The following is a 72,089-nucleotide window of genomic DNA, read 5'->3' as shown; positions in this document are numbered from 1 at the left end:
ATATATATATATATATATATATATCGCAAAGCGTGTCGAGTGTACATATGTGTGTCCAAAAATATACAAAATTGGGACTCAAATGCCCATAATCATGTCAGGCATATCTAGCGCCTCGGCTCAGGATGAGCATCTAAGTATGTCACTATAGTGTGGGCCACGCGCCGAAAGATGCGAACCCAGTCACGTGGCATGCCAACCACATGACGCTGCATATTTGGAGGAAGGTCCTCTATCTCGGCCATCGGTACTTGGCAGCTCAGTCTCGCCAAGTGTCGCTGGACGTTGTTTAAGGTTCGTTCCGCATCCGCAGCCGCCTCTTCAGCTCCTCGGCCACGCCGTCCATGCCGCGGGAATCCATCTGGTCGTACGGGCCCAATGTCTGGAACATGATCATCATATTAGTCATTTGAATCTCATCAAAAAATATTTTTCAAAGTTCATCATTATATTTGAAAAATCCAAAAAAAATCATAAAAATAAAAAATCTTACCAATCTCGCCCCATGCTGCATCCGGTGGTAACACTAGATCAGGATCTCCTCGGAAATCCAGTCCGGCATAGGGGTAATCATCCACGGCGATGATTTGCTGCTCCCACCAGGTAAAGAAATCATCGTCGAATGCATTCCTAGGGACTTCCCCACCCCCCAGACGTTTCATCAAGTCAGCCCACCGGCCCATGCGTGGATCACGTGGACTACTGATGGAAACTGCTACCCTGGGGCGGAGTGCGGGAACCTTCTCGAAGAAGAAAGTGCACAAGATGGTTCCGAACCCAAAGTTCTTGGTCTGTCCCCTCCTGATAGAAGTGAGTTGTTCCTTCATGTTGGCAAGGAGAGGAGTACACCAGTCAAACATTGTAGTGAGACAGTCCACTGCCACGCTCATGTTTACCCGTGATGACTGATGTAGTGAGGATGATTCGTTCACTCGACCTATGGTGAACAAGATTATCCTGAGTGACAAACTCGCCACATGTGGGATAGAGATCTGACTCCCGACCTTCCGATGACCCGGGTAATAAATCTGTACATAGTCATCTACACTGAGGCTATTCCGTGTCCTACCCCGGGAATGCACTACCTCTCCCCTTCGGGAAAGGCCCGTGATAAAATATATATCTTCCACTTCTACCCTGAGTGGCATCTGATCAATGATGAATGCTTCCTCATCGACATCCCAATAATCAATGAGTCTCTCGAGCAAACGCGTGTTGGCTTTCATATTTGGCAATTTGAAGAACTTTAGCAACCCGCATCCCCATAGGGCATCTAATGCCTCATCATTGTTCATAACTTCATTATCCATAGCTGAGTGCTCTCTTTCACGCCATGTGAGAGTCATCCTGGAAGAAAAAAATCATTTTCATCCGTTAGTTTTGTGTATAAAATTAGTTTGCTGCGCACACGCGGGTTCCTTTGTATACAGTCGCGTGTAGGGCCGTCGTATACGCGAGTTCTATATAGCCAACCCGTGTGTACGCCGCAAAGGAATTTTTTGCAAAAATCCAACGGTAAAACATCAATTAAACTTCCTAAAAACTATCACAATTAATTGCAAGACAAGTTTAGTGCTTACCTGGAAGTTTTCGGCAAGTTTGAACGGTTGAATAAGTCACAGGGAAGTTTGCTCCTTTTGCTCCACAATTTTTTCTCTCCAAGTCAAACGGTGAAAATGGTAAGTCCAAAATTTCTTTTTATAAGTTTTGAAAATGCAAAATTTTTTCAAAATTTTATTTTGTTTGGTTTCATGTCACTTTTAACTTTGGAGCTTGGAATGTCGAGATTGGGTTGTTTTTCAGGACATTTTGGACATTTTTCGACGGTTCGAGACGGTTCCATGACTGCTGACCCGTCATGGCAGGTATCGTGTTCTCACTGGCATATAGGTTAGGGACACCATTTTTCCGTTGCATTATGCATACTAGCCTCCATTTGACCGATACATCTGCCATAGGGTCGACCCCATCGTGTTATGGTTCGTTAGCCATTTTCACTCGCCGATTCTTTAAATCATGACACGATGGTAGAGCCATCCTTTACATGGGCATCCTAGTTAGCACCTCACTGACATTTGTTGCCCATGCTGCTTCATTTTGAGTAGGCTCGGGAGTCCTCTGTAGTCCCGCCATGACTTATGCGTTGAAGACTCATTCCTCTTTGCTTCTTCGCTTCGTTCTGGCCTTATACCCTAGAGGCTCCTATGAGTGTCGAGTTGTACTTTTGCATTGCATGTTGACCATTTGCACCTTTTGGCCTAGAGCCGGCTTCACTTGGACTCGTGTTTAAGCCAACTTTTGACCATGACATCTGCAAAATCAACCTTGCATACCTTTGACTTCTACAGCTTGACAAAACCAGATCCGTGGAAGGAACATACCTCTGAGTGTCACTGACCAGTTTTCACCTCCCTGCATTGAGCATAGGAACGTTCCTTTCCCAGGAACTAGATCATCTGTTTCACCGACACTCGTTCTTTCCACTGTACCATAGCATTCTTTTATTCTTTTTCCAGCTTATCAGAAAAAGACAAAAAAATTAAATATTCCAAAAAGAGCGGGAACAGGGACGTTATTTCCATTTATTGTTGGCAGCTAGAGTCAGACGTGTTGCCCTTGAACAAAGCACTCAAAACAAAGTCTCCTCCGCATGGGTGGGATTTAGTTTGACTTAGGTATGCCATAACCTTGTTATCGAGTTAGTTCTCCCCCGATTGGTTATCTCTTCCAATCATATGGAGGGTTTGTTCGTGCCTCCTGCATGACGAACTTATACAGATTCATCATATGCTGCCACATAGTCACATTGAGTCGTGCTTTTGTTCAAGGGAAGTTAGCCTGAGTCGGCCTTTCTGCGGTGTCTCTTGACTCATTTTTCAGTCGGCCATCCCTGGTTGTCAGTGTCATGTCTATCATCACATCAGTTATATTGGTCCTTTACTTGTGCCGGTTTGAGAAGGTCTCCATTGACTTCTTGCTGGCGGGTCTTGTCCTTATCGACGACGACACCTTGCTCTGAGGACAGGCCTAGAGCCGCACCCTAGCCCTATTTTCATTATTGATAGGTCACCTTGTGCTCAGCATCGATCAGTATCATGGGTCTTTGACTGAGTGGTTTCCCTTGTGTTCGACGTCAGCATACATTATCACACATTGGGATTTGTGCAGTACCTTGGTTTCCATTTGACCCTATTGGTGGATACCTCGCCTCTGTGTCAGCTTTCATTATTGGTTGGTTCAGAGGGTTTCTGCCGTGCGCTAGCTACATCTTGTGTACGCCGGAAACGTACTTCGGTTGGGTTACTACATATTTTTTCGTCCGATTCCTTCCACATTATTGGCCCACGGGTTACACTCGCGCTAGATTGATGGAGGATGCCTTAATGCCTTCCTTCTAGCGGATCTTTCCCTATCGACTCCGACTCATTGCTCTGGGGCAAAGATCTAGAGTCCATTTGGCAGTACCTTGGGGTTTGCAGTCATTAGTGGCAGATCCTTCGCTATCGACAGTGGGAAACCATTATTGTCTCCTGATCGATAGATTCTTACAGGTGTTCGACTTCAGCTCATCTATTCACACTTGTTAGATTGTACTGGGTACCTTGACGCTCATTATCACTATTGGTGAGTAGTCTCGCGTTTGTTAACGGTATACATCAATGACCGGTAATCAAATGATTTCTCACATGGTCGACTTCAGATCATTTATTCCCATGATGTAGAAATGTACCACGGCGGTCGGTGAAGACCTCAGGTTGTATCAACATTCATTGGTTCACTTGACAGTTGCTCCTATTGCTGCTAGTTGATACCACTCCACCTTATATGTTGCAGTCAGTCATGGCGACATTCTATATGCTGGCACCTGAGTTTGTAGTGTAGTACCATCCTATTCCATCATGTTCAGTTGGTACCTTTTGGGATCAGTCTTTGATATCAGTGATCCGTTGCATCTTTCAGCATCATTGACAGTTTTATATGTGATATTCAGACATGTACTTACTCATTATGATCAGATGATCCATTATGTATCTTCCAGTCATTTATACTTGTATACTTAGTGGATCCGCTTGTACTTGATATGCGGACGTGCTTTACTTTTTCTGAGCATGGGTATGCCCGCCTCAGACAGTGTTTCTTTCTGATCTCCTTTCGGTGGCTTGGCAGGCTGAATTCTGGTGCAGTCCTCCTCGGTTTTTCGACAGAGTTCCTTTCCATGTACTTACATAATATATTTCAGCCATCATGTTCCCCTTCTGACCTCATACATTAGGGGGCATCTGTTATAGCTCCAAATCTCACTCTTATGGTTTGTGATGCTGCACTCATGGCCTAGGGCAACCCCTCCTTCCAGACCTGGTCCAAAAATTAAAAAAAACAGTGTTTTATTCCCTATACGCGACATTGCCCTGAGTTAAACGCATGTACACGCGGGTCTGTGTATACCCAACCCGCGTGTATGTATTAAAACACTTAAAAAAATATATAATTCCTTATTTTCGGGCGGAGATCGCGGGTTTTACCTGCTGATCACCTGTTAGTGCCCGTGGCCCAACTGTTCCCAACCAACTCCTAACTAAAAAAATACTTTGGAGATGGTATAAAAAGACATCAAAGGGAAGGCCTAAGAGAGAGAGAAAAGAAGAGCAAGATTATTATGCTGAGATTTTCCCCATAGACCAGGTCTGAAGTCCTTGGTGTTTTCTGCACTTCCCCCATTTTGCATAGGAAACCCTTGTTTCCATGTGTATTGGTGATCGTTCATCCTTGATATCATCATTGTAAGACTTGGAAGGAGCTCTTGTTGGAGGCTTGAGGCTGGAACGAATCCGGGAGGAAGCTTTGCTTGGAGCCTGCTGAAGGTGTTCAGGTGATATCTTTCCATTATATGTACTTTATTTGCCTTTATATATAAAGAAACACGTCTTTGTTCCCGAAACAATCTTTCTTTATGCTTATGAGATTCTTGTTTTGAATTCTTATGCAAGTGGTTACTTAAAGATTTTTATAACTAACTTTATAGCATAAAGATGGTTTATACATAAGTATTTGTACATGTACTGTTGTGTTCTTTGATTTGTTTGTCTTACAGGTCAAAGGAAGAAGAAGGGAACTCCAAGAAGGGTTTGGACCCTAAAGGCCTTCTCGAACGTAGGACCTTAGGTACGTACCCTTAACATTAGAATTTGCTTAAAAGTAAAGATGATGGCTGTGTGTGTGTTTCTTTGAATAAGCAATTTTCAGTCTGGTAGAGTCTTAGCCCAAAGGACCCTAGGGGTATTTTCCCTTCAACCATACAGGCCTGAAGAGTTGAATAAAAATGGCCCTCCCTAGAAGATGTGAATTTTGTCTTCCAAGCAGTTGAAAGTGGCGGTAAAGAAGCCTTTGGGGCCAAGCTGCAGAGTAACTTGTCCTTTAGGCTTCCATTTTGAAGTTATCCATCCATGCAAGGCCTTTTCAGTTGGCCAGAATCCGAGGAACTTGCCTATGAGTGCGTGATCCCTCATATATTGGACTTCGCTGTTGATTCTATGACTAGGGAGATCTACTTTGATTCTTTCTGCAGTCTTTAGAATGCATGTTGCAGAAGACGCCTTTGGCTGTGACGTTGAGGTCTTTTGGTCATTGCCTATATCATTTGCGGCCGCAGAACCTGCAGCAGGGTCCCCAATAGCATCGGTGGCAGGTTCAGTGTCCTGGTTGGTCCAAGGGAGGGCGCCTGGATTGATCAGAGGGTCTGTGCGTTCTGTCTTGTCAGAAGAGGGACCGGTGGATGAAGGGGGGGGTTGAGCCCGCCCCTCCAAAGGGCGAATCCATGGTGAAGAACTCAGTCGAAGTACTGAGTCAGGATCACCAATAGCACAAAGTAGAAAAATGAAAGGGTTAACGCTCGAGCCCTAGCGCGAGCAGCATCCGATGAGCCCTAGCACTTGAGATGACTTCTTAGGGTTCAATGATATTCCAAATTTTCTACAACTATCAAAAACCTTCATCAAGTGCTTGAGATGTTTCTGATCAAATTTAGAAAAAACAGTTACGTCATCAAGATAAATAACCACAAATTTATTTACCTAACCCACGAAATCTATGTCCATAGCTCTCTGAAATGTTGCTCCAGCATTGGTCAAGCCAAATGGAATCCTAGCATACATGAATGTACCCCAGGGTGTACTAAAGGTTGTCTTCTCTCTGTCTGCTGAATCAACATTTACCTGGTTGTAACCTGAAAAACTATCAAGCATAGAAATTTTTTGTGCTCTTGAAACCGTTTGAAGTAACTGTTCCATTTTGGGAGAGGATAATTATATTTTGATGATGCCTTGTTCAGATTTCTAAAATCCACACAAAGTCTTATTTCTCCATTTTTCTTTCTAATATGAACTAAATTTGCAACCCAATTAGAATATCTAAGAGGGAGGATGATCTGAGCATCTGGCATTTTCTTTATCTCCCTTTCTACAGTTGGTAGAAGGGTTGGATTTATACTTCTAAGTTTCTGTTGATAAGGTTTTTCTTCTGTCTTCAAAGGAATCTTATGATGTATTAATGAAGTATCATAGGTCTTTAGATCAACATAAGTCCAAGCAAAAACATCCTTATAATTTTGCAATAACTTAAGATATTAAGCTTTGATCTTAGGGTCTAGAGATGCACATATTTTGATGTTTTTGATATCTTCATTAGTCCCAATGTTAGCCTCTTCTATGCCATCTTCTAAAGAAATGGATTGAGGGTTTTGGAGGACATCGTTTTGATCAAACAATTTTTCTAAAGGAATGAGTCCTTTTGGAATAAAATTATTAGATAATTGAATAATGTCATGATTAGCAATCTAGGTTTTAAAATCTGAAGTATCATTTCCATCTGCATTTTCATTTATTTCAATTATTTCTTCATCAATTTGTAGAAGTGAAAAATCATCTATTACCTGTAGAAATTATTTCAAATGTTCATCGTCTTCAAATATTTGCCAATGTTTCAGATTATTTGGGATAGATGGCCTATATTTGACTTGTATCTGATAGAGTAAATCAATATGATCAAGAATTTTAAAAGAACTAGCAGAGACAACTAAGGCATTTGCATGAATATTCTGATCTTTGGGAACACGAGTCAAATTAAAAGCATCAAAGAAGTTTTCAACTGAATCCCATATTTCATTTTGGTAGGACCTAAGTCTTGGGTGCTTGGCCTGGCAAGCATTTCTTACTTGCTTAACAATAAGTTGTGAATCAATAAAAACAATTAAGTTTTTAACTTTTAGGCTTTTGGCTAATTGCAATCCTAAAAGGAAAGATTCATATTTAGCAACATTATTAGTAAATTCGAAGTCTAATTTACATTATTGGGTTATATTTTCTTTTTCAGGTGAAATTAAAACTACTCCAGCTCCTGCCCCATCTTTTGTGCAAGAGCCATCAAAGAATAGTTTCCAAATATCAGTTTGGTTTGGTTCAGGAATTTCAACCACCTATTTAGTTTTGGCTTGAGTTTTATGTTGGTTTGAAGTGAGTTGAAAACAACCAAAGTCTTGATCTATTGCATAAATTGGATGGTTCCTTGGCTAGTCAGTCTTACAAACAGTATGTACAAATCTTACCTCTCTATATAATCTTAATTGCTCTCCTCCATAAATAGGAATAGTAGCATATGACATATCCATTTGTAGAGTTCCCCCTAATTTGGCATAGCAAGACCTAGAAAGGAGCATTCCAAACTTGGGAGGGATATCTATGACAACAATGTCAAGTACTACACTTTTCACTGGAATTTGGGCAAGGGTAACCACTAGATCCTTGATCAATCCTAAACAGGGCACCCTTTTAGAATGAAAGGTGTAGAGGTCATGGTAGGATTTAGTAATGTCGAGTTTCAAATGGTCCATGATAGATTTTGGCATAAGTTTGTGTGATGCTCATGAATCAAGCATACAATTATACAACATGGAATCATTTGTTTTAAGAGTTACATAGAAAGGAGGCACTATCTCATCTATCATGTCTGAACTAGGGCCAAAAACTACTGCTGGTTTTTCATCTTGCAGACTTATGACATCACCTTCAGCATCAACTGAGGTATTTTGTATCCATTTTGAGACTTGGCTTTTGTAACCAAGGTTTTTGGAAAGTTCTGACAGTGGAATTGGGATCTTAACCCTCTCTAATTATTTTTCAACACTAAAGGTAGTCAAAATGTTTTTACCAGTTTGGGCAGTATCAATTGACTGATCTAAGGGCTGAATAAGAGTTGTTTGAGCTTCAGCAGTTTTGGTATGTGGTTCAATTACTAGAGTTTCCTTTGGAGGTCTCTCAGGACCAGGCCTCGGTCTAAGATCATACCTCTTGTTTAACTCTACAATTAAAAATTCAGAGAAAGCATGATATTTAGAGTCTTGTGAAGCTTCCTCAGCTTCTTGAACCTGATTTTGTTGTGAGAGAGGAATTATGGCTGTTTGATTGGAAGAAGAATCCATACTATTAATATCTTCAATAATTGTCATAGTATTTTCATCAGGTTGTTGGTCATCTATCAATAGAGGAGTAGGAACCTGTTGATCATTGCTGGGCCTCTGAAGAATTTGTAGTGGTGGATTTCTTTTATACTGACCTTGATTTTGGTTTTGAGGTCTAGTAACTATTTGTTGTATTTTTCTAGGTTGAGTCTCAATCTTTGAAATCCTATTTGATAGGTTTCTAAGAAGAGATGTTATTTCATCTATTTTTGAGTCTTCTGATTTAGTCTTAGAGGAACTAGAGGCTTCTTGAACAGATTTGAGTTTTCTTTGGGCCTTTTCTTCCATAAGTTTTAAAGAAGTTGAGGCTGCCCTACTTGCTTCTACTTCTATAGCGTTTGTTTGCATATCTTCAAGAGTTCTTGAAGTTATTTCTCGTAGCATATCAACAAAGTCATCATCAAAATATTTAGAAAATATAGACTTAGCCACTGCTACAGGGGGCTTACAATCAACAGGCATTTTGTGATAGATTTTATTGAATCTTTTGATAAAATCTGACACTGGTTCACCGAAGTTCCTTTTAAGCTCTTCAAATTCTGTGAGGAAGTAAAGAGGATCCTTTTTCACACCCCATTGATTTTTAAATATGGTTGTAAGCTCTTCCCAATTTCTAATGGTAGCTACTGGTAACTGCCTAAACCAAATCCTCACATTTCCCTCAAGTGACTGTACAAACAATCTCATATAAACATTTTCTTGTTCAATATTCATGTTGTCTGCAAAGTCTAGGAAAGCTTGAAGATGGTCTTCAGCTGAGGGACCAGTTTCTCCATTGTACTTTGGAAGGTATTTTAAGTATCGAGCTAGGAATGCATCAAGGTTATTAGGTAAGACTAAGGCAGCATATCTAGCCTATACAATAGGTCGGAAAGCCATGACAACAGGTGGTGTATGAGGTGCTTGAGGTATATGAGGTTGTTGAGGTGTATGAGGTTGTCCAGGTGGAGTATGAGGTGTTTGTGTGGATGTAGAGGATGAAGAAGAAGTAGAGGAAGAAGATGGTGATTCAGGGGTTGATGGACTAGTTGGAGGTGAAGGAGGAGATGAAGGAGGAGATCTCCTGAAAGACCTAAAAGGAGTCCTAAGAACTAACTTTGGGACTTGTAAAGGAATACCTTCTTTTGTTTCAAAGAGAGGATTGGAATATATAGAAAAGTTCTCCTCATACTGTTTGGAAGAAGAAGTTTCAGGTCGGTCAAAAATGGAGGGAAAATGATAGGTGGTAGGAGATATGAAATCTATGGGTTTATATTCTGGTAGATTGACACCTAAATCAGATTCAGTTTTAGGTGACCCTGAGGGTAGTGTGGGTATTGGATGATATTCTAATGAATGGATAAGGTAGGCTGACTTAAAATCAACTCCTTTATCTAGAAGTTCAACAACCCTAGGTGATAAATGGGAGTAATCAGGATCAATTGGGATATTACTATAGGGGTCAAATGATTCTAATTTTTTAGACTGCAGGATTGAAGAGGAAGAAGAAGATGGTTGGTGTCCCCTTTTAGAACTGGTTTTTCTCAGAAGTCTTTCAGGATCTGATAGAGGTTTAACTATGTCAGCTTCTGAACGAGATCTAGTATGTTTATAAGGTGCCAACTTGGGAGTGTGGAGTCGCCTAAGTGAATGATTTTAACCTTTCTAAACCCTTTAATGACATTTAAAGGATAAGAATGAATGAATATCGTTGTCCCAAGGGAAACTTAAATGAAATTCAAATCCCCGGAAATAGCGCCAGTCTGATGTTGTACCTCTGAGATAGTAGTAGGTTAGCTACCAATGCCAGAGCATCTAAAATAATTGTTTTGGGGTTTTTGGTTTAAGCTTTTGGAAGACCAATGAATGAAGACAGATGTAGAATTAAATTAATTAATCCTTTGGGTTATATTAATACTTCAGCAAAAGGCTCCTATAAAACATTACACAGTGATATAGATAAAAAATAGTGGTGAGTAGAAGACAACAAAAAAAATGATTATCATAGTTTCCAGACTGTAAAACAGAACAATCATAAGTTGGAAAACTTTCTAAACTACGTTCCAAAGGTTCAAGGCAATATACTTAATGCTTACACAAGATGCTGATGATTTATTGATTAGAGGGGATTAGCTAAACAGATAATTCATTAATCCATTCTCTTAATAGATGATCACTTCAGGAGCTTATAGGAAGTAATTGAGACACAATTATTCCTACCTAGATATCTCTATAAGTCATAAGCATATGAAGAAAAACACAATGATTGATAACTGGAAAAACTTACAGTATAACACAAAACTGTGTAAAAGCATATTCAAAATCCTCTACTTTGTATTAAGGTTCTAGAAAGACTAAGTACATCAAGTGGCTACAAAAGCTTCCTTCCAAGGTGGCTTCTAGGTTCAAAGTAATATTAACAGTCAAGACTTTACAAGAAATGAACTATGAATCTTGAACTCCGAAACTATAACATCTCGAGAAGAGAGTTATTTTTACAGTAATAAACTTAAGAAATATCCTAAAAATGATTAAGATATATTCTAGGAAAGGAAAAGATCTTCATGCAAGAAGATAGGGGCAGCTATTGAACTGCTTCTTGCTGTCCCCTTTTATTCAGGTTGTGCTGGCTTTGTTGGTTGATATTTTGCACTTTAAGATGCTTTATTGTTTGTATCCTTCACGCTGGTTGATTTCTTCAGTTTGATATTTCATCTAATACTTTAAACTCTGTAAATCTCGTTTAACCCTGCTGAGTAACCTTTACTGTTTCTTTTTACCTTTACAATGCATTTGAGGTTTTTATTGTGTTTTTCAATAGTAAATCACTTTAGATTTTATGTCACAGGGTAAAGTAAATTGATATGGTCTTCATATTTGTCTTCCAGCTATACGCATGCTTTTTCTTTGTAAGCCTGGAACAGGGGTCTTTACCTGCAAAACACCGAAACTATTAAGAAAAACAAGGTGACAGAGACGGTCGTGAATGGCTTTTTGAGCTTGAAAGGACATTGGAAGGAGTCCAGAGCATATCGGAAGGTCAAATGATGGTTTTAGTGGTCTCAAAGGCATATGGAAGGTTTACTGTGAAAACAGGCGAAAACAGAGCAAAATGGTCATTTTGGCGTTTAAACGGGAAAAAAACAGTTTTCCATTTAAATTATGGCGCGATAGTGAATAGTGACTATTTTGTCATTTTGCAGAAGGCGATTTTCATCGCACTGCTTATGAAGTGCGGGCAGTTTTAGGAGGGGGTCACTCGAAATAACTTGAGCCTGACACGTAGCAATGGAGGACGGTGGAATACTGCTTTTCAGGTGGGTAACGTGTTGGAAATAATACTGAGAGGGGGGGGGGGTGAATCAGTATTATCAAGTCAAATATTTCCTTTTCCAATTCCAGATTATATACGCTACTTCTCTTAATAAAAACCGTGTATATACGCAACTATAGATAAAGAAACCCGCGTATACAAAGCAGACTTATAATTTGATTTATCTTTGAGATGTCAGTTATTAATCTGTGATTCAGAAGCAAATAACCAGTAACCAGAAACAGAAAAGCAGAGCAGAAAGACAATCATACACAAGAACACAAGATATAAGGTGGAAACCCAATGTGGGTGAAAACCACCTGCTGCAATTCGTCTCTATATTTTCTCTAATTAGAAACTTCTTTTTACAAATGTACTGGTGCAGTCCTTTTACCAGTGCAACCTGTAGAGAGATACAACTATCTCTCGTTTTCAGCTTCTCCTGGAAGGGAGCTACAACCCCCTTAGCTCTTGCACTAGCAAAGATACTAGTATGTAGGTGCTGGCCTACAGACGGCTACAACCTTCTCTTTCTTTCAAGGACCACGTTTCATAAATTTTCAGACTGGATCCACAAATAACATCAATCAACCATCAAGAATTTCTGCATCAACCAATCACCTTTTCACCAAAACTAAATCAACATAAACACCTCTCTGACGACTGTACCCAGATCACAGTAACAGTACCACACACCAAAACTGAACCCATAACACTGCAGCAATAAACAGAAGCAGCAAAAACACAACTCAAAATGTATACGCTACTTTAATGGCCTGAAACCTGCGTGCATACGCTTCTGCGTATGGGACAACCTGCATATACGCTGTTTTCCTTCACTGAACCTGCGTATATACGTGCCTTAGCTGAACTGAACCTGCGTACAGATCTACAAACATAATTCACTCTTTTAAGTATTTAGGCACTGATTAACCCAGATTATCAGATTTATAGATCACACATGTGCCAGATATAACAGATCAAAATCATGCAAAGATATTATCATTCAAGCCAAGAGATTATGACCCATCAATAGAACTTATCCTTCTTTTTGCTAAGGTTCTTCCTTCATTCAGATCCAGATCTGCTCCACAATGCTAATCACCAATATTTCAGATCTCGTACATTATCAGATATTCAATAATAATTCAGATGATACCTTGTCACATGATCTCCTTCCTCTTTTATAGTTTTAGGCCTTGCACAATACCACGGTCCAAAACCATAATAAACCAATACCAAGGACCCAAAACCTGGGGTCAACACTTCTGACGAGATACCTCGGTCCAAAACCATAGGTTCAAATTCCAAGGACTAACAACCATGGACCAAAAATAAGATTCCCACCATGTACGCGCTTTTCTATGCATAAAAGTGCGTGTATACGCATACACGACTTCTAAACGTATAACTCGCGTGTATACGTGTCTTCGGCAAGGTGAACCTGCGTATACAAGACTTCCTTCATTCTGAGCACCTGAACTGAGGTCTGACACCAAAGTGAGTTGCCATAAAGGACAACACCTGTACCATAGGGCCACACCTGTGCCAAAATGCCAACAATCTCCCCCTTTGGACTTGATGGCAACCCCATGATCCTCAAAGTCATTCTCCCCCTTTGTCATCAAGGGCAAAGGGCTGTGCTCCTCTTGAGTACATGCTGATATCTCTGCTCTGCTATGTTGAACATGCTCCCCCTGACTGTAGGTAAGATCTGCAAAAAGATGTTCTTCAAGAAGAACCATATACATCATAAAAGACCTTCCTATCACCACAATACTCAATACATACAACCATCACCCAACCAAGTGGGGATACATCAGAATTTTACATATGAAAACCAATCACATCAATCCTCCCAGGCATAGTGGGGAAACCAAAATAGGCTGTTACATGACCTTGATAAAATAATATACATGACATAGAGACGAAATATCAAGACTTATGCAAATGACCAATAACTACTATCAACAGCTTCTGACAATCACTGTATATATCAGCAACCATGTTCTCCTTCTGATCTCCTTTCTGCAGCTGATCCACCTGAACCAAAAACAGCTTGAGTACTAGAACCAAGAGCTTCTAAGGTAATGCCAACAATGCATTATTAGAAGATTATCTGCTCCCCCTGAACCCGTGCCTGATGATCTCTGACAGACCCATATCAGACTCTCTTCAACCAGAGTCTGTTCTTGCTGATTTTCTTCAGAATTCCATATACGCGACTACATCTGCATAAATCTGCGTATGTACGTGGATTCCCTCATCTAACTTGCGTACACCAACTTTTCTTTGAAACAGACAAGCTTCAACAGCAGGATGAAGCATCAACTACTCCCACCTTCTGTCTGAGATATTCAAAAGTTTCCCTCGGCAGTGGTTTGGTAAGGATATCAACAATTTGTTCCTTGGAAGGAACATACTCCAAATTGACTTTTTTCTCAAGCACTTGTTCCCGAAGAAAGTGATATTTGATAGGTATGTGCTTGGTCTTTGAATGCATGACAAGATTCTTTGAAATGCTTATTGCACTTGTATTATCAAATAAGATAGAGACAGGCGGAGTACAAGTGATTTGAAAATCCTGCAAGGTTTGCATCATCCAAAGAAGTTGAGTGCAACAAGATGCAGTAGCCACATATTCCGCTTCAGCTGTAGATAAAGCAATTGAACTCTGTTTCTTGCTGAACCAAGATACTAATCTGGAACCCATAAAGAATGCACCACCACTTGTGCTCTTCCTGTCATCCACACTTCCGGCCCAATCTACATCTGTGTAAGCATGAAGTGTGAGATCTGTATCTCTAGGGTACCTGTTGTGGCCAACAACAACCCCCCTCTTTGTTTGATATTATTAATAACATCAGGCAAAGGGGGACCCTTAACCAAAAATCCAAAAAATATTTTTGTTTGAAAAATCTTTTGTATTAACTTCCTAAGAGCTATATCGCGTCGCAAAAGAAAAAGAGGCGCTCTCCCAAAGCGCATAAATACACTGAAAGGGAGTGACGCGAGAACTCATCACACCGCGTGCGTTAAAAGCGCTCAAAAAGGGAAAACCTAAAGAATCGCCGACGGCCGATATGCGACGTCACACGTCGCAATGTCGCATAAGCAGCACAAAGTGACAAAGCGAAAACCTTGCGACCTTGCGATCTTGCGATATGCGATTTGCGACCATGCAAAGCTGCGACCTGCGATCTATGGTTTGCGATGAATGAGACCATCAATTGCTGTGATACCATTTATTTACATCGCAATCTTTGACGCTGCGATGCAAATCGCAAAAGCCATTCGTCGCAGGCATTCCTCGGCATGATCTGTGAGCCCAATATTAGGCGCGCACCTTACGGGAAATTAATGATTGTACGCCTGTGTATCCAAAGATGATTATGTTGCGTCTTTCGAAGAGTCAAGTCATAATGGGTGACATGATTATGCATTCATTAGAACTTAATTGCTTTCATGTCAATCTTTTCTTCTGTCTCTTTTCATTTACGTGAACTATAAGTCAGCAACTGATATAAAACTATATGCAGGAAACATCTAAGGAAAAGTGCCAGAGCTAGAAGAATAGAGAGGAGATGACCTCGCAGATGGATACCGCATACAGCAGGGCCGCGGATTCCAGAGTATCACTCAACAAATGCTGATGGAAATAGGCTATCCAGGACTCAGAGTCAAAGGCGCACAAAAGCAAAGCGTTTATGAAAGATCCTGAGTCCCAAATTGGGTAAAGCAAAAAGAAAAACGCTTAAGGGGAAAGACGTCTCAGAAAATCCTGGAACAAAGAATGGAAACAAGTTTCAATTGAGAAAATCGTTCAGGCAACAAAATCCCCAGCTCATTGAGTCATTCTCACGGCCGGAAACCGAAATAGCAACAACACAATCAGTTTGAAAGAAATCTGAGTTGTACTAAGTATACACGCTGTGAAGACACTCCTCCAGAAGAACACTTTCAAAAATATCTTCTAGTTTGTCAGAAAGAGGTGCCAGCTCTTGTTATTTCTAATTTTCAAGCTCGAACAAAAGGAAAGGACAAGCAGCCGACTCTTTCACGGCGAACAGCGCATCGCTTACAGCACTAAGGAGCAGATACAGAAATGGTTAGAAATTAGATTCAGTTTTTAGAAATAAATTTGTTTTAGTAAAAGGGCGGTCATTTGAAGCCATTCCCTAAATTTGTGTAATTAAAATTAGCCGGTTAGTAGTATTTAACCCTTCTCATTGCATTGGAGAAGGGTCCGGAAATTTGTCAAAAAACTTGTCCTCAGAACATGCACTTTTGCACCCTCGGAGGGGGTTTTTGATGAATGGACGGATCGAGATTTGTTTATGTTTGCATTTTAATACCTGCTACTGATGTTGCACTTCTGTACTCTTAGTAGATGTTAGAAGTAAGTAGAAGTAAATCATTATTGCTTGAAGTTTGTGAGTACAAATCAGTCATAAATGGTACTTTTATCTCTTGATGAATTTCTACTTATTTGCTTAAAGTGACATACAGCTAATGTTATTTATATGTTAATGTATAAATGTGTGGTTACCATTTGGCACTTTTGTACGATGGAGTCATTTGTTCATGCTTGACATATGAATGATATATCATGCGATATGCAGTCCACAACTGTCCTGTTTAACTTCTTATGCAGAATGGTTTATCTTAAATGGTTTATATTCTTATAGTAGCTGAATAATCTTCATTACCAGTTATTATATGAAATCTTTTTAGATCGCATGATGGAAAAGATATACCCCGGGTTAGCATAGATTGCACATGTTGTTTTCATTAGATTTCAGCAGCTTATAGTCAAATCATGAGTTAGATTTAAATTAGCTCTCAAAAGTTCTCAAGAAACAGCATAATCAAACCCTACACACACACACACCCCCTTAGATCGGGAAGCTGGTCCCGTTATCCCCAGTCGGACCCGCTACACCAAACGGGCACGGAGCTGCCAACCAGGTTCCCGACCGGGTGGGTATCCCCCTTGTTGTTGACCCGATTTCAGGGCCCTCAACATATTTGGCGCTAGAAGGAGGGCCTGAGCATAATACCTGTTGGAATGTTTTTCGAATTATGAATCTTGAAACAGGATGACTACTCATGAAATTCCTATTTGGAGTTGCATCTATGTTCATACCTCTTCCAACATTCCACCGGACGTGGTAAGGTTATTGTCTCAGGTAAAGTTCAATGGTAAGAAAAACTCTTCCGCATTCAATCACGCCCTTCAGTTCATACAAAAAGTTTCAACTTCTGATACTCAGAAGATTGATGAAGGCGTTTTGTGCAAGATTTTTACTCTTACCTTCACAGCAGAAGCTACAAAATGGTGCAGAACCCTCCTAGTTGCATAAATTCACAGCTGGGACCAGTTCGTTAAGATTTTCATCTTGGAAGTTGATTGTTATGATTACGACCAGGTATATGATGAAATTGATTATCTTAGAGAACAAGATGAACCCGTAAGGGATTTCAATATGCGATTTCATCTTAAATGCCTACAGTATGATCTCGAGAATGAGCTCACAGACGAAGAATCTTCAGATTACGATGAGTATTTCCTACCTCCTGTGTCTGACCAATCAGAGATTAATTCTACCTTTGCTATATTTTCTTCTAATATGAATGATCATTCCAAGTCAAATACACAAAGCATCCATAATGAAGAAAATCTACAAAGCCTGGGAGTCATGCATGCTCTACTACCAGAAAAGAGAGATGAGGATGCTAAAAAGAAAATTACCTTGGAAACAGAAGATGACTCTGACAATATCATTTCAAGTCAACGAATGCACATGCCAAGGTTAGATCAATCAACTGTTTCTCTTTCAAAAAGTATCAGCGCAAAAAGGTATGATCTAAAGCCTGACATTTATGATGGATCTGATGAACAAAGTTTCTTTTATGATGTTTTCAAATGCATTGTTCCAGATTTACATTTTTCTCTTTATCCTGATGTTTTTAGTGATGACAATCTTTCCCCTCTTAATATTCAAGATATCTCAAAAACTACAGAGGGTTATTTAAATGACTCATCATTAGGTTTTCAAGTTAAAGAGATCGCATTAACACATCTTTCGATCAATGACAAAAAGGAATTGCCTGACCTCCCTTGTCAGAAAACATACAATGAAAAGGAGGAACCTGGGGAAATCTGTAGAGTCTTTTGTGATAGTTACTTTGACAATGATGATGTTGTTGAGTTTTCTCAGATAACTCAACTAGGGTCAGAAGATAAAGGACATCTTAAATCAGAAATCATGCCAGTCCACCCTCATCTCAAAGTAGAAGATCACTTAAATGATTTTACTATCGCAGGTAATACCCCGATCTATGATTCGTATCATGAAGAAAGCTCCATCCCTGTTTGTAATCATGACCTAGTTCCCTATTCACAAAACATGGCCAGTTTTTGTGAAAACCCAGTCGTGCTGTAACACTATTTGTATAGATTCCCAATCATTCCTTTCTCACTCAAACTCATTATGTACAAAATCGGATTTCTTTTCAAATCTTCAAACTTTTGATAGATTATGTTTTAGCGACTTACATATGAGAATTTTCTTTTCGAACAAAATCACAAAAAACCCGAAATTAATAGATAAAAGGTTACAAGTCATTGAAATCAAAAAATCTTGTCCACAATTTGACTTGTTATCCTTCCTATTGCGACATCATCAATTCACAACTGAAATTCATTCTGATTTTTATGATCCAATAGGTACCCAGTTGGAAACAACTTCGCATAAAAAAAAAAAATCAGCCAGAATTCCAATTGAGGTTCTGTGTTTTTATTTCTTAGCCAACAATTACAATCCAAGAAAAATTCGATTCTTTTTATTAATGCTTGGAAGATTCATTCGGCTAGGGATAAAAATGGATAGATGGTTCCATTGGAAATATCATTTCACATAGTTGTTTCCTGTATATGGTTAGAGTAGGAGTAGGAGTAGGAGTAATTTAGTTAGGTTTTTGTTTTTAATAACCGATAGGCAAAGCTATACATATTCTCTTCATAACCTCAGAAAATATTTGCCTATCATTCCTTTTTAAATTTCCTCCATAATAATGTTTGTTCTGGTTCAAAGACATTTGACATTTACTGAAGATACCTTGTCTCTGTTGAAAATTTGGAACTTCTGCTACTATCAACAGCGAATCTTTTAAAAATTTGATCTTTATTATCATTAGAACTTCAACCCATATATGATGATAGTTTCGAACTCCAAAATTTTAAAGAAAGCTATCTCAGTATAGGATTTGTTTTAAGTCAGCACAATGAAAGGTATCAATTGTAAGATAAGCATTCTCTGTCAAAACAACCTTTATTAAAAAATCGGCCATATCATTGTCGTCCAGAACTTTCTTAAGGAAAAAAAATGACTTCCTCCCTGCTAAAAGGAAATTACAACATTCAGAGAAACAACCCAAGGAAAACACTATATCTCAAAGAATAAGAGGTCTCATCACGAGTCGACTTATCATGATCACAGATATTATTACTTGCTGACTTTGCCAATACTGTCTATCAAAACAGGGCAACGACTTAAGATTGTTGCAATCAAAAGACAAGAGGTCTCATCACGAGCCGGCTTGTTCAGCAAAAGTGTAAATCAAGTGAATGACTGTGTCATAATTTGGCCACCAAACCAAGACATTGTTCTTTAGAGAATTAAAAAAAGGAAAAGTGTGTCAAAAAGGATTTTTCTCTGGAATGTTGCGAGTAACCTCAAGCAGGATAAAGGATCATTGCTGGTTAAAAGGTAACCCTATCGAGGCTATGGACGCTTGCTGGCAGCAGAGGCTCTACCTGCGACTAAGGAGCATACTAAAGGACTGATAAACAGAGAAGACTTTATTTTATGTTTTACAAAGACCAAGTAACAGCTGATTTAGATGCAAAGACGAACTGGGTGTACAAATAATTAAAACAGAAAGAGTTTGAAACGAAACATCATAGGCAGTTTGAAGTCTCATTTGTCTTATCTTTTTATAATAAAGTTCAAAATTTTTAAGAAGTTTTTAAAAGCGTCAATAGAAATGCAGAGATAACTAGTTCTCCCAAGTGAATCGCCAATTGTTGTGGCCAGCAACAACCCCCCTCTTTGTTTGATATTAATAATAACATCAAGCAAAGGGGGACCCTTAACCAAAAATCCAAAAAATATTTTTGTTTGAAAAATCTTTTGTATTAACTTCCTAAGAGCTATATCGCGTTGCAAAAGAAAAAGAGGCACTCTCCCAAAGCGCATAAATACACTGAAAGGGAGCGACGCGAGAACTCATCACACCGCGTGCGTTAAAAGCGCTCAAAAAGGGAAAACCTAAAGAATCGCCGATGGCCGATATGCGACGTCGCACGTCACAATGTCGCATAAGCAGCACAAAGTGACAAAGCGAAAACCTTGCGACCTTGCGATCTTGCGATATGCGATTTGCGACCATGCAAAGCTGCGACCTGCGATCTATGGTTTGCGACGAATGAGACCATCAATTGCTGCGATACCACTTATTTACATCGCAATCTTCGATGCTGCGATGCAAATCGCAGAAGCCATTTGTCGCAGGCATTCCTTGGCATGATCTGTGAGCCCAATATTAGGCGCGCACCTTACGGGAAATTAATGATTGTACGCCTGTGTATCCAAAGATGATTATGTTGCGTCTTTCGAAGAGTCAAGTCATAATGGGTGACATGATTATGCATTCATTAGAACTTAATTGCTTTCATGTCAATCTTTTCTTCTGTCTCTTTTCATTTACGTGAACTATAAGTCAGCGACTGATATAAAACTATATGCAGGAAACATCTAAGGAAAAGCGCCAGAGCTAGAAGAATAGAGAGGAGATGACTTCGCAGATGGATACCGCATATAGCAGGGCCGCGGATTCCAGAGTATCACTCAACAAATGCTGATGGAAATAGGCTATCCAAGACTCAGAGTCAAAGGTGCACAAAAGCAAAGCGTTTATGAAAGATCCTGAGTCCCAAATTGGGTAAAGCAAAAAGAAAAACGCTTAAGGGGAAAGACGTCTCAGAAAATCCTGGAACAAAGAATGGAAACAAGTTTCAATTGAGAAAATCGTTCAGGCAACAAAATCCCCAGCTCATTGAGTCATTCGCACGGCCGGAAACCGAAATAGCAACAGCACAATCAGTTTGAAAGAAATCTGAGTTGTACTAAGTATACACGCCGTGAAGACACTCCTCCAGAAGAACACTTTCAAAAATATCTTCTAGTTTGTCAGAAAGAGGTGCCAACTCTTGTTATTTCTAATTTTCAAGCTCGAACAAAAGGAAAGGACAAGCAACCGACTCTTTCACGGCGAACAGCGCATCGCTTACAGCACTAAGGAGCAGATACATAAATGGTTAGAAATTAGATTCAGTTTTTAGAAATAAATTTGTTTTAGTAAAAGGGCGGTCATTTGAAGCCGTTCCCTAAATTTGTGTAATTAAAATTAGCCGGTTAGTAGTATTTAACCCTTCTCGTTGCATTGGAGAAGGGTCCGGAAATTTGTCAAAAAACTTGTCCTCAGAACATGCACTTTTGCACCCTCGGAGGGGGTTTTTGATGAATGGACGGATCGAGATTTATTTATGTTTGCATTTTAATACCTGCTATTGATGTTGCACTTCTGTACTCTTAGTAGATGTTAGAAGTAAGTAGAAGTAAATCATTATTGCTTGAAGTTTGTGAGTAAAAATCAGTCATAAATGGTACTTTTATCTCTTGATGAATTTCTACTTATTTGCTTAAAGTGATATACAGCTAATGTTATTGATATGTTAATGTATAAATGTGTGGTTACCATTTGGCACTTTTGTACGATAGAGTCATTTGTTCATGCTTGACATATGAATGATTTATCATGCGATATGCAGTCCACAACTGTCCTGTTTAACTTCTTATGCAGAATGGTTTATCTTAAATGGTTTATATTCTTATAGTAGCTGAATAATCTTCATTACCAGTTATTGTTGGCATTATGATTCAAGTGTTGTCCTTGATGGCAACTCACTCAGAGGTTGGTACAGGTGCTCAGAGGTTGGTACAGGTGATGGCAACTTAATCAGAAGACAGATCTTAGTACAGCATGCCAAGGAAGTTCATATACGCAGGTTCGTTAAGCCCAAGTCGCGTGTACACGCTAGTTGGATTCAGAAAAAGCGCGTGTATGTGGAAAAGTACCTTTGGTCCATGGTGGTTAGTCCTTGGAAGTTGTGCCTATGATTTCGGACCATTGTGTCTCGACGGGCGTGTCGATCCCTAGTTTTGAAGTTGATGGTATTGTGTTACTATGGTTTTGGCTCTTGGTATTGAGCAAGGCCTAAGGCTATATAAGGAGAAGAAGATCATTAGGCAAAATCATCTTTCGACAAGACTTGAATATCTAAGAGAGAAAGAGATCTGATATGCAGGGTCTGGGTTGCTTGATATAAGCTAAGGAGAAATCACATCGGTGGATGGAAGACTAGATCTAAGGACAAATCGGGATCTAATGGTTTGAAATGCACTATTATGATATGGTTGATTATGCGTATTTCTAGATCTGCATACTGTCGCAATATTATGTTCTGGATCTAACTGATGTCTGGTACAGCTGCAAGTTGAGAGAATCTATTTTTAGATCTGTACGCAGGTTGGCTTAGGTAAAAGCGCGTGTATACGCGGGTTTCGCTCATTGAAGTAGCGTATATCTCTTAAAGCTTGATTTTTGGGTTTGCAGTTGGATCTGACTGTTATTACAGAGTTCTGTAGACTGCTCTGTGTTCTGGTATCTGGTGATTGACAGGGTTCAGTGGTTCAGTGATTCAAAGTTTGATAATACTAGTATTGGTTGTTTTATGCTTCAATGATCTATTGTGAAAGTTGAATGAATTGGGGTCTACAGATTGTAATGTTGTGCTTCAGGAATATCCAGTCTGAAAATGTATGAAAGGTGGTACCTGAAGGAAAGAAGATTGTAGGTCAGCACCTACGTACTAGTATCTTGGCTAGTACAAGAGCAAAGGGGGTTGGAGCTCCCTTCCAAGGAAGTTTGGAGAACGAGAGAAGGTTGTAGCCTGCGTACTGGTATAAGGCTGCACCAGTACAAAAGATTGTAAACTGAAGTTTCATATAAAAGAAAGATAGAGACAACTTGCAGCAGGTGGTTTTCACCCACATTGGGTTTCCACCTTACATCTTGGTGTTCATGTGTGTGGCTTTTGATCTGTTCTGTTATACTGCACCTGTTTACTGTTAATGTGGTGAATAATGTCCTGATGAACTTAACTGAAGAATAAGCTAACTAAATTATGAGTTTTCTTCTTATACGCTGTTTTATTTAGTCACAGTAGCGTGTACACGCTGGTTCACCTAACTGAAGTAGCGTATATGTTTCTGAGCATTGAAAAGTTTGATTGATCTGATAATACTGATTCACCCCCCCTCTCAGTATTATTTCCAACAATTATTATATGAAATCTTTTTAGATCGCATGATGGAAAAGATATACCCCGGGTTAGCATAGATTGCACATGTTGTTTTCATTAGATTTCAGCAGCTTATATTCAAATCATGAGTTAGATTTAAATTAGCTCTCAACAGTTCTCAAGAAACAGCATAATCAAACCCTACACACACACGCACCCCCTTAGATCGGGAAGCTGGTCCCGTTATCCCCAGTCGGACCCGCTACACGAAACGGGCACGGAGCCGCCAACCAGGTTCCCGACGGGGTGGGTATCCCCCTTGTTGTTGACCCGATTTCAGGGCCCTCAACAGTACCATAAGCCATAGTTTTGAGTTCCTTGAAGGTACTTGAAGATTCTCTTGACTGCCTGAAGATGAGTTTCCTTTGGATTTTCCTGGAATCTTCCAACTATTCCCACTGCATGCATAATATCTGGTCGGGTACCTGTCAAATAAAGTAGACTTCCAATCATGGATCTATAGGTTGGTTGATGCACTGCTGCCGATTCATCATTTGCACTGAGGCTGCATCCTGTAACCATGGGGGTACATACTGGTTTTGAATCTTCCATGCCATACTTCTTCAGAATCTGCTTGAGGTACTTGGTTTGAGACAAGAAGATACCGCCTTCATTTTGTTGGATTTGCAATCCAAGAAAGTATGTCAGTTCTCCGAGCAAAGACATTTCGAATTCTTTCTGCATCACCAAGGAAAAGCTTTGACTCATACCTTCTTCGTTGCTGCCAAAGATAATATCATCTACATACACAATAAGTATTAGCAATTTGTCATTTTCATTTTTTATATAAAGATTGCTATCTGCTGATCCTTTTGAAAAACCTTGTTGATGAAGGTATTTGTCCAAGCGGTAGTACCAAGCCCTTGGAGCTTGTTTAAGGCCATAGAGAGCCTTTTTAAGTCTGCATACAAGATTTGGATCATTCCCAAGGATAAAGCCATCTGGTTTCTCTATGTACACTTCTTCTTCTAAGTCTCCATTCAGAAAGGCTGATTTTACGTCCATTTGAAATACTTTGAACTTCTGGAAGCTAGAGAGAGCAAGGAACATTCTGATGGCCTCAAGTCTAGCAACGGGAGCAAAAGTTTCTTCAAAGTCTATTCCTTCCTGTTGAGCATACCCTTTACAAACAAGTCTGGCCTTGTTTCTAATCACTTCCCCATTTTCATTCAACTTATTTTTGAAGATCCATTTTGTTCCTATGACATTTTTGTCTTTTGGTCTAGGAACCAACTCCCAAGTGTTATTCTTTTCGATCTGCTCAAGCTCTTCATCCATTGCCTTAACCAAACACTCATCTTTGCATGCTTCTTTTACATTTTGCGGTTTAGTGGAAGAGAGCAATGCCAAATAGCTTGAAGCTTCTGCTATTGTTCTTCTTGTTTGTATACCTGCTTCTTTCTGCCCCAAAATTTGAGATTCTGGATGATTCTTTTGAACGTACCTGGATGGAGTCTTTTCTTCTATCCTTATCTATTCCTCTGGTGCCTCTTGGGGTTCTTCTTCATCATCTGTCTGATTTGGAGAGTATTCTTCATCCTCATCGATATTTTCATGATTCACTTGCCTAGGGATGTATCCTTTTTCATCAACCACTACATCAATGCTGTCAACAATTCTTCCAAGTCTTTTATTGTAACACTTATATGCTTTGCTGTAGGGAGAATAACCAAGGAGAATGCCTTCATCTGCTCTAGGTTCAAGTTTGCCAAGCTGCTCATCAGTATTCTTAATATAGCATTTGCTCCCAAAAATTTTGAAATGCTTTACCGAAGGAGTTTCACCATACCAGAGCTCATGAGGAGTTTGAGTGATGTTCACTCGGACATTTGTTTTGTTGAGAATAACAACTGCTGCGTATGCAGCTTCACCCCAGAAGGTTGCGGGAGTTCCAGACTCATCAAGCATAGCATGAGCCATTTGTTGGAATGTTCTGTTCATCCTTTCCGCCACTCCATTTTTTTGAGGAGTCCTAGCTGTAGAGAATTCCCTTCTTATTCCATGTTCTTCACAGAAATCAAAAAATTCATTTGAGGTAAATTCCCCACCTCTGTCGGACCTGAGGCACTTAATTTTGTAATCTGATTCATTTTCAGCCAAGGCTTTGAAGGATTTGAATTTTTCGAATGCTTCGTCTTTGTGCTTCATAAGTCCTAACCAAACAAATCTGGAGAAGTCGTCAATGAATAGTATAAGGTATTCTTCTCCTCGAGGTGACTTTGTCCTAAATGGACCACATACATCTGTATGGACTAGCTCAAGAGGCCTGCTAGCTGATCCTTCCTTCTCAGGAAAGTTAGTTCTGGTTTGCTTACCAAATTGACATGATTTGCATATGGTGTTGTCTGGAATTTTGATATCTGGAAGACCACGAACTGCCTGGTATTTGCATGCTTTCCTTATTTGTGAAAAGCTTAGATGCCCCAACCTCTGGTGCCATAACCAGTGTTCATCATCCTTGCTTAAATAGCATTGCTGTTGTCCTTCTTCAAATATGTATAGATTATTTGGAGTTCTTCTGCCTTTGATCACTGTTTCTCCTATATCAAGATCACAAACACTACATTCATTTGATTGAAATATTACCTCGGTTCCTTGACCGCACATCTGACTAACACTTAGTAGATTATGCTTCAAGCCATCAACATACAAAACATTTCCAGCTTTGACCTGTTCTTTCAACTGAGCAGTGCCTTTTCCTTTTATGGCTGTAGGGGTATCATTTCCAAAAGACACCTTCTTCCCCTTTTCTACTACAGTATATGATTCAAGTTTTTCTTTATCCCCTGTCATATGCTTTGAACATCCACTGTCGATATACCATATATTTTCCTATCTTTCTGCATAGAAGGATATCCCACATCTTTCTGGTTGTGGTTCCTTCATTCTCCATGTTCTGGCACTTGAGGTATGTTCCTTCTGAGTTGTCTTCCAAAACCTGCTCCTGCATTCAGAATCTTCATGACCAAAGTTATTACAAATAGAACATTCAACTTCATTTTCAAGGGCCGAAAAGTTGTTATAAGTCCTTTTCGTGATTCCATTCATATTCCTTTGTTTTTGAGCTTCTCTAGTCATGATTGTCTTATAGGCAACACATTGAGCTACTTTGTGACCAAAATTATGGCAAGAGAAACATTGGCCATTGAAGAAACTCCTGCGATTATCAAATCTATCATCCAATCGATTGTAGTTTCTACTGACATCCATTCTTGAGGAAAATTGGGAAGATTTTACCTGTGGCTGATTGTAGCTTCTGTTTGTCCTTAAGGTAGCTTGTCCCCGATTTTCTTGATAGTCTTTATTCGTTCTTGAGGTAAACTGTCCCTGATTTACCTGATGATTTCTATTAGGCCTTTGCTCGCTCTTCTTTGCTGCATCAAGATAACTTTTGGAGGTAGAAGCTTGAGATGTTTCTCCATTATATCCCAGACCTGTCTTGATTAGTGGAGAACGCTGCACATTGAACGCTGCACATTGATAATCTCATCCAGAGTTTCAGATCCTTTAACAAATTTAAGATTAATAGCTTTTGTTTTCTCAATCTCCTTTCTAAGACAAACAATTTCACATTCCAATTTTTCAAGATGTTTTTCACTTTCAGCCAGTTGATATTGTAGAGACTCAATAATTGCACTTTTCTCTTCTAAGAAGATTTTGAGATTAGTCATCTCTTCAGAAAAACATTCTACATCTATAGCATCCATGTAGTCATCATCTTCAAAAGCCATTAAAAGTTTATATGTATTACCTCGTTCATCTTCGTCACTATTTGAAAGTCCATCACTATCTTCATGAGTGTAATAGCTTTTCTTATTTGCATTTTGTTTCTTGTTCCATCTAACAGGTTCCTTCCCTTTGTCAATCTTATCCTTGTGAGGAAATTTGGCAACATAGTGACCGACTCTTCCATAAGCAAAGCATTTGAAAGGTAACTTACCTCGGAACCGTCCAGTACCCCGTTGAAGATTTCTGACAAAATTTGATTCTTCTTCTTCTTCTGACACGCGTCTTGACTCATAGTACTCGCCTTTGCCTGAAACCTTGAAGGTAGCTTCTCTCCTGTCTGATGGTCCTCCTTTCCTCATTTCATAAGCAATTAGAATACCGTGCAGCTGTGACATTTTAAGGCTTTGTAGATTCTCCTTTTCTTCTATTGCAGAAACTTTAGATTCAAACCTAGGGGACAAAGATCTTAGAACTTTTTCAACCACAACAGCCTCTTTTATTTCTTCACCCAAAATTTTCATACAATTAACAATCTCATCTACAAGAAGAAAATAGTTAGCCACACTTTCATCATTATACATCTTGAGATTTTCGTACTGAATCCTGAGGGTTTGAAGTTTTGCTCGTTTTACCTGATCATCTCCTTCATAGCTTAGGACAATCTTGTCCCATATTTCTTTTGCTGATTTTAACTGCATAACTTTCACGAATTCTGATTGAGATAGACATCCCAATAGAGTATTGACTGCCTTTGCATTTGTTTCATATTTCTTCTTCTCAGCCGGATCTGTAGGAGTTGCTGCTGGAAAAGTATATAATGTATCTATGATATCCCAGACTTCAGTACCCAACGATTGAAGATAGGCAGTAACTCTTACCTTCCAATATACGAAGTTTGTCCCATCAAAAACCAGTGGCCTAATTGATGCTTCCCTCTCGTAGTTGCTCATGATGAAGGATCTTCCTTCAAGCGATCAAGCTTCTTCAGAAGGACCTGGCTCCGATACCAATTGTTGGAAATAATACTGAGAGGGGGGGTGAATCAGTATTATCAAGTCAAATATTTCCTTTTCCAATTCCAGATGATATACACTACTTCTCTTAATAAAAACCGCGTATATATGCAACTATAGATAAAGAAACCCGTGTATACAAAGCAGACTTATAATTTGATTTATCTTTCAGATGTTAGTTATTAATCTATGATTCAGAAGCAAATAACTAGTAACCAGAAACAGTAAAGCAGAGCAGAAAGACAATCGTACACAAGAACACAAGATATAAGGTGGAAACCCAATGTGGGTGAAAACCACCTGCTGCAATTCGTCTCTATCTTTTCTTTAATTAGAAACTTCTTTTTACAAATTTACTAGTGCAGTCCTTTTAACAGTACGCAGGCTGCAACTTGCAGAGAGCTACAACTCTCTCTCATTTTCAGCTTCTCCTGGAAGGGAGCTACAACCCCCTTAGCTCTTGCACTAGCCAAGATACTAGTATGTAGGTGTTGGCCTACAGAAGGCTACAACCTTCTCTTTCTTTCAAGGACCACGTTTCAGAAATTTTCAGACTGGATCCACAAATAACATCAATCAACCATCAAGAATTTCTGCATCAACCAATCATCTTTTCACCAAAACTAAATCAACATAAACACCTCTCTGACGATTGTACCCAGATCATAGTAACAGTACCACACACCAAAACTGAACCCATAACACTGCAACAATAAATAGAAGCAGCAAAAACACAACTCAAAATGTATACGCTACTTTAATGGCTTGAAACCTGCGTGCATACGCTTCTGCGTATGGGAAAACCTGCGTATACGCTATTTTCCTTCACTGAACCTGCGTATATACGCGCCTTAGCTGAACTGAACCTGCGTACAGATCTACAAACATAATTCGCCCTTTCAAGTATTCAGGCACTGATTAACCCAGATTATCAGATTTATAGATCACGCATGTGCCAGATATAACAGATCAAAATCATGCAAAGATATTATCATTCAAGCCAAGAGATTATGACCCATCAATAGACTTATCCTTCTTTTTGCTAAGGTTCCTCCTTCATTCAGATCCAGATCTGCTCCACAATGCTAATCACCAATATTTCAGATCTCGTACATTATCAGATATTCAATAATAATTCAGATGATACCTTGTCACATGATCTCCTTCCTCTTTTATAGTTTTAGGCCTTCCACAATACCACGGTCCAAAACCATAATAAACCAATACCAAGGGCCCAAAACCTGGGGTCAACACTTCTGACGAGATACCTTGGTCCAAAACCATAGGTTCAAATTCCAAGGACTAACAACCATGGACCAAAAATAAGTTTCCCACCATGTACGCGCTTTTCTATGCATAAAAGTGCGTGTATATGCGTACGCGACTTCTGAACGTATAACTCGCGTGTATACGCATCTTCGGCAAGGTGAACTTGCGTATACAAGATTTCCTTCATTCTGAGCGCCTGAACTAAGGTCTGACACCAAAGTGAGTTGCCATCAAGGACAACACCTGTACCATAGGGCCACACCTATGCCAAAATGCCAACATAACGCTCGTACAGAGAGCTAACCTAAAATTGCCTAGGGCTGTTGGATCTGGATGTATGTGATCGGATGGTGGTGGAGTGAAGGAGAAGTATGGAGGGTACGTTTGATTAAATATGGCGGAAATGGCTTTATTATGTGTTAAAACCCAGATTAGCGATGAAATGAAGGTTTAGTGGTTAAACAAAAGTTTAAGTCAATTCTTCGTTTAACTCATAAAAAGCGATTTAACAAAGAAATTCTTTGCAAAAACACATATAGCGGATTTGAAATTTTATGAACTCGGGAGGATATTGATATCGGGTCTGGGTTTATATTGCATATCGCAATCACAATTTAGCGGAGGACGGCCCATCGCAAAGGAATGCGATAGGCGCCGGACGTGACGTGGGAATAAACAATATATGATATGTGATCGAGTATGGGCCCCAATCGCAATCGGAGATTGCAACTGGCGGAGGTTTATGCTATTGGCAGGACTTGCGATGAGGGGTAGATGCGATATGGGTATAGATTATAATATATATTTTTTCGGGTCCGGGCCCATCGTTGATCGCATATTGCAATCGGGGAAGAGTGTATTCATATGAAAGGCTTGCGATGCAATATTAAAATACATAGTTTTATTATAAAACTAAGGTTTCAGGATATTTAATAAAGAAGTTAATAATATATGGGAAAGTGGAATTTTAGGGGTTTAATACTATAGTTCATGTTAATATGGAAAATGAGCGGAAAAAAGGGTAAATATATGTGAAAAGGGGATTTATAGGCAAAAAAGGGAATCATATGAAATATGAGCAGAAAAGGGGAAATACACTAAGTAAAGTGCTTTTTAATGATTTATTTGCTTTTCATATATGCATCAATACTTAGGGAAAACATATTTTTGTGGGTTTTTCATGTAAAAAGGGATTTTACATGGGATTTTCACTTTTCCTAGGCAAAAAGGGTTTTGACCTTAGGAAAAGGGGTTTTTGTGGAAAATGAGTGAATATGAATGTATGAAGGTGAGAAGGGGTAATTAGTGAACATAGGGATGAATGGGGATGAATGGGAAGTTAAATAATCTATGTTGTAGACCTTCTTTTGCTTTGTGTAATTGAATCATGGACATAGAAACATATGGTGAAACATGATAATGTACCTTTAGTCCAATGAATAATCAAACTTGTGCAACCTTTCTCTACTTACCCTTTACTTATCCTATCATTTTTTTCTTCACTTAATGGGTGCATTTAAGCTAGCAAACCCTTTTCATTTCTTTTTATTTTACAAAAACAAACTATCTAAATCTACTCTTATAACCTCCAAGGGCTCAGATTAAACTGATGAGCACCTTATTATTCTCTACCTAACTACTGATCTGCCAAGATTAAACAGTTTGGCCAGATCCTTATTCTCTAACTATAACATCAAATTTAAAGCATGAAGCAGTCAAGATTAAACTATTTGACTGTCATGGGTTGTGGCATTTAACACAAGTTGCACATAACCATTATTTTGCAGAAACAGAGTAGTGGCATTTAGACTTGCTCACGTTTAGAGTTTAGTTGTTTTCTTTTCTTTCTTACCTAACATTTTCTTTTTGTCTTCATTGTTTTAGGACATCTAACCTAACATTTTCTTTGATATGGACATCATCATCAAGATATTTTCTTTAACTAACATTTTATTCACTATTGTTATGTCCATATCCTAACTTAACATTTTTTGAAATATTCTATCTTATCAAAACCATAAAATGCTACAACATTGGCTCCGATTGGGGACTGCTTTCTCCTGTATAATGTAGAGAAACTGCATATCCATGTGCCTTCTCCTCTGGCTATGGAGTCCTTACTGTAAGGAAAATCAAATTGACATCTTGAAAAGTAAAGAAAACTGGAGTATTTTCAATGAAAGCTATTTCAACTTCTTAGTACTGAATGTAATGTTTGAGAAACCTTCCATTTACAAGATAAGTTGAATATAGCCCCTCAAGGTTTTGCAACACAAAAGAGTTGTTACCCTTCACTTCAACAATTGCTAAAGGTCCAAACCATAGATTGTCAAATTTGCCATGCTTTCCTTTCTCTTCTCTCCCGGCATCCCATCTTAGAACTAGATCACCTTCCTTAAAGTCTCTTTCCCCTGATCTTCTGTCAAACAGGGTTTTCATCTTATTCTGATATTTCATCAATTTGTATTGAACTTAATCTCTATTTTCATTGAGTTCAATAATTTGATTTATCCTTCTTGAAAAATTAGCAGGTTCATCTGTTGAATCCTGCAGGAATTTTAAAATAGGGAAAGCCAAATTGGTAGGGAAAATTGCATCTTTCCCATAGACTAACTGAAATGGATCATCTTATCATGATCGAACAAGTGCATGTCTGAATATCACATATAAGAATGTCAATGGTGCTGAAGAATAAACCGGATCACTGATATCAAAGACTGATCACAAACGGTACCAACTGAGCATGATGGAATAGGATGGTACTACACTGTAAACTCAGGTGCCAACATATAGAATGTTGCCATGAATGACTGCAACATATAAGGTGGAGTGGTATCAACTAGCAGCAACAGGAGAAACTGTCAAGTGAACCAATGAATGCTGATGCAACCTGAGGTCTTCACTGACCGCCGTGGTACATTTATACACCATGGGAATAAATGATCTGAAGTCGACCATGTGAGAAATCGTTTGATTACTGGTCATTGATGTATATCGTTAACAAACGCGAGACTACTCACCGATAATGATAATGAGCATCAAGGTACCCAGTACAATCTAACAAGTGTGAATAGATGAGTTGGAGTCAAACACCTGTAAGAATCTATCAATCAGGAGACAATGATGGTTTCCCACTATTGATAGCGAAGGATCTGCCACTAATGACTGCAAACCCCAAGGTACTGCCAAATGGACTCTAGATATTTTCCCCAAAGCAATGAGTCGAAGTCGATAGGAAAGATCTACTAGAAGGAAGGCATTAAGGCATCCTTCATCAATCTAGCATGAGTGTAACCCGTAGGCCAATCATGTGGAAGGAATCGGACAAAAAAGATGTAGTAACCCGACCGAAGTATGTTTCCGGCATACACAAGATGTGGCTAGCGCACGACAGAAACCCTCTGAACCAACCAATAATGAAAGCTGACACAGAGGCGAGGTATCCACCAAGAGGGTCAAATGGAAACCAAGGTACTGCATGAATCCCAATGTGTGATAATGTAAGTTGATGTCGAACACAAGGGAAACCACTCAGTCAAATACCCATGATACTGAGCGATGCTGAGCACAAGGTGACCTATCAATAATGAAAATAGGGCCAGGGTGCAGCTCTAGGCCTATCCTCAAAGCAAGATGTCGTCGTCGATAAGGACAAGACCCGCCAGCAAGAAGTCAATGGGGACCTTCTCAAACCGGCACGAGTAAAGGACCAATATAGCTGATGTGATGATAAACATGATACTGACAATCAGGGATGGCCGACTGAAAAATGAGTCAAGGGACACCGCAGAGAGGCCGACTCAGGCTAACTTCCCTTGAACAAAAGCACGACTCAATATGACTATGTGGCAGCATATGATGACTCCGTATAAGCTCGTCATGCAGGACGCACGAACGAACCCTCCATATGATTGGAAGAGATAACTAATCGGGGGAGAACTGATTCAATAACAAGGGTAAGGCATACCTAAGTCAAACTAAATCCCGCCCAAATGGAGGAGACTTTGCTTTGAGTGCTTTGTTCAAGGGCGACACGACTGACTCTAGCTGCCAACAATAAATGGAAATATTGTCCCGTTCCCGCTCTTTTTGGAATATATAATTTTTTTGTCTTTTTATTTTAAGCTGCAAAAATAATGAAAGAATGCTAAAGTACATTGGAAAGAACGAGTGTTGGTGAAACAGATGATCTAGTTGCTGGGATCAAAACGTTCCTATGCTCAATGCAGGGAGGCGAAAACTAGTCAATGACACTCAAAGGCGTATTCCTTCCACGGGTCAAGGTGTGTCAAGTTGGAGAAGTTAAAGGTATGCAAGTTTGATTTTGCAGTCGTCATGGTCAAAAGTTGGCTTAAACATGAGTCCAAGTGAAGTCGGCTAAAGGCCAAAAGGTGCAAATGGTCAAAATGCAATGCTGTGGTACAACTCAACACAAAGGAGCCTCTAGGGTATAAGGCAAGAACAAAAGCGAAGAAGCAAAGAGGAATGAGTCTTCATCACAAAGGTCATGGCGGGACTACAGAGGACTCCCGAGCCTACTCAAATCAGATCAGCATGGGCAACAAATTTTAGTGAGGTGCTAACTACGATGCCCATGTAAAGGATGGCTTCTACCATCGTGTCATGATTTAAAGAATCAGAGAGTGAAAATGGTTTATGAACCATAACACGATGGGATTGACCCTATGGAAAATGTATCGACAGATGGAGACTAGTATGCATAATGCAACGGAAAAATGGCTTCCCTAACCTATATGCCAGTGAGAAAACGATACCTGCCATGACGGGTTAGCAGTCATGGAACCGTCTTGAAACTATCGAAAAACGTCCAAAATGTCCTGAAAATCAAACCATTCTTGACATTCCAAGCTCCCAAGTTAAAAGTTACATGAGGCCAAACAAAATAAAATTTTGAAAAAAGTTTTCATTTTCAAAACCTATAAAAGAGTTTTTGGACTCACCATTTTCACCATTTGAGTTTGAGAGCAAAGAAGTGGAGCAAAAGAAGCAACTTTTCCATACGCCAAATCAGATTCTTCCAAAATCCCCAGGTAACTCTTATACTTGTCTTGCAATCAATTGTGACTAGTTTTAGAATTTTTAATTTATGTTTTACCGTTGAATTCTTTGTCAAAAATTTCACCGCGGCGTATACGTGGGTTGAGTATATGAAACCCGCATACACGTGGGCCCTACACATGACTGTGTGCAAATGGACCCGCGTATACACCGTGAACATTTGAAACAAAAAAACTAACGGTTTAAAATCATTTTTTCTTTAGGATGCCGGTCACTTGGTGAGAAAGAGAGCATACCGCAGTGGATGATGAGGTCATGAATGATCCTAATGCTTTGGATGCCTTACGGGGATGTGGTTTGCTAAAATTCTTCAAATTGCCAAATATGAAAGCAAACACACGTCTGCTTGAGATGCTCATTGATTACTGGAGTATCGATGATGATTCATTTATGATTGACCAGATGCCACTCAGGATAGAAGTGGACGACATTTATTTCATCATGGGCCTTTTCCGAAGGGGAGAGGTAGTACATTCCAGGGGCAGGACATGAGGTAGTCTCTCGATCGAGGACTATGTGCATATCTATTGCCCGGGACATCCCAAAAAGGTTGGAAGTCAGATTTCAATCACACATGTGGAGAGTTTATCGCCGAGGATAATCCTGTTCACCATAGCTAGAGTGAATGGATCAACTTCTCTGCACCAGGCATCATGGCTAACCATGAGCTTGGCAGTAGACTATCTCACCACCGTGTTTGACTGGTGTACTCCTATTCTGGCCAACTTGAAAAGTCAGCTCACTTCCATCAAAAGAGGACAGACCAAAAGCTTTGGATATGGGACTATTTTGTGTTCTTTCCTTTTTGAGAGGGTCCCTGCGCTGCGCCCTAGGGTAGCAGTTTCCATCAGCACCCCACGAGATCCACGCATGGGCAGGTGGGCCGACTTGATGAAACGTCTAGGGGGTGGGGACGTCCCACGGACTGCATTTGACGATGACTTCTTTTCCTGGTGGGATCAGTAGATCATCGCCATAGATGACTACCCTTATGCTGGGTTGGATTTTTGAGGAGATCCCAATCTAGTATTACCACCAACCGCAGCATGGGGTGACATTGGTAAGTATTTTTTGATTTTATGTTTTTTTTGGATTTTTCAAATATAATAATGAATTTTGAAAAATGTTTTTGATAGGATTCAAATGACTAATATGATGATCATGTTCCAGATATTGGGCCGGTACGACCAGATGATTTCCCACGGCACAGACGTCGCAGCCGAGGGGCTGAAGAGGCAACTGCAGACACAGAGCAACTACTTCACACTGTCCAGTTGCACTTGGTGAGACTCACTCATGGAGTACCGATGGCGGCGGTAGAGGATCTTCTTGAGGATATGCAGCGTTGTGTGGTTGGCATGCCACGTGACTGGGTCCGCACTTTTAGGCTTGTGGCCAATGTGATAGCTTCTTACTTAGCCGCTCATCCTGAGCCGGGGCATTAGATGCACTAGACATGATTATGGGCATTTGAGTCCCAATTTTGTATATTTTTTGGACAAACTTATGTACACTCGAGATGTTTTATGATATATATATATATATATATATATATATATATATATATATTGATACAGTTCGACTTTTTGATGCTTGATTTTATTGTGATGAATGATTAATGTGCCAGTCTAATGCTTGATTAGCGATAGAATCAGCTAACCAATTATGAGATCTTGGAATGTGCAAATAATTAATATAAGTAAATGATCTTTACAACAACCTCACCCTTAAATACTGGCGATATAAACATGGATCCCTTACCCAATAAATATTATTCAATTGCGACACTATCAATTGTGAATCAAGATAAACTACTAACGAGTCGATTTCGTGAGAAATTGCCTCAGATAGTAAATTAATGATGTCAATATACTTAGCCATATTATTTGAAGCAGGACCAATGCATACTCCCCTTGATACCATCAACTGACCAGTTGGATAGTAGAGTACCCAAGCTGCGGAAGTAAGGTTCCGAGTGTGCCGAATAGCACCATCGACGAATCCAAAATAGACCAAGTCATCCTTCAACACCTGCCACAATAGACCAAAAAGTGTTGATATCAAAAACCCTCGATGAGATATGTACAAATATACACAATGTACAAAGAAGCCATTGCCTAGCTTCTACTTAAGCAAAGTACTTCTTGAGGTAGAGCCCGTTTCGGGGCTCCGCCAACTTGTTTCCCTCAAAATCGATTAACTAATATGACCCTTTTTCTAAAACTCTTTTAATTATGAAAGGACCGTACCACATAGGCTTAAACTTGCCTGCCCCCAAGGTGTCCTTATCTTGGTCATAGACTAAGACAAGGTCACCTTCAGAAAAGACTCAAGGATGAAAAACTTTATCATAATGTGTTTTAACCCTTTTCTTATGAGCCTCATTCATTGTGGCAGCATCTCAACGCTGCTCATGGAGATGTTCCAAATGAATGAGGTGCTCTTCGAGACTAGAAGTCTCTGGAAGGAGCTCAACAACTAACTTAAGAGATGGAATTTCAAATTCGATCGGAAAGATAGATTCTATCTCATAAACTAACTGAAAAGGTGTAAAACCAGTAGCAGTCTTCACGGAGGTTCGGTATGCCCAAAGAGCCAAATACAACATAAGATGCCAATTGGACTGATTTTTGTCGATTGTCCGTTGTAGGATCGTCTTAAGAGTTTTGTTGACTGCCTCGACCTGTCCATTGGCCTGAGGATAATAAGGAGACGAATGCTCCTGCCGAAAACCCAATTTGAGAGCCAATTCAGACATTAGTTGATTCTGGAAATAACTGCCATGGTCAGTGACAATCTCTCTCGGGATACCGAACCTTGAGATAATCTGATTAAAAAGGAATAATGTTGTCGTTTCACTATCATTTTTATAAGTGCGCATGGCCTCGGCCCACTTCATAAAGTAGTCTATGGCCACGATAATGTACTTGTGATTCGTCGTTGAAGGCAGATTACAGGTTGTAAAATCGATACCCCACTTAGTAAAATGACTGACAGTGACAATGGGAAAAAGAGGAGCTGGATGTGCGCGCATATTTCTTGTATAGATTTGATAGGGGTGATAGCGTTTGAATGCTTCAACACAGTCTTTAAAGAGTGAAGGCCAAAAATAGCGGGCATGCAAAATGTGCTGGGTTGTAGCAAGCCCTAATAGATGACCACCACAAGCTCCACTGTGGCAGTCATTGAGCACTGAATCTGCTTCCTCTAAGGTTAAACAACGCCGAAGGATTGAATCAACCCGTCGATGATATAATGTATCACCTATGATAACATAGTTCTTAGCTAGGTGACGTAATTTCTGGCGTTCATCCTTAGAGAAAGTAGAGGGAAACTTCAAAGTCTGGAGATAGACAATGATATCTCCATACCAAGGGTCGAGTGAAGAGATGAGGAATAAATGTTTGTCTGGAAAAATTTCCTCATAAATAGTATCCTCTCGACAAGGCAGCTTGAAAATTAGCTTGGCGAAAACCATGGATTTCTTAGACTTGGCAGACAAGAACTCAAGATCAAATTCTTGTAAAATAACTATCCATCGATTATATTTGCCCCCAATCACTCGCCTACTGAGGAAAAATTGAAATGGATTGACCGTCGCTAAGAGAAAAGTTTTGCGTAGCAAGATATAATGACGGAGCCGATGGACAGCATGGATAGCTGCCAAAGCCAACTTCTCAACCGGTGAATAGCGAAGTTTAGGACCTATTAAGCCTTAGCTCAAATAATAAATCACATGCTCTGTGAGAGCATCGTCCTCCTGAACAAGAACCATACCAATGGTTGATTCTGCTGCAGCGAGATATAAAAGGAAGTCCCTACCATAATCCGGTGGACTCAAAAGTGGGGCAGAGACTAATGGCTTTTTAAAAGCATCAAAAGACCGCTGCGCAAAGTCGTCCCATACAAATGGAACTCCTTTGCGTAGCAAACACATAAACCCTTTAGTGATCTCAGCATAGTTTGCTATAAACCGTCTTAGGAAATTAGCCTTCCCTTGAAGACTTTGAAGTTGTCAATTTGAGGACAGGGGAGGCAACTGAATTATTGCCTCAACTTGAAGGGATCAACCTGAATCCATTCATTTGATACGATGAACCCTAATAACCGACCAGACGTAACCGTGAAAACGAACTTGTTGGGATTCAACCGGATTTTATAAAAACGACATCGCTCAAAAACCAATCGAAGATGACTAGGGTGATCAGTTCTCTTTCAAGAACGAGCAGCGAGATCGTCCAAGTATGCTTCGATGATATGTTTAATGTCATGGAAAGCATATGACATGGCCCGCTGGAAAGTGGCTCCAGCATTTTTATGACTAAAAGGCATATTTCTGTATGCAAAGGTACCCTAGGGACATATAAAAGCTGTCTTATGTTGATCTTCAGGACGGATAGAGATCTGATTATAACCGGAAAAACCATCCATGAAGGAAAAAATCTCATTACCCGCACACTCGTCAATAATCTGATCAATGAATGGTGTGGGGTAATTATCTTTTGGACAGGCCTTATTTAGGTCTCTAAAGTCGATGCATACTCGGATTGTTCCTTGCTTTTTATCCACAGGGACTGGATTAGACACCCAATCGGTAAGAGGAACAGGGTATATGAAACCCACCTTGAGCAGCTTCTCTACTTCAGCTTTAATGGCTGCTGCTTTCCTAGGATTAACCGGCCGAAGCCTTTGACGAACCGGTTTGGCGTTTTCATACGTCTTGATCTCATGTTGAACTATAGATGGATCAATGCCAGGCATTTCTTCATAAGACCAAGCGAATACATCTCGAAATTCCTTGAAAAGGTCAGTGTAAACTTGAATTTCTTCAGGGGAACATTCGATTCCGATGAAGATATTCTCGATCACGTTAGGGTTCGTAGAGATGTTTATAGGTATCGTTTTTGAAATCACCGACATGTTACCTTCGGCACGAAAGTGTGCTGGAGCCAAAGGATTTGATACCGTACAAACATCACTAGTAAAGAGCTCGGAGAACCTAGACTCTACTTCCTGCAATGGAGGAAGAAAATATGAACGATGGTGTAAGTCTTCCCAAGGTCGATCTACACCCATCATTACTTCGAGGATTGCTTCTTCAGAAGGTAAAACCGTATCTAAGCAGTCCAAGGCAGAGGTAGAATCAAGGGTCCAAGCTGGGGCCACATCACCATCTAGCTCCTTCTTAGAAAATGGAGTAGAGTGGTCGTCTGCAGAGTTAACAATAGACTGATATCTAAGCTCAGCTGCAGACATAGGGAATGCCATTCCATTAACTTGTCCTTTAGCTAATGTGGTCGTAGGTGAAGGCAAGGTCCAAGGGTATGAAAAATAATGAGTTCGAAAGAACTCTTTTTGAGGAGACTCCTTAAATGATGAAACGACATTGATTCTAGCGATAGGAGAGGGAAAATCAAAGGTACCCATCATTGAGGAATACATCCCAACTCCTAGATTCTGAGTAGGTGGACAAGGGTTATCCACTAGAGGAACAATAGAGTCAGAGATTGCTTGAGGATCGACTGGAAAAAAATCCAGTTGATCAACCTTAATGATTTTCCCTTCATGAGGAAAGCAAATGACACAAAATAGAGTCGAAACAATGGCATCCATTTCATATACCCAGTTCCTTCCTAAGAGGAGATTGTAGTCCAGGTTAGCATCAATGACTTCTGCTTCAATATTAATGACCTTTCCCCCAACACATATGGGAAAGGCTGAGATAATCCCATGTGACTTATGAGAATGCCCATCAAATGCAGTCAGGACAGTGGGTGAAGGAACAACCGAAGGCGATCCAATAGCCTTCCAGCATGACATCGACATGACGCACGTGGAAGCTCCTTCATCAATAACGGTACGAAAAATGTTAATTTTCCGGTATGTAGACTTTATTTAGAAATCCATATAATGAGGGAGTTGCTTTTTGACATTTAACATGTCGAAAGTGAGCACTAAAGAGTTAGTTGGATCAAATGCCCCAATCGCTGAAAGTAAAGCACTTCGTTGAGTTGGACACGATTGGAGAACCTCTAAAGCGGACATCGCACATGGACTCTGAGCCAGATCCTTGACAATGGAGTAGTTTTGGGCAGCCCTAGCATTAGGATTAATAGTCGTGCGTTTAGCGGAACCTTTCAGTATTCGTGGTATAGTCTCGACAGGGGGTCGCTCAATATGAAGGTCGGTATTTCCGAGAGAAGTTTTGTCCTCGGAAGTTTTGGCTTCACCATAATCACGTGACCGAGTTGGCACAAGGACATTGGAACTCATCATGGAAACATTTGATGACTTTTCCCCTTCCTAGTTTCCCCCTGCGGAGGTACCAGGGTTTGAACTCGCGCCAGCAAGAAGTTGCTGCCCTTGGGAAAAGGGTTGGTTAACACAACTTGAGAACTAGAAGTCCCTTGCTGCCCTAACAAGCACTGAGCATCTTCAATCTTGGGGAAGAGGTGAGTTAAATGGTCTCCACCGCATAACTTGCATGGAAACTTGACTTTCTTTTTAGACTCATTTCTACCACCACCAGCATTATTGCCAGGATTATTTGCATTAGTCTTCCCATCTTGACTCTTTTTCTTACCTCGTCCTTTCTTCTTCCCATTGGAATTTTGATTTCCTTTGGGGTTGGTAGATTGGATGACATTGAATGAAGAGGGTTGGGAAGACGCAGGGTTAGACGATGTGACTTGGTTGTTAGAAGCAGTTTGTAAAGACAACTGTTGCAATTGCCTCAAAAATTTTACCGCATTTGTGTCTGCTGATCCAATGATACCATCCGCATTGGGGGCCTGGCTTCGACTTGGCTATATCAACCTTAGACCCAGGAGCATCTGGCAAGATTTTTCGAAGGATCTCAGACAGAGAGTAAATCAATTCTAATTGCTGGGCCCTAAAAATAGCTTGCTCCTTAGAATAGACTCTGAACATGGAGACATCCTTAGAGATTTCAGGTTGTAAAGATTTCAAAAACCATTCGAGACGATATTCCGTAGGGATTTCAGCTTTAATGAGCCTATTTCTCCGTCTCCATTCCTGAATATGGTCAGAAATGTGAATTGCCTTGTCCTGACGAAAGGTGGCCAGAAGTTCAGTTCCTACATCATAACAGATAGGAAACTAGAAATGATTTAAGAAAATATTAGCTAAGTCAGCGAAATATGTAAATCTGCCCCCTAGCAACTCTATATACCACTTGGCCGCATTACTAGTCAAGGTGCATTGAAAAAGTCTCAACCTAATCGAGTCATCAATAAAGGAGTTTGATGAGCACCACAAATGGAATGTGGTTACATGGTCTCCTGGGTCTTCACCACCCTTCCCTTCAAATTTTGGAATGTCCGAAGGGAGTTTGGTTGGGACCGGAGGCTAGGCCAGGTTGTATTTGATTGGATCCTTTGTTAATTTCGTGAGATTTGTCAAGTTGAAAGTTGCCAAAAAAGGAAGCCTAGGAGGACCTTGGAGATTCCACCCAGACTAGGCGGGGGCCCAAAAGTTCTAAAAAGATGGACTTGGATTTTGGAAGTAACCAGGCTACCCGAAGTATCCAGTAGAACTGGTTGAACCAAAAGGCAAGCCTTGTCATCGAGCAAAACTCGAAGTTTGACCAACTTCGGCCGCAAAACCTCCATGACCGGCGAAGCTTCCTCCTAAAGGATTATAAGGAGTGGATAACCCCTGATAAGGATTCCAAGCAGTAGCTAAGGGATGAATACTTCGAAAAGAACTAACTGTGGAGTACGGCCCATTCCCTTGTTGGCCGAAAAATGGATTCCTAGTTCCCATGCCACTAACCGCAGGGTTAGTCCAACCTTGGAAAGGATTGCTGCTTTGTCCTGTAGAAGAAAAAGGCATAGATCCTACTGTCAGGTTGGAATGTGGTATATGACCACTTCTGAAAGGAAAACCCTGGAATGAAGCCGATCCACCCATCATGGATGTGGAGGCACTAAATGGAACTGATGGAATACCCTGTGAATGGGTGCCAAATGGGAAGAATCCAGTACTAAAAACATTGGCTTGGGAATTTCCACTCATAGACGGAATGGAGGTAGACCCAACAAAAGATGTGCTAGCAAAAGACCCAAATAAAGATGCAGAGGGGATGGAAATGGTTCCTCCCCCTTGTATTGATGTTGGAGTCTGCATAGTTGTAGCACTTGTAGTAGAAGCCATGCTTCTAGTAGTGGTCATCGATGGTAAGTGCGTAGTGCGACCTGGACTTGACGGTCTATGCGTCAGAGTCCCAACGTATCGTAATACTTCTGGATAGCTAGAAGGTAAGGGAGAATTCGGAGCCGCTAATGACTCTTGAAATTCTTCTACTTCTATGTTATCTTCCGTCTGAAAGAGAACTCGAGAAAGAACTGGAGTGTTCCTCTCTTGTTCTGTGGAAGTACCAAGCCTATTTTGAACACTAATGTCTCTGTGAGGAGGATCAATCCCCGATGCGTCAACTGCCACGGGACGAAACCCACCGGCAGTATTACCTCTGCGCCTTCTAGGAGAAGGCTCTAAACTTGGTGGTGAAAGACCACGAAGTCTTCGAGACCATCTAGGTGATCGGTCAGCCACTTTGAATTTTTTATTAAGATCTAGCTAAAGACTCAAAAAATTGAAAGCTAGGCCAACTAGGAGCACAGAGCACACACTAAAAAGTCCCTAAAAGATATCAGCCAGTCAAACAACTTTCGAGTATTTCCGCTCCGGGTGATGAGGACCGGACACCAAAATACAAGAAAGTGAAGTAAGGGGCCTTCCGAAGATAGTTTGGGATAATGATGGCCCAGTCCTATCAGCGAAGGTAAGAGAGGAAGTTACGCTGACCTCCTAACAACAGCCTGCACCGGTGCAAGCCCCCAAGCTTCACAAGGGTGCCCTCTAGTAGTACCGTTGAGAGTGATACAACGTCGACCTCAGGTGCCATGGGATTCCCCTCCATAGCCACCTGTGTAGATCCCTAGGAGTAGCAACTAAGGTTACCAACTCGTATCAGAAGCCAGGTGGAACAGTCTTGAGGTTAGATCCAACAAGTAGGAGAGGGGGTATCTCTCTTCCCTGTCTTCAAAAACCCTCGTGCTTAACTCCCAGATCCGGAGCTTTCCTGGTCTCCCTAACGCTATTGGATTTTCACTCACTATTCAGACTCCTATGTTTGACAGTTTAAATGGCCTTGGAGAGTTATCTCTCCACTCGCCTAATCCAAGGCCCTAAAATATCCTAAAACTTGTTGGTGTGTCTAACTTGACAATTATAAAAATTTCTAGTATATTTTAATTAGCGCTTGTTTTTAAATGGGCTGTTCTTTAAGTCACGGGGTAAGTGGAAGTGAAACTAGTGGTGTTTTGATGCAAAAGAAATTAATAAAAACCAAACTACATGCAAATGCACTTGTTTTCGTTTTTCGATGAAAGAAATTTCTACAGGGTTCAGAGGAACTTAAAAAAAAAACAACAAATTTTTCTTTTCTTTTCTTTTACTCACGCTTCACACTCACAAAAGTTAACAAAACTATAGATGCCTAAAAAGATGTGCAACTCTATCCTAATGCAATAAGTACATGCTGATGCAAGACTTAAGACTACTCTAAATCAAGAAATGAAAGTTACTTGTTTATCAATTTTTAATTTTCCACTTAAAATGTTTAGATGGAATATGAGTTGCTAATCGTTCATTTCATCTAAACACTAAAAGCAAGTTTCAAGACAAACAAAATTGCACTTTCATTCACTAAAAGAAAACTAAATCAAAACAAAGTTCAAGAAAGAAAAACTTAGTTTTTCAAAAAGTTTTCTTCAAAAGCAAGAGCAAAAATGTCTTTTCAAAAGTGCTCTCAACAAGACTGAAACTTTATGATTGAAAAATCGGCACCAAACACTTTGCAAGCTGACAACACAAAATGGATGAAAACTCTACAAAAAAGATGTGTTTCGAGATGCTTTTAACAATCAAAAGCAGCAATGAGAGGTTTGGAAACAAAGAGCAAAAGATCAAAAAGACAATTTTCAAGAAAGTGTCAATCAACAAGTTTCGAAAGCAAGAAAAGTAGATGGTCACAAAAATGTAGTTTTAACAAGCAAACACAAAAGGTCACGAAAACAAGATTTGACACAAAGACTGAGATTAGTCTTTTTGCTCTGGCAAAACAGAGCAGCCAAGAATCCTAACAAGAAATCTTGTGTGCTTAACAAAACGATGACGCTTGCAAATAAAACCAATAAGACCAACACTTTCCAGAATCAGAGAGAATTTGAAATCAGATACTTGCTGTAAAACTAAAAACTGACACTAAAAAGTAACTATTCAGGACTGAATCAAACCAGCAGACAGACTTTCAGAAACAAAAATATTTAAAAAAATCTTGAAAATTGCAAGATATATGCGACTGTATTGATGTACAGCTGCGTGTATATGCGACTGAGCCTAAGGAAACCTGCGTATACGCGGATTTACTTGAGGAAAAATGCGTATATACGCTTCTGTAAACAAAAAAAACAATGTATATAAAAGATTTCATGAAAAAATAAAAACAGTCTGAAGAAACTGACCAAACTTACAATTCAAGTTCCTACAGGAACAAACTACACAGCAACAGCAAGCAAATAGACAGCTGAGGTCTGATTGGCTTGAATAAACCCAAACTAGGAACAACAATACTGTTGTCCCCAGTGGAGTCGCCAATTCTGTTAAGGGACAAATTCCCCTAGGGTCTTTGGGTTGAAACCCTAGCAGATCAGAGGTTGTCTATACAGAGAAACACACATTCCATACAACCATGATGCTAAGATAAGCAAACTATACGATAAGGGGTGTACCTGGGGGTCCTACATTCGAGAAGAGCCTTCCAGGGTCCAAACCCTCTTGGAGTTCCTTTTGCTCCTTCAACCTGCAAAACAATCAATTCAAGAAAGTACAACAGTATATGGACTAAACATCATAAAGAAATCATCTTCATAGTATATTGAAAGGTAGTTGGTTATGCAATTAAACAACCATTCACATATGAATCATAACATGGATATCATAAACATGAAGAAGATTTATATCAGGAACAAAGACCAGTGTTTCTTTTATTATAGAGAAATAAAGTATAGAAAGGAATAATTTCACCTGATTCGTCCTTTCACAGGTTCCAAGCGGAACCGTCCTCTGGATTCGTCCAGTCTCAAGCCTTTAGCAAACTCCTTCCATGACTTACTCCATGATATCTCAAATGGTAGATAGACATCATCACACAAGGAAACAAGGGTTTCCTATAAATGAGGGAAGTGCAGGAGGCACTAGGATCTTCAGACCTGGTTAGGGAAATCTCAGCATAATAACCTTTCTCTCTCTTCTCAACTCCCTTAGGCCTTCCCATTGAAGCCTTTTTATACTTCTCCCAAAGTAGTTTTTTAGTTGGGAATTCATTGGGAACAGTTGGGCCACAGGCACTAACAGGTGATCAACAGGTAAAACCCGTGATCTCCGCACGAAATTAAGGAGATTTAATTTTTTAAAAGTGTTTTAAGACATATACGCGGTTTGGGTATACACAGACCCGCGTATACACGCGTTTAGCTCAGGGCAATGTCGCGTATAGGGAATAAAACACTGTTTTTTAAATTTTGGACCAGGTCTGGAAGGAGGGGTTGCCCTGGGCCATGAGTGCAGCATCACAAACCTCAAGAGTGAGATTTGGAGCTATAACACATTTCCATCTGCATTTTCATTTATTTCAATTCTTTCTTCATCAATCTGTAGAAGTGAAAAATCATCTATTACATGCAGAAATGATTTCAAATGTTCATCATCTTCAAATATTTGCTAATGTTTCAGATTATTTGGGATAGATGGCCTATATTTGACTTGTATCTGATAGAGTACATCAATATGATCAGGAATTTTAAAAGAACTAGTAGAGATAGCTAAGGCATCTACATGAATATTCTAATCTCTGGGAACATGAGTCAAATTAAAAGCATCAAAGAAGTTTTCAACTGAATCCCATACTTCATTTCGGTAGGACCTAAGTCTTGGGTGCTTGGCTTGGCAATAATTTCTTACTTTCTTAACAATAAGTTCTGAATCAGTAAAAACACTTAAGTTTTGAACTTTTAGGCTTTTGGCTAATAACAATCCTAAAAGGAAAGCTTCATATTCAGCAACATTATTGGTAACTTTGAAGTATAATTTACATGATTGGGTTATATTTTATTTTTCAGGTGAAATTAAAACTACTCCATCTCCTGCCCCATCTTTTGTGCAAGAGCCATCAAAGAACAATTCCCAAATATTAGTTTGGTTTGGTTCAGGAATTTCAACTACCTCTTCAATTTTGGCTTGAGTTTTATGTTGGTTTGAAGTGAGTTGAAAACAACCAAAGTCTTGATTTATTGCATAAATTGGATGGTTCCTTGGTTGGTCAGTCTTACAAACAGTATGTACAAATCTTACCTCTCTATATAATCTTAATTGCTCTCCTCCATAAACAGGAATAGTAGCATATGACATATCCATCTGTAGAGTTCCCCCTAATTTGGCACAACAAGACCTAGAAAGGAGCATTCCAAACTTGGGAGGGATATCTGTGACAACAATGTCAAGTACTACACTTTTCACTAGAATTTGGGCAAGGGTAACCACTAGATCATTGATCAATCCTAAATAGGGCACCCTTTTAGAATCAAAGGTGTAGAGGTCATGGTAGGATTTAGTTATGTCGAGTTTCAAATGGTCCATGATAGATTTTGGCATAAGGTTGTGTGATGCTCCTTAATCAAGCATACAATTATATATGGAATCATTTGTTTTAAGAGTTACATAAAAAGGAGGCACTATCTCATCTATCATGTCTGAACTAGGGCCAAAAACTACTGCTAGTTTTTCATCTTGTAGACTTATGACATCACCTTCAGCATCAACTGAGGTATTTTGTATCCATTTTGAGACTTGGCTTTTGTAACCAGGGTTTTTGTAAAGTTCTGATAGTGGAATTGGGATCTTAACCCTCTCTAATTATTTTTCAACACTAAAGGTAGTCAAAATGTTTTTACCAGTTTGGGCAGTATCAATTGACTAATCTAAGTGTTATAGACATTTTTGTGCCTTACAGCATGAAGCATGAAATGTCCATAATCTAAGGGATCCAAAGTCCCTAAACATGTTGTTCCTACCCCTAGAGGAACAAGGTCAGCAAACCACAACACTGAATATCAGTTCTCCACCTGAAAGCACTCAAAAACAAGCTAATTCTGGACCATGTCAACTGCTCCACTGAGCATCTGCGCTGAATGTCAACTGCTCCACTGTCTACCTGCACTGAATGTCAACTGCAAAGAAGGCTACCTGCGCTGGGCGAGTTGGGACATGTGGCACAGTCATTCCTCAAGGTGTCAATGCCCAGGAAGCTTCCAAAATGACACTTGGATCAGGGAATTCGACTGGTGATGAGTAAGAGGGTCTAGATCTCAAGTGGAAGCAAGAACCTCCAAGTGGACTCAAGAACTGAAGAATAACTGAAGTGGGAGAGGACACTAGTCAGCTTCATGCCAGCCTCAAGCTGACTCATCCTTTCTCCAAAACTCCTATATATAAAGCTCTCTCATGAGGTCTAAGGAGGCTGGAATCTTGTGAATGTAAGGAAGTGCTGTTGGTTTGAGTTTAGAACTATTGGGTGATTTGCTTTGAAGGAGGTGAAGAGGAGATTTCTTTCTGCTGGGAGGTGATGCTGGATTGGGCCTTTTATGGTTGTATCACTTCCTCAACTTTACTTCTTCCATTAATAAAGCATTTGAGGTTCTTCTATATGCATGTGTCTCAATGGTGTATTGTTATACTTGTGTATTTGATTTATTCTAATCCTTGAATCAATTATGAATGTATGCTTCTTGTAGTTTCCCTCTCTTGCCATTTTGCAGGATCTTGGTGTAGCTGGGCCAGTGAAAGAGCAAAGAGCTGGGAGCAAGCAGTAAGGAGAGAAGATTGGATCAACCATTAGCGGAAGACATCGGTTAGTGGATCTCTTTCTCCCCTATTTTACTTTCATAAAGAAGAAATCTTAGATAGCTTTGCTTCGATTGTTGCTGAGGTACTATCACCCTTAGAGTGGGATAGGGTCATTCCGTATTGGATACTTTTCCCAACAACAAATTGTCGACTCCGCTGGGGATCGTATCTTGTTGGTTGTTTGTGTTTTTGCTATTCATTCCATAAACAAAGGGAGTACCGAATCGAACTGCATTTGGATCTTTCAAATGCAAAGTAGAGGGCAGCTACTCTAGCTCAGTTTCTGGGCATGTTTATGATTTGAAGAGCTGATCCACAAGGACTCTGAATAGCTCTTAGTGATAGCTTTTCATCCTCCTAATTACCCTTTAGTGTGTACTTGATTGATAGCCTTTGATTTGGCCAAAAACTGTGGATTTTTGAGCAATCTGTAACCCGGAAACTGAGAAAAACGAAAGTTTATCTCTTCATTGCAGGCACTGTGAAGGTAGTCTGCATTTCATCGCAGGTCCCGAAGGGGCTACCTGCGCTGAAGGTCAAACTGACAGTGTACTACCTGCGCTGAACCAGTTTTGCCTTGTGCTACTGGGGTTCCCTGCTGTTCGTTGCCCTGTTTTCATCCTTGTTTTTGCAGCCTGTTATCAGTCAATGTGCCTATCTGAAACCACCTTTCCTTGCCACTATTCCGCCTCGGTTGTATAAAGAAACTGTATTTGTTCTTTGTGTATTTCTTATATCATTTGCAGTTTCCCATAACGAAAAGTGAACTAGTCTTGCTATGGCCTCTTAGATCTAGACCTGTGATAAGTGTCGTTTTGATCTTAAGAGTTAGTTTGTTTGCTGTTCATAGCTGATTGAGCTTTTGCTTTCGTCATATGGTTTGAATTTATATATTTCTAGTGTCGAAACAAGTAAATCTTAAGGTGTCTTTTGATTTTGGACAAAGCTTGTTTGCTTTCACTTGAAATTGAATTCAAAGTTATACAACAGCTTTCTTTTTGTAGTAAATCAACATTAAGAAAGAGAAAAGAAATACCTGCATTGTGCATGTGCATTTTGACAGCTTGTATGTTGATTTAGGAAAAAGTGCATTAGTGTGTGCTCTATGATCTGTGTGAAAAGATGATGTCTTTCTTTTCCCTCAGTAGTTAAGATTTTCAAAGTTGAAAGATTGAAAAGCTTGCTTATCATCTTAGACTGCATTTAGGAAGTTGTATCATACATCACGTGGTGATCCATAAAGGCAAACTGCTAAACAAGATCAACCTTAAAATAAATTGAATTTACATAACAACGCATTGAAACATAACGCAAACACATAGAGGTCTAAGCTAGAGACGTGTTCCGGCGTCGTTAAACGTGATATCTTAGCGTTGAGTGGTTGGGTGATTCCTCCACGGTGAAGCGATAAGTATCAATACGGACTTGTGCTCCCATGTATCGTCGCGTATATATTGGGAGACCCCTATAGGAACAAAGCCTTTATCCATAGGAAGCCGTGTCGGCCGCCCTACTGATCGCAATGCAGTGAACACAGCATTCACGAAGATCGACCACTCGTACCGTAAAACGTATTCTGTGGTTTTGCGAAAAGTTTGGCACACTCTCTGCCTAGATCTCCAAAGCAGTTTCTTTTGGCCTTTTTCAAACTCTATAACTGAAAAAGTCCATCCGAGCATTTGTCACTTTGGGCTCGTTAAAACATCGAAGGAGACTAGAGTCATCTTTAGCTTTTTCTCGACTCTTAAAAACTGAAAAAGCAAGTTGTGTCTAAAGCGTCGTTATAAAATTTATTTTAAACGAAACATAATCACCTCCTATTCCTGCGTTGATCTGTAGGTTGAGAACATGGAACGCCCCAACCAAGGAATTCCACATGATGGAAATCCTAGTACTTTCTCCTCTTAGGGAGAAGTTGGTGCGCCCCACATGGCCACATTGTCGCTTCCAGGACTGACAATTGGCCTGCCAATTTGGCTATTCTCAACCAATGTAGTTCAGAACACCATGGTTCCTGAACAGTCGAGTCAACAGTTAGATCAGTCTAGAGCTGCCCAGCAGCCTTCTACTTCCTATAACTCTTCCTCCAATCCTTCATCTTCGCAAGGTAGAGCCGGCAAAAGCCAAGCTCCCATGGAGAAGAAGGAGAAGAAGAAGAGAGAGAAGAAGAAGAAGGAGCCTAAGGCGACTGGGGGCAAGCAAAAGAGATCTGACGAAAATCCACACACAGCACAGACCGGGCCTAAATCACCATGTGTCATATGTAGAGGAGACCACTTCCATAGAGATTGTCCCTGTATTCCCCGGATACTAAGGGACTGGTCCTCTCGTTTACATAATTCGGGAGCATCAACCTCTGATAGTCATGTTGAATGCTTACCGTCAACCAACGAAAGTGAAGGTTCAAGACAAAGAGGGGGAGCAAGATCCCCCTGCAGACTGTGTGAAGGCAATCACGCCATCCACCGTTGTCCCTTCTTAGACGAAGCGAAGAGAGTTTTGGAAGATCGTCCGGTTTCACCGTTGAGACTTCCTCCTGGATACAAAAAACTTGTGCCAAGTCCTTCGTTGGTTGAGAATACAGCTGGCCCGCTCAAGTGGTCAGCTGAAGCGTCAGTCATTGAAGATGAACCTACTGAATCCAGACCGGACGAAAGTCCAAAGGTCGAAACGGCAGTTGACCCGGTTCTTCCTTCAGAAGTTTCATCGTCAAATGACACCGTCACTGAAGATTCATCTTCAAATGACACCCTCACCGAAGAGAATAAGGATGACACCATCCAGATTCTTTTCATCAGCACAGATTCTGACGAGCATCAGGGCAATGTGCCCATTCCTTTATCGCAGGAAGGAACATCGTTAGGGTCATATCCGGCCGTATATTCGGTCCCACCGCCAAGCAACCTGGTTGTATCCTTTGATTGGAATCAACTAGGCAGACCCCGGTTGCTAGCCAGTATACCATTCAGAATCATAGTCCAAATATACAGAATGGTAATGGCTGGCACTATCATTGATGAAGGGGCATCTGTGAGTATCCTTTCCTCTATTGCTTGGAAAGCACTGGGTTCCCCGACGCTTTTGCCTGAGATAAGAAATCTCTCAGGTTTCGATAAAGGAACGAGTCGACCATTAGGGATCCTCCCCAATGTGCCTGTAACATTGAAAGGGAAGACCGTTCAAATGAACGTGATGGTCATTCAAGGACCCTTGGATTATAACCTACTCCTTGGACGAGACTATATATATTGCATGGGAGCAATAGTCTCCTCACTCTTTAGAGTAATGTGTTTTCCACACGAAGGAAGAATGGTCAAGCTCGTAGACCAACTTTCATTTCCGGGATCACGCATCGCAAATAGTCACATACCAACCCTGAATGGTCTATTCAATCAAGAAATGTCTCCACCCCCAGTCCTTCTTCCCGATGAGTGCGAGTGATTCGGAAAGATGGGACTGGAACCCAGGGGGCATGCATCCTGGTCTGCTTTGGGCAGAGAAAACCTTGGGTATAAGATAGAATTTCCGCGAGAGAATATGACTAGTCCGTACCCCGTCCATAGAGGAAGAGGGGTTGTTCTGGAACAGGATTCTTTTGTCAAAGTTACGTGTTTGACAAAGGTCATTCACCCTTGTCTATTTCGGTAGACATTGCCGAGGAAGTGTTCAGTTTGAAAGATTAACAGAACAATCTTTGGGTAACCTGAAAGAGGTAAGCCTCACCCTTTAAAACAAATGTTTTGATGGATAAGTAGGGGCAGCCTTGAAATTGTATTTTATACCTGGGGGCATGCAACCCTTTTGGAGTGCAAGCAGAGAGCGGTTATTTATTTGTTTTTTGGATTAGTCGTTTCCGAACTTGCATAAAGAAAGGAGCGGAGCAAAGCTCAGTGAGATGAAGCTCCATAAAAAATAGAGATCTCACAGGGGACATTTCTTATCTTATGACTGGTATATCGAGCAGTTTTAGCACATAGTTCATGCTCGTTAAAAAATAAACATAAGATTCGAGCAGTTTTAGCATAAATTTCATGCTCGTTAAAAAATAAACGCAAGATCCGAGCAGTTTTAACGCGGTCTTCATGCTCGTTAAAAAATAAATAAAAGCAGTGAGCAATGTTTCTACCAGAGTTTAAGCTCATTTTTAAATAAAAAATGAACCTATTCCGGTAAATAACCTCTGTGATCGTAAATTTATCAGCCATAAAAAGCCTTGGTCGTGTTTGCACCTGCCACCTCCACCGTCATTTGGCCGATCGCTCACCTCCATATGATTGTTTACCCATTTTGAGGAACAGCTGCGAAGAGTGATTTCACCTAGCCATCCTTGTGACACTGCCGTGATTGGAAAATTCCAACCTGTACCTGGAATCTGCTGCTATCCCTGTTTATCACTCGTTCCTCAAAAGACGAGTCTTCTTTGAGCTCTTTTCAACTGACTCGTAAAATATGAAAAGATTGCCGAGTTTTGGCCTTCCAGCTCGTTAAAGTGACCGGAAGAGCTATCCCTCCTCTAGATTTTAATCTTTTTGGACCTGAGGGATTATTGCACAAAAAGGTCGAGCGCTTGTTTTATTCGGCTCGTTAAAGTTATCGAAAACTCATCCCTTCTGTATTGTTTTATACTTTTTTGGACTTAAGGGATTAGATGACGAAAAAGGAATTATGGAGTTAAATTTCTGTACCTTTTCAGACTCTCTAAAAATGAAAAGGACCGAGTTTTCATTGTCGTTAGACTCGTTAAAATGATTAAATAGCGACAAACTTGTCTTTAGACGAGAACGAGTTTCCCTATCACTAGGCTCGTTAAAACATAGCGATGGGTTTGCCCGAAGGGCAGGTTATAGAACAAGCATATGTTATCCTCCTCAAGCTTGACAAAAATAAAGAGGTACTGGTCAGAAATGACTGGGGAAAAATTGGGAGAATCTCAAAGCTTTAATGGTAGCAAGTCGCTCTTGAACATGACACTTTTCCTCCGTATCACATCGGGTTGGGTTGTTTCATTCACCGGTCTCATCACCATGGTCTCCCCAAACCATCCGTATTTGGGGTAATGCTACCGATCCATCGCATCAGTGTCGTTATATGTTCAAGAGATGTTGTTCAGAAAGAGTCAACCGTGTCCCATCCACTGCCATACATTATCCTTCATCCACCCATGATCGCCACCCTGAATCATATGTCACAAATTGTTTTTCACCTCCATTAAAATCATTAGCTCCGTTCCGTGTCACTGATGTGGGATTCATTAAGGCCCTCCTTTGACGGATCGCTTCTTGTCGACTTCAGCTCATTATCCAAGAAGTTGATCTAGGAACAACCCCCTCAGTACTTTGAAGCTTGCATGCCTCAATGGCAAGTTTCTCACTTCCGGCGACAGGTATACATCAATGACCTTCGACCAGAAGATTTTGCGTGGTGTTCGACGTCAAGTCCTTTATTCACACCACGTGAATTGTACTGCAGTACCTTGAGGGTCATTATCATTATCGGTGATTCCTCTCGCGCTTGTTAACGGTTTACATCATTGACCGGTAATCAAGCGATGTCTTTCCATGTTCGACTTCAGCGCAATTCTCACATGGATCGACTTGTACTTAGAGTGAAGATCGAACGAGTTTGAAGACCCCGGATCTAGTTTCATCCATCCGTGCTGCGATATATATTCAGGAAATATAAAGACATTTGACATGTACATCATTGCAGCAGATGATCATCCTACTCAAAGGATGATAATTTCAGCAGAGAATTATCAGTCTACCATCAGACGATCATCTGTTCTATGTACCAAAATGAATTTATAAAGCTGAGCATGGGAATGCCCGCCTCAGCTAGATCATGAAAGCAGAATGAAAAATAATGTATTGTATTGTATTTTATTACAGGTCACCTCTCAGTGATTGAATGAACTTCGGATCCTCCTGATAAAGCATTTCACCCAATAAACGACCTCATACTTTAGGGGGCAACTGTTATAGACATTTTTGTGCCTTACAGCATGAAGCATGAAATGTCCATAATCTAAGGGATCCAAAGTCCCTAAACATGTTGTTCCTACCCCTAGAGGAACAAGGTCAGCAAACCACAGCACTGAATATCAGTTCTCCACCTGAAAGCACTCAAAAACAAGCTAATTCTGGACCATGTCAACTGCTCCACTGAGCATCCGCGCTGAATGTCAACTGCTCCACTGTCTACTTGTGCTGAATGTCAACTGCAAAGAAGGCTACCTGCGCTGGGCGAGTTGGGACATGTGGCACAGTCATTCCTCAAGGTGTCAATGCCCAGGAAGCTTCCAAAATGACACTTGGATCAAGGAATTCGACTGGTGATGAGTAAGAGGGTCTAGATCTCCAAGTGGAAGCAAGAACCTCCAAGTGGACTCAAGAACTGAAGAATAACTAAAGTGGGAGAGGACACTAGTCAGCTTCATGCCAGCCTCAAGCTGACTCATCCTTTCTCCAAAACTCCTATATATAGAGCTCTCTCATGAGGTCTAAGGAGGCTGGAATCTTGTGAATGTAAGGAAGTGCTGTTGGTTTGAGTTTAGAACTATTGGGTGATTTGCTTTGAAGGAGGTGAAGAGGAGATTTCGTTCTGCTGGGAGGTGATGCTGGATTGGGCCTTTTATGGTTGTATCACTTCCTGAACTTTACTTCTTCCATTAATAAAGCATTTGAGGTTCTTCTATATGCATGTGTCTCAATGGTGTATTGTTATACTTGTGTATTTGATTTATTCTAATCCTTGAATCAATTATGAATGTATGCTTCTTGTAGTTTCCCTCTCTTGCCATTTTATAGGATCTTGGTGTAGCTGGGCCAGTGAAAGAGCAAAGAGCTGGGAGCAAGCAGTAAGGAGAGAAGATTGGATCAACCATTAGCGGAAGACATCGGTTAGTGGATCTCTTTCTCCCCTATTTTACTTTCATAAAGAAGAAATCTTAGATAGCTTTGCTTCGATTGTTGCTGAGGTACTATCACCCTTAGAGTGGGATAGGGTCATTCCGTATTGGATACTTTTCCCAACAACACTAAGGGCTGAATAAGAGTTGTTTGAGCTTCAACAGTTTTGGCACATGTTTCAATTACTAGAGTTTCCTTTGGAGGTCTCCCAGGACCAGGCCTCGGCCTAAGATCATACCTCTTGTTTAACTCTGCAATTACAAATTCAGAGAAAGCATGATATTTAGAGACTTGTGAAGCTTCCTCAGTGTCTTGAATCTGATTTTGTTGTGAGAGAGGAATGATGGCTGTTTGATTGGAAGAAGAATCCATACTATTAATATCTTCAATATTTTTCTGTTGGGTCCTTATAATACTAGTGATTACCCCATTACTATTGTAGTTATACCCCTTATTTATATTGTTGTGCCCCCATTGCCCCCATATTGTTATTAATGTGCCCATAGAATCCCTCTATTGTTATTTTTGTGGCTTTATATTATTATTGTTAGGTCGGTTGGATTATATTGTGACTCCTTAGACTCCTATATATAGAAAGGAGGTTTTGTCATTTGAATCATCCAAGAATTGTTCATTTATGTAATGTAAAGGAGGTTGCCCCCTCGAAGAGGCTGAATTCTAAGGCGTTGATCTATCTTTTATATCTTTTCTTGAGCTGGTTTCATAACATTTGGTATCAGAGCTTTGGATTCTAGGGTTTCGCTGCTCCAAACAGGTCATCGTGGCATTTTTGCTATAACTTTTTTCTGTGAAGTTTCAGAAGTCACAACATTTGAGAAGAAATCGTGCTGAACCTTGGGTCCGAATTTCAGAGCTTTTTGTGCAATATTTTCGGAAATATGATCTGAGGAAGTTGGTCTTTTTGCAGACTCCTGAATTACACTCAAAACAGGTGACCTCGTGAAAATCGTCATAACTTTCTTTCTGAGCATCAAATTGAAATTTCGTAAGAAGGTACAAAAAGAGGACGGACTGTAGTTTTCTTTTATATATTTTTCAGAGTCAAAGGTTGAAACAGTGACACGTGGCACTTCATACAAGTTCGCTCTACTGAACTAGTCTATAATCAGGTCACTGTGAGAGATTGTGCATAACTCTTTCTTGGAGAATCCAATTTGGATCAGACTAGTGGCATTGGAAAGAGGACATAGAAGGCTACTACAGGTCACAATTTCAGAACTGGATGATTCGAAATTACAGAGATACATCAGATTCAATATCAGGCTTCTACAAAGAAAAAAAGGTGTGTAGTTTTTTTTTTTAATTTTTTGCATAAGCTTGGTTTGAAGGAATTCAAAGGGCATAGTAAAGCATTATTATCGGTAACTGATGCCCCGAGGAAAGAAAATGCAAACACCTAGTAAGGAACCTGAAAGCTCTAGCATGACTCATGAAGAAGAGGAAGAAATGCTACATGATATATCAAAATTACAAGAACAAGTGCAACAAATGTCACGCTCACAAAAGCTAACAGATGCTAAGATAAATGGCGTGGAATCTAAGATAAAGGGCATGGAAGCTAAGATGGATGATCTGAAGGCAGATTTGAGGACAAATTTGAAGACAGACATGGCAGATTTGAAGACAGATTTGACAAATTTTCTACAAGAAATACTTACTAATGGTGAAAAGGTTGTAAAGGAAACTCATGATGAGAACAAAAGAAATGTTAATCATGATTCCATAGACTCTAATGTTGGATCGAAGACCCACCATATTCCAAAAATCGATATGAGGAAGTTTGATGGCAAGGATCCCGCCACATGGATATTACAGATGGAGCAATTCTTCGATCTCAATAATGTGCAAAACACACAAAAGGTACGTATGGCAACTTTATATTTGGAACCAAATCAGTTTGTATGGTATCAATGGCTTTGCTCTCGTAAACAATTTATCACTTGGGCAATTTTTACGGAAGAATTGATAGCACATTATGAGGATACAAAAAGCAACACTTTTTTTAGCCAATTGATAAGTCTCAAACAAAAGGGTTCAATAATGGAGCACATTGAGGAGTTCCAAAAATTGAACATAAGGGTAAAAGATATTCCAGAGGAGCATAGGATTGATGTGTTCATAGGGTCTTTAAAGGATAATATCCAACATGATGTTCGCCTTTGGGAACCTGATTCATTAGAGAAGGCATTCAGGTTAGCAAGAAAAATGGAAAGCAAAATTATGGCAACTAGGAAGCATACCACTCACAACTATAAAGACGGAAGTGTTGTTGCCCCTAGTCTTCCACAACCTATAAGGTTGACACCACAACAATTGGAAGAAAAAAGAGCAAAAGGGCTTTGTTACAGTTGTGATAGCAAATACACTAAAGGTCATAAGTGTGCTGAGAAGAAATTATTCTACATAGATTGTGAAGAGGAAGAAGAAAAGGAGCAAGAAAGGTCAAAAGAAGAGGATATACTCCAGGAACAAAGCCTAGATGAAGAACAAATAAATCCGACCATATCTTGTAATGCATTGGCGGGAATTACCACTCCTCAAACCATCAAGATAGAAGGACAAATCAAGAAGAAAAAGGTAATAGTGTTGATTGATTCAGGAAGCACCCACAATTTTATTCATTGTAGGGTAGCAAAAGAATTGAATTGCTTCCTATATCCAGCACCAGAGTGTCAAGTGATGATTGCAAATGGAGGAACAATAAATTGCTCTGGAAAGTGCCATAATATCAAGCTATCCATGGGAGAATATGTATTGACTAGCCCAATGCTTTCCATTCCAATGGGAGGTGCTGATGTTGTACTAGGAGTCCAATGGCTACAATCCTTGGGTACAATAGCTTTTAATTTTCAAGAACTTTTCATCAAATTTTCTACGGAAGGAAAGGAAGTTGAATTAAGGGGTATTGCAGGGAAACCAGGAAAGATAATCAGCTCTAATGGTATGACAAAGCTTCTAAAAAAGGAGCAAAGAGGTGTAATTGCACAATTATGTTCGCTAGATGTTTCCACATTGGAATCATCTATTTCTCCAGATCTCCAAAAAGTCCTGGACAATCATTCCAAGGTATTTGAGACTCCCAAAGGTCTCCCACCTATGCGTGATCATGATCATGCTATTCATCTGATTCCAGGAAGTGTTCCTCCAAACATCAGGCCGTACAGATATCCCTATGTCCAAAAAAGTGAAATTGAACGTATGGTTGCAGAAATGCTAGAGGCTGGTATAATTCAACCGAGTCAAAGTTCTTTCTCTGCTCCAGTAGTATTGGTGCACAAGAAGGATGGATCATGGCGCATGTGTCCGAATTATAGGGAGCTCAACAAGCTCACTATTAAAGATAAGTTCCCCATTCCTGTCATTGATGAATTACTGGATGAATTGCATGGATCAATTTACTTCACCAAGTTGGATCTTCGTTCAGGATATCATCAAATCAGAATGAAGATTGAAGACATTCCGAAAACGACATTTAGAACTCATGAGGGTCATTATGAATTTTTGGTCATGCCTTTTGGCCTTACCAATGCACCTTCAACATTTCAAGGTTTGATGAATTCAATTTTCAAACCATTCCTTAGAAAATTTGTGTTAGTATTTTTTGATGATATACTAATCTACAGCAAGTCTTGGAAGGATCATGTTGAACATGTTGACAGGGTGCTACAACTATTGGAGGAGAAACAATTATATGCAAAAAGATCCAAATGTTTCTTTGGAGTCCAGGAGGTGGAATATTTGGGTCATATTGTATCTCATGAAGGAGTTAAGGTAGACCCTAGCAAAATTAAAGCCATTAAGGAATGGAAAATCCCCACATCCATAAAGCATCTGCGAGGATTTCTTGGGTTGACAGGGTATTATCGCAAGTTTGTTAAGAATTATGGGAGAATAGCAGCACCTCTAACAACATTATTGAAGAAAGATGCATTTTCATGGACTCCGGAAGCAACAAAGGCCTTTGAACATCTTAAAGAGGCAATGTGCCAAGCACCGGTCTTAGCTACACCGGACTTCACAAAAACCTTTATTGTGGAATGTGATGCTTCAGGAAATGGAATTGGTGCTGTTCTAATGCAAGATGAAAGACCCATTGCTTTTGAAAGTCGTCCAATCAAGGGAAAGTTTTTAAGAAAAGCTATTTATGAGAAGGAAATGTTGGCAATACTCCATGCACTTAAGAAATGGCGACCCTACCTAATGGGAAGACACTTCAAGGTAAAAACGGATCATGATAGCCTTAAATACTTTTTAGAACAAAGATTATCCTCTGAAGAGCAACAAAAGTGGGTCACAAAGATGTTGGGTTATGACTTTGAAATCATCTACAAAAAAGGGAAGCAAAATGTGGTGGCAGATGCACTCTCAAGAAAGGATGAGGATGTGGAAGCATTGTTGTGCGCCATTTCTATTATCCAACCAGATTGGATAAACGAAGCAAGGGAGGAATGGAAGAATGACGAAGAAGTGTGGGCACTTATTCGAAAGCTACAACAAGATTCCAGTACGTCTGATACATTTAGCTGGAAAAATGATTCGTTATGGTACAAAGATCGCTTATACCTCTGTAAGAATTCCCAGCTAAAACAAAAGATTCTTATGGAATTGCACACTTCTCCCTTAGGAGGGCACTCAGGATTTTTAAAAACTTACCACAGGGTTAAGAAGGAATTTTTTTGGGATGGCCTTAAATCAGATATTCAAAAGTTTGTGGCGGAATGTTTGGTTTGCCAACAAAATAAAGTTGAAACAATTAAGACACCCGGTCTATTACAACCTTTATCCATTCCAAGCCAACGTTGGGAGGAGGTTTCAATGGATTTTATCACAGGTTTACCCAAGTCTGAGGGAAAGAGTGTCATCATGGTGGTAGTTGACAGACTTACCAAGTATGCACACTTTTGTGCATTATCACATCCATTTAAAGCCAGTACAGTTTCTACTGCATTTATGGAAACAATTCAAAAGCTACATGGAAACCCAAAGATTATTGTAAGTGACAGAGATCCCATTTTCACTGGAAATTTTTGGACAGAATTATTTTCTTGTCTTGGTACTCAGTTAGCTCATAGCTCATCTTATCATCCTCAATCTGATGGGCAAACTGAGATAGTAAACAAATGTTTGGAAGGATATCTTCGTTGCTTTGTATCTGATAAACAGACACAATGGGTCAAATGGTTGCCTCTGGCTGAATGGTGGTATAACACTTCCTTTCATACAGCAACAAAAATGACCCCATTTATGGCACTTTATGGGTATCAACCACCATCCATCACATCATATTTAAGAGAAAATTCTAAGGTTCAGGCAGTGGAACATCACATCGAACATCAACAACAAGTCCTCCAACTCTTAAAGGATAACCTCGTGTTGGCACAGAATAGAATGAAACAACAGGCAGATCAACATCGCAGTGAAAGAAGTTTTGATGTAGGTGATTGGGTATTCCTACGGCTACAACCATATAAGCAAATGTCCCTCAAGCAAGCTAAGAAGGATAATAAATTATCACCAAAGTATTATGGTCCGTACAAGGTGTTGCAAAAGATTGGTACTATGGCATACAAATTGGAGCTTCCTGCAGCTTCTCGATTGCACCCAGTTTTCCATGTTTCATGTTTAAAGAAGGTTATAGGCGACAAGCTCCCAGTTCAAACAATATTGCCAGAACTTGACGAGGAAGGAAAAATTATATTGGAACCGGAAGCAGTCACAGAAACAAGAACTCGACAGCTACGAAATCGATCAATTTCAGAGTATCTTATCAAGTGGAAGAACTTATCCGCTGAAGATTCCACATGGGAGGATGAGAATTTTATGCAGAAGTATCCAGAACTACTCAAGCGTTGAGGACAACACTTTTTTGAAGGAGAGGGGCATGTTGGGTCCCTATAATACTAGTGATTACCCCATTACTATTGTAGTTATACCCCTTATTTATATTGTTGTGTCCCCATTGCCCCCATATTGTTATTAATGTGCCCATAGAATCCCTCTATTGTTATTTTTGTGGCTTTATATTATTATTGTTAGGTCGGCTGGATTATATTGTGACTCCTTAGATTCCTATATATAGAAAGGAGGTTTTGTCATTTGAATCATCCAAGAATTGTTCATTTATGTAATGTAAAGGAGGTTGCCCCCTTGAAGAGGCTGAATTCTAAGGCGTTGATCTATCTTTTCTATCTTTTCTTGAGCTGGTTTCATAACATTTTCATAGTATTATCATCAGGTTGTTGGTCATCTATCAATAGAGGAGTAGGAACCTATTGATCATTGCTGGGTCTCTGAAGAATTTTTAGTGGTGGATTTCTTTTATATTGACCTTGATTTTGGTTTTGAGGTCTAGTAACTATTTGTTGTATTGTTCTAGGTTGAGTCTTAATATTTGAAATCCTATTTGATAGGTTTCTAAGAAGAGATGTTATTTCATCTATTTTTGAGTCTTCTAATTTAGTCTTAGAGGAACTAGAGGCTTCTTGAACAGATTTGAGTTTTCTTTGGGCCTTTTCTTCCTTAAGTTTTAAAGAAGTTGAGGTTGCCCTACTTGCTTCTACTTCTATAGCGTTTGTTTGCATATCTTCAAGAGTTCTTGAAGTTCTTTCTCGTAGCATAACAACAAAGTCATCATAAAAAGCTTTAGAAAATATAGACTTAGCTACTGCTACAGGGGGCTTACAATCAATAGGCATTTTGTGATAGAGTTTATTGAATCTTTTGATAAAATCTGACACTGGTTCACCGAAGTTCATTTTAAGCTCTTCAAATTCTGTGAGGAAGTAAAGAGGATCCTTTTTCACACCCCATTGATTTTTAAATATGGTTGTAAGCTCTTCCCAATTTCTAATGGTAACTACTGGTAATTGCCTAAACCAAATCCTCACATTTCCCTCAAGTGACTGTACAAACAATCTCATATAAACATTTTCTTGTTCAATATTCATGTTGTCTGCAAAGTCTAGGAAAGCTTGAAGATGGTCTTTAGCCGAGGGACCAGTTTCTCCATTGTACTTTGGAAGGTATTTTAAGTATCGAGTTGGGAATGCATCAAGGTTATTAGGTAAGACTAAGGCAGCATATCTAGCCTGTACAATAGGTCGGAAAGCCATGACAGTAGGTGGTGTATGAGGTGCTTGAGGTATATGAGGTTGTTGAGGTGTATGAGGTTGTCCAGGTGGAGTATGAGGTGTTTGTGTGGATGTAGAGGATGAAGAAGAAGTAGAGGAAGAAGATGGTGATTCAGGGGTTGATGGACTAGTTGGAGGTGAAGGAGGAGATGAAGGAGGAGATCTCCTGAAAGACTTCAAAGGAGTCCTAAGAACTAACTTTGGGACCTGTAAAGGAATACCTTATTTTGTTTCAAAGAGAGGATTGGAATATATAGAAAAGGTCTCCTCAGATTGTTTGGAAGAAGAAGCTTCAGGTCGATCAAAAATGGAGGTAAAATTATAGGGTAGGGGATATGAAATCTATGGGTTTATATTCTGGTAGATTGACACCCAAATCAAATTCAGTTTTAGGTGACCCTGAGGGTAGTGTGGGTATTGGATGAGATTATAATGAATGGATAAGGTAGGCTGACTTAAAATCAACTCCTTTATCTAGAAGTTCAGCAACCCTAGGTGATAAATGGGAGTAATCAGGATCAACTGGGATATTACTATAGGGGTCAAATGATTCTAATTTTTCAGACTGTAGGATTGAAGAGGAAGAAGAAGATGGTTGGTGTCCCCTTTTAGAACTGGTTTTTCTCAGAAGTCTTTTAGGATCTGATAGAGGTTTAACTATGTCAGCGTTTGAGCGAGATCTAGTATGTTTATAAGGTGCCAACTTGGGAGTGTGGAGTCGCCTAGGTGAATGATTTTAACCTTTTTAAACCCTTTAATCACCTTTAAAGGATAAGAATGAATGAATATCATTGTCCCAAGGGAAACTTAAATGAAATTCGAATCCCCAGCAACGGCGCCGGTTTGATGTTGTACCTTTGAGATAGTAGTAGGTTAGCTACCAATGCCAGATCATCTAAAATAATTCTTTTGGGGTTTTTGGTTTAAGTTTTTGGAAGACCAATGAATGAAGACAAATGTAGAATTAAAGTAATTAATCCTTTGGGTTATATTAATACTTCAGCAAAGGGCTGCTATAAAGCATTACACAGTGATATAGCTCAAAAATAGTGGTGAGTAGAAGACAACAAAAAATATGATTATCACAGTTTCCAGACTGTAAAATAAAACAATCATAAGTTGGAAAACCTTATAAACTACATTCTAAAGGTTCAAGGCAGTATACTTAATGCTTACACAAGATGCTGATGATTTATTTATTAGAGGGGATTAGCTAAATAGACAGTGCATTAATCCATTCTCTTAATAGATGATCACTTCAGGAGCTTATGGGAAGTAACTGAGACATAATCATTCCTACCTAGATATCTCTATAAGTCATAAGCATATGAAGAAAAACACAATGATTGATAATTGGAAAAACTTACAGGATAACACAAAACTGTGTAAAACCAGATTCAGAATCCTCTGCTTTGTATTAAGGTTCTAGAAAGACTGAGTACATCAAGTGGCTGCAAAAGCTTCCTTCAAAGGTGGCTTCTAGGTTCAAAGTAATATTAACAGTCAAGACTTTACAAGAAATGAACTATGAATCTTGAACTCCGAAACTATAACATCTCGAGAAGAGAGTTATTTATACAATAATAAACTTAAGAAATATCCTAAAACTGATTAATATTTATTCTAGGAAAGGAAAAGATCTTCATGCAAGAAGATAGGGGCAACTATTGAACTGCTTCTTGCTGTCCCCTTTTATTCAAGTTGTGTTGGCTTTGTTGGTTGATATTTTTCACTTTAAGATGCTTTATTGTTTGTATCCTTCACGCTGGTTGATTTCTTCAGTTTGATCTTTCATCTGATACCCTTTAAACTCTGTAAATCTCCTTTAAGCCTGCTGAGTATCCTTTACTGTTTCTTTTTACCTTTACAGTGCATTTGAGGTTTCTACTATGTTTTTCAATAGTAAATCACTTTAGATTTTATGTCACAGGGTAAAGTAAATTGATATGGTCTCCATATTTGTCTTCCCACTGTATGCATGCTTTTTCTTTGTAAGCCTGGAACAAAGGTCTTTACCTGCAAAACATCGAAACTATTAAGAAAAACAAGGTGACAGAGATGGTCGCGAATGGCTTTTTGAGCTTGAAAGGACATTGGAAGGAGTCCAAAGCATATCAGAAGGTCAAATGATGGTTTTAGTGGTCTCAAATGCATATGGAAGGTTTACTGTGAAAATAGACGAAAATAGAGCAAAATGGTCATTTTGGCATTTAAACGGGAAAAAAATAGTTTTCCATTTAAATTATGGCGCAATAGTGAATAGTGACTATTTTGTCGTTTTGCGGAAGGCGGTTTTCATCGCACCGCTTATGAAGCATGGGAGGTTTTAGGAGGGGGTCACCTGAAATAACTTGAGCCTGACACGTAGCAATGGAGGATGGTGGAATACCGCTTTTCTGGTGGGTAATGCTCGTATAGAGAGCTAACCCAAAATCGCCTAGGGCCGTTGGATCTGGATGTATGTGATCGAACGGTGGTGGAGTGAAGGAGCAGTATGAAGGGTATGAATGAATAAATATGGCGGACATGGCTTTATTATGTGTTAAAACTCAGATTAGTGATGAAATGGAATTTTAGTGGTTAAACAAAGGTTTAAGTCAATTCTTCGTTTAAATCATAAAAATTGATTTAACAATGAAATTGTTTGCAAAAACACATATAGCAGATTTGAAATTTTATGAACTCACGCAGATAAGGATATCGGGTTCGGGTTTATATCACATATCACAATCGCAGTTTAGCGGAGGACGGCCCATCACAAAGGAATGTGATAGGTGCCAGATGCGACGTGGGAATAAACGATATATGATATGTGATCAAGTCCGGGCCCCAATCGCAATCGGAGATCGCAACTAGCGGAGGTTTATGCTATTAGCGGGACTTATGATGAGGGGCGGATGCGATATGGGTATAGATTATAATATATATTTGGTCAGGTCCGGGCCTATCGTTGATCGCATATCACAACTGGCAGAGGTTTATGTTATTAACGGGACTTGCGATGAGGGGCAGATGCGATATGGGTATGGATTATAATATATATTTGGTCAGGTTCGGGCTCATCATTGATCACACATCACAATCAGGTAAGAGTGTATTCATATGAAAGGCTTGCGATGCGACAATATTGTGATGGGATATTAAAATACATAGTTTTATTATAAAACTAAGGTTTCAGGATATTTAATAAAGAAGTTAATAATATACGAGAAAGTGGAATTTTAGGGGTTTAATACTATAGTTAGTGTTAATATGGAAAATGAGTGGAAAATGAGTGGAAAAAAGGGTAAATATATGCGAAAAGGGGATTTATAGGCAAAAAAAGGAATCATATGAAATATGAGCGGAAAAGGGGGAATACACTAAGTAAAGTGCTTTTTAATGATTTATTTGCTTTTCATATATGCATCAATACTTAGGGAAAACATATTTTTGTGGGTTTTTCATGTAAAAGGGGATTTTACATGGGATTTTCACTTTTCCTAGGCAAAAAGGGTTTTGACCTTAGGAAAAGGGGTTTTTGTGGAAAATGAGTGAATATGAATGTATGAAGGTGAGAAGGGGTAATTAGTGAATATAGGGATGAATGGGGATGAATGGGAAGTTAATTAATCTATGTTGTAGACCTTCTTTTGCTTTGTGTAATTGAATCATGGACATAGAAACATATGGTGAAACATGATAATGTACCTTTAGTCCAATGAATAATCAAACTTGTGCAACCTTTCTCTACTTACCCTTTGCTTATCCTATCATTCTTGCTTCACTTAATGGGTGCATTTAAGCTAGCAAACCCTTTTCCTTTCTTTTTATTTTACAAAAGCAAACTATCTAAATATACCCTTATAACCTCCAAGGGCTCAGATTAAACTGATGAGCAGCTTATTATTCTCTACCTAACTACTGATCTGCCAAGATTAAACAGTTTGGCCAGATCCTTATTCTCTAACTATAACATCAAATTTAAAGCATGAAGAAGTCAAGATTAAACTATTTGACTGTCATGGGTTGTGGCATTTAACACAAGCTACACACAACCATTATTTTCTAGAAACAAAGTAGTGGCATTTAGACTTGCTCACTTTCAGAGTTTTTTTGCTTTCTTTTCTTTCTAACCTAAAATTTTCTTTTTGTCTTCATTTTTTAGGACATCTAACCTAACATTTTCTTTGATATGGACATCATCATCAAGATATTTTCTTTAACTAACATTTTATTCACTATTGTTATGTCCATATCCTAACTTAACATTTTTTGAAATATTCTATCTTATCAAAACCAAAAAATGCGACAACACAATGAGGGTAAAATCCAATTCGAACTGAGAGGCAAATGCCTCACCTTCTGATCCTTTGGAGGATCCCTTCTTGGATTTATTCAATGGACAATTAGTTGCATAATGGCCCACCTCATGACAATTAAAGCATCTCACTTTAGATTTGTCAATCTTCTTCCCTCCATGAGAATAACTCGATTTGAAATGGGAAGTCTTCCCTTCCCCTTTCCTTGCCTTACTTTATAAGGCCATATTTTCTTAATCATCATGCTTAGATGAAGAACCATCTCTGGTGCTCCTCCTGATCTCCTCCTGCATCAGATCTAACTAGAGTCATTCCCAATCTGATAGTTTCTCTCTTCCATTCACAGAGTCCTGGTAGCTATGCCAACTCTTATGAAGACCGAGGAGAGCAAGACTCACCATATCATCATCAGTTGTCGTTATTCCCACACTACCAAGCTCATATATGCAGGTGGTGAGCTTGTTCAGATATGTAGAAATATAGTCGCCCTTTTCACACTTGATTTTCTGAAACTTATCCTTGAGCGCCAGTTTCCTCTGGTCGCTATTGTTCTGATATAGGTCTTCTTCCAAATTGAAAACAAAGTCTCCTTCCCATGGAGACTCGAGACAATATGGTCTCGAACTCCCTCCAGAAGAATCCTCCTCGCCTTCACCACACACTTCTTCCATTCAGCCATTTCTTATGCATTAGCTGCAGCTGGCTTGGGGATTTCTTGATTAATGAAATCCTTCAAACCATTGTCTTCTAATACCACTTCCATGCTATGTAATTTGAGCTTCCATCTAGTGCATAATCGAGTCTCAAGCCATTGAATTCCATTGGTGAACTTTGAGATGTGATAAGAATTCAATTTTTGTGCCTGCAATCAAGAACTTCAAACTTCGAAGTTCCCTCCTCAGTATACTGTTCACAGCTCTAATTTCCTTTGCTCCGATACCATGTAGAAATTCTTACTGTAGATTAAACTGATTATGCAATAGATTAAAGCAAAATACTTAATCTACTTCTACAATCAAACTTGCGAAAGCTTAATCGATTTTGAGCAAGGTCAAACAGAACACATATAACAGAGAAGAAGAATCAATACACATGAAACACAGAAGAATACTCTAGGGAAAGACTCAGTTAGAAACCCCGCTATATGTATTATCATACAAGTGGAAATATCTCAGGATTACACAAAGCTTTAACTCTCGCAGCTATCCAAATCTCAGTACAATCCCTCACACTGCTCATAGACCGACTAGACAACTCATATGCCTTTCCCTCTACCCTCCAAGCCTCCTATTTCCTTGCGTTGTTTTCCCTAGTTGTTCGAGCTATAACCTTGTGTGACACTGATCCCACACACTGCTCCAACACACTGTAAAACTGTGCAAATCTCAAGGAATGAATTCCTTCTGCATGCAAGAGATTTTCTTATAGGAAAATTCTTGCAACTGATAGTACACTGTCCCTGCCTTTAATCTCAACTAGGTCTTTGTCTGAACTAACATGCGTGAGTTATTTATGAGAGAATATTCAGTTATCTGGAGTACACTAGTTTCATGCATGTATGCATTAACTGACTGAACTCACAATTAGTTCCACAAACTGTTTGGAACTAATTTAACTGGACTTAACTCAGTTAACTAAGCTAACTAATTACAACTCAAATACAACTCATCCTTATCTCCTTAATTAAGGGATAACTTCCTCAATCAAAGGGATAACGGTTGCATGACTTCACAAAGACTTCATGTTTGAATTTCTCCAACTAATTAACTCAATATGAATTAATTAATTATTTTTCAAATAGCCGGTGAGACTAAATTCAAATTTTAATTCTCAATTTTAATTCAAGGACAAATTAAAATTGGAATATTCTTGTTTCCACATTTCAACACTTTTTTCTATGTTTCTTAATCGAGATCCCTTCTTCTTATTGGTCAAACATGGATGCTCTTATTGAATATTTTCCATCAATTCTTCAAACTATGTCTTCCATTGCTACTCTATCCATCATGGGCAATGTCTAGTGGCTTCTATATAACTTCAAGTTTATGGCAATGTATTGGATTTTGCAACATACTTGCATGAAGGGCAACTCTAACTCACTATTCTAGAACTCTATGTTGTATGATTTGAATAAAACTCAATGACTAGACTTTACTTCCACAACTCTCTAACTATTAGTAAGACACAAAAACTATTTTTGTTGGTACCAAACTCACTTGTTTGACCAAAATGTTGTTGAATAGATATTGACTAATGCCAATTAAGAACGTGTCTTATTGGCTACAAACTGACTTGCATTACAATAGGTGGAGAGAATTGTTTGACTTGAAGGTTGATATTTAACATCTCCTTTCTTTCATTTGACTCTATTTTTTACTTAATTGACTAAATACACCAGCAACATGTCATAATGTACTTCCAAGTACTTTTTGACCACTAAAAATCAACTAAAATTTTAAAATGTCTCTTTTAAGACTCAAACTAACCTTCATGTAGTCCTTTTTATGCACAACTTCATTGACCTCGAACCTCAAATTATATGACACTTTAAATGACTCCATTACCCGTTACATAAACGACTCCATTTAAAACACAAAATTGCTTTACTTTGTTAAAAGGCTCATATTTACAATATTTTATCGACTCAATATCAATTCGAACAACATTTCATAATATACTTTCAAGTACTTTTTCAACCATTAAAACTCAACTAAATTTGTAAACCAACTCATCTAAGACTCAAACTATCCTTCATGTAGTCCTTTTTATGCACAACTCCTTCGACCTTGAAACTCGACTTCTATTACACTTTAAATGACTCCATTACCTATTACATAAATGAGTTCATTTAAAACACAATATTGCCTTACTTTGTTAATATCTACAATATTTTATTGACTCAATATGTATTGGAACAATTCCTTTAACCTTTTTCCAACTACTCACAATATGACCTGTTAACATGTCATATATTTTATGATAACCCAAGTTCAAAGATACTCAACAATAAAATTTCCTTCTTTGGCCGCTTGATTCCTCACTTTTAGGACCAAGGTAGTGAAATTTTGTACAAGTAGTTGAGGTTGACATACCTATCAACAATGTTGTTTTTCTCTTTTTGGTTTCTTGATGTCCTACCGTAAGCCCCTTATTTAGATACTTTATTAATGTATAATGCCATTTTCATTGAATGAGGCCCGTTAAATAGACATTAATAATCACTCGTTGTAAAAAGGGTCCTCTTTGTTAATAAGGTCTAAAATAGTTAGTAGGCTCTCACTATAAGTGGGCCCATAGGTAGTTAAGATTATCTATGGATAGCTATATATTGAGTAGAAGGTTATGTAATGTTTTGTCAAGAATTTTGTTATTGTATTTGGAGTCTTGCACTTGGAGGTTGCTTCGCAAGTGAACATAGATCTCTATTTTGGATGATCAAAGATATATTTTTATAGTTTATCTCTCTTTTCTCTTGTGTTCATGGATTTTGCACAACATTTTATGTAATTTCTCTAAAGTATTGGAGATATATACACAACAAGTGGTATTAGAGCTCTTTCTTGGGCATGAAATGATATATTTTATCTTTTTGTTGATTTTTTATCAAAAAAAAAAGTGGATGACTACATTTGTTTTATTTCTTAGATTTTCTATGTAAGATTTGGAGAATCTAGTCCAAGATCCGAATTCCCCTCGAAAAAAATACCCAATTCACAAACAAACAAACAAACAAAAAAATAATCCAAAACGAAGCCCAAGATGTAGATATATATTTTTCTATGGTTTTTTAAGGAGGTTGAAAATTTTGTAGATTGAATATCATTTGATAAAGTGCATAGATATTATTCAAACTAGTGCTAGTATATCTAGAGAATATATGGGATTTCATAATTGGGGACATAATAGGCAATTTGAGAAGCACAAGATAAGTTATGATCATTTTATATTTTTATCCTTGTTGACAGTGTTGGAAAGAAGCCGCCAACAGGTGCAATGGGTCTCCCTGACGTGAAGTCCCAATTAGACCCCACACCATTTAGAGTAGGAGCCCCAACAGGAATATGAATGATTGCTGAAGTGGTGGGTTTTAAGAGTGTGCCTTGGCTGCAATAACCGCATAGAATGATGTATGTGTAATTTTGGTGGAAACTAGTGTATGGTCTTTGTGAAGTGTTAAGTGCAACGCATGAAAGTTTTGTCACATTGAAGGGAAAAAGAATGGGCCCCTTAGAGGTGTGTAATATTACTTAGCTTAAAAGGGACACACGACCAATAAAAGAATCATAAGTTAACCTACAAAATAGCTCACAAGATAACCATGATCAAAATAACATAACAACATGCATTCAACAAGATTCATACTAAGAAAATGAAATAGTTCATAAATGTTAGCGTAAATGAAAGAACACATATCACATGTTGGAAATACTGAGAGGGGGGTTGAATCAATATTTATTTTGCAATTGTCATTTTACCAGTTTTAGATCACTTATAAACATAACACAAAATGAACAATAAAGAACAATAATTTTACTAATGAGAAATATCGAGGACTCCAATCCTATTTTTACAATAAATCAAATGCAATAATGTTTAGGGCTCCAACGCTAGTTGAAGACACCAATCTCCAATCCACCTGGATCCAACCTGTAATTTTCCAAGCACCAACTTGGACTTCACGAGGCTCCAACATCTAGGGCTCCAACCCTATCTTTATTGAGGACTCCTATCCGCTAGGGTACCAACCCTATCTTTCTTGAGGAATCCTATCTACTAGGGCACCAACCCTGTCAATCTACTTCAGCTCTTCAATGTAGGTTTAATGGTTCTTCAAGGATTCCCAAAACCTTCTACAACAAGCCTTGACAATATCTTCAATTTTTCCTTCAACAATTCCCTCGCTTAGCTCATTAATGACAACTTTGTGATTCTCATTATGTGTCTCCACAACTCTTCATGTCACCCAAACAATTTTCTTCAAGGTCACATCATGAGGAATTACTTATGTCTCCAAGTCAGCTTTTACAAATTTCTTCAACATGTCTACTTCAAATATATTCTTAAGGCTTCTCCAAGAGGCTTAAAAGGACTTTATTAAGTGTGCCACAAATATTATATCAAAGCTTTATCAAAATGACTTCAAAGCAGCTCTTCAAAATACTTCACTTCAATGTTTTTTTTTAAGAAAACTCTAAACAGACTTAAAAATCCTCTTTCATTTTGTTCCTAAAATGTCTTTAAAAATACACAAAACATAAGCTACAAGTCTTCAACATGAAATCAAATTGGGCTTTCAACTTTCCAATCAAAGTCTTCAAGGTTTGCAATAAAAAATTATCAAGGTTTGAAGTGCAAGTCCAA

This window comes from Pinus tabuliformis, chromosome 4_1 (assembly GCF_031772625.1).
Source record: "Pinus tabuliformis cultivar Carrire ecotype Pingquan chromosome 4_1, CPIR1, whole genome shotgun sequence".
Classification (NCBI taxonomy): Eukaryota; Viridiplantae; Streptophyta; class Pinopsida; order Pinales; family Pinaceae; genus Pinus; species Pinus tabuliformis.
This window is presented reverse-complemented; position numbering follows the sequence as displayed.